The 72,089-nt window shown below is 32.7% G+C and overlaps 2 protein-coding genes, 1 long non-coding RNA gene and 1 pseudogene across 4 annotated transcripts; 2 read left to right on the forward strand and 2 right to left on the reverse strand.

Annotated features, from left to right (window-relative positions):
• Nucleotides 1–29,509: 29,509 nt before the first annotated feature.
• On the forward strand, nucleotides 29,510–34,302 carry LOC131625160 (NAC domain-containing protein 21/22-like). 2 transcript variants are annotated; one of them, XM_058896059.1, is made up of 3 exons: nucleotides 29,510–29,755; nucleotides 32,461–32,729; nucleotides 33,467–34,302. In XM_058896059.1, exons 1-3 carry the CDS (start codon nucleotides 29,590–29,592, stop codon nucleotides 33,968–33,970), a joined length of 939 nt encoding a protein of 312 aa, XP_058752042.1. In that variant the 5' UTR covers nucleotides 29,510–29,589; the 3' UTR covers nucleotides 33,971–34,302. The 2 variants fall into 2 exon arrangements, with proteins under 2 accessions (XP_058752042.1, XP_058752043.1); XM_058896060.1 differs by having other exon boundaries at nucleotides 29,572–29,755; nucleotides 32,455–32,729.
• A 110-nt stretch (nucleotides 34,303–34,412) lies between these two features.
• Nucleotides 34,413–38,003, reverse strand: LOC131625159 (disease resistance protein RPV1-like; annotated as a pseudogene).
• An 868-nt stretch (nucleotides 38,004–38,871) lies between these two features.
• LOC131625107 (protein MAINTENANCE OF MERISTEMS-like) lies at nucleotides 38,872–40,587 on the reverse strand. Its single transcript, XM_058896001.1, has 3 exons — nucleotides 40,159–40,587; nucleotides 39,452–40,066; nucleotides 38,872–39,291 (listed from the first exon to the last, which is right to left on the reverse strand). Exons 1-3 carry the CDS (start codon nucleotides 40,585–40,587, stop codon nucleotides 38,872–38,874), a joined length of 1,464 nt encoding a protein of 487 aa, XP_058751984.1.
• An 18,458-nt stretch (nucleotides 40,588–59,045) lies between these two features.
• LOC131625130 (uncharacterized) lies at nucleotides 59,046–59,501 on the forward strand. The gene is made up of 3 exons (XR_009290745.1): nucleotides 59,046–59,146; nucleotides 59,228–59,326; nucleotides 59,478–59,501. It is a non-coding gene; the product is annotated as an uncharacterized LOC131625130 (long non-coding RNA).
• The last annotated feature ends 12,588 nt before the right edge of the window (nucleotides 59,502–72,089 follow it).

Here is a 72,089-nt window from a genome sequence, read left to right on the forward strand (position 1 = left end):
GGCAGAAAGCTGAATGAAAACTAGAAGTATTGGAGAGATTTTAACTATAAAAGAACATGAAATCAATGATGAGTCGCAGAATGCTAGAAAAAAATTAATCAGTGTAAGATATGTTTCAAATACAACATAATTTTTCATATGATTTTTTCCAAAATTAATTTAATAAGTTATATGTTCAAAGAGGAGTTAGTGAAACAAACAATCAACATTAGATAATAAACTCAATTGGCGGAACAAGATGAAAGTTGCAAAAAGAACCACAAAAAATATAAACTTAATATCAATATTAATCTAAAACTCAAACTCAATAACAACAACTACACTACAACATGTAGATTTTCATAACATTATCAAGTAGAAAAACTAAACAACAACAACATCAACACAAAAAAACAACTTACATTAAACAACAATTAAAAAAATCTCTTAACAAAACTACAAAAACATCACCAGTAAATCTATAACATAATTCTGTTTAAACAACAACAAGAACAAAATTAAACATTTAGAGTTTAGATTCTCAACAACAACAACATCAATAAACATATAACATAATTTTTTTTAAACAACAACATCAATATTAAACCTCTAGAATTGGTTTAGGGTCTCAATAATGAGTCTCAACAATAGCAACAACATTAATAAACCTATAACATAAATATGTTTAAGCAACAACAAGAAGATAAAACCTCAAGGGTTTTGGATCTCAACAATAACAATAATTTGAGTAGTGATGTTTGACGTGTCAGAACTCTGAAGAAGAAGTGAAAGAAAATGATTTGGATCTCTGAAAAAGAAACGAGAGCCCTAAATACATATCATATTCGTATTGAAGATGATTTGTGTTTATGGCTTTCGTTGTTTAGGACTCTCTTGTTAAGGGCTATTCATTAGAGTTATGTTTGCGTTGTTTAGACAAGTGAAATTGAATGCTTTAAGATATATATATATATATATATATATATATATATATATATATATATATATATATATATATATATATATATATATATATATATATATATATATATATATATATATATATATATATATATATATATATATGGAGCATATCAAGTGAGAGCATTTTTAAATGAGAGATGAGAGGAAGAAATATCAACCATTGAATTCATCAAGAGAGAGAATGTTAATACATTAATGAGGCTATTAATTTCTCTCTCTTGATAAATCCAATGATTGATATTTCTTTCTCTCATCTCTCATTTCAAAATGCTCTCACTTGATATGCTCCCTATATATATATATATATATATATATATATATATATATATATATATATATATATATATATATATATATATATATATATATATATATATATATATATATATATATATCGGATAGGATCAAATGACACAAAGGTGTCAAAGTTTAATTTGATACCAAATCTCAACCGTTAATAGTAATTGATCAAGCGGTCATATAAATAGCATATTTTTTTAGGGAAAAAATAGGCTATATATTTTTTATAATTTTATTTAATATGACTGTTTGATCAATTCTTTTAATAGTTGATATTTGATGTCAAATCAAAACCGAGATGCAATGTGGCGTATTATTAGATTAAAAATAAAATATTCAGGAAGGTGCAACTTTTAATGAAATAAAAACATAATCTAAAGTTGTTGGGATTTGAAGCATGTACACTCTATAAGTTTACCCATCGGTTTTAAAAAAAACTGACATAATAGATTGTATATTTTTTAAAGAAAAAATACATGGCGTGTCTAAGAATTATACCTCAATTTTTTTATATGTGAGGTGAAATCATTTTCATAAAAAGTAGTTAATATAGTAGTATTTAATGGGACAAGGCTAGGTTGCTATTGTTGTTTGTTTGATATGTTTTCTTTGAAACAGCACGAGCCATAATTCCACATCCCAGTTTGATAACACTACTGAAATTGCAAATGGTTAGTAATACAAGACGTCTACCCGCGCGATGCGCGGGAAACTTTATTAAATTATTATCGATAAATAATTATTTAGATAAATATACATATATTTGTATTGATATTTTATATTGAGTTTATTTTTAATATAAAAAGTTAACAATAATTTAATAGTTTACAATTTATAAATATATATTCAATACTAAAAATTTATTATAGTAATATTTTGGACATTTTTTAAAAAATATTTTTATTCTTATACCACATCTTTTACTTCGAAGAAGTCTAAATCTCCCACATTATCTATTAGTCCATAATATTGAAAAAAAATATCATTATTAATATAATTCTCTTTAATATTAATATATCAACTTAAAATATGAATTAAAACATTTAAACTAATATAATATAAACACATTCAATACAAATAGTTTATTAAGGTATTACAATTTTTTATTCATGAGTCATAGTCATCTTCCCTATTAGATTTAGATTAAAAATTAACAAAATCACATCTTATCAATAAAATATTAATATTTTTTAGTTATAAATTCAATCTAAATTAATGGAAAATAATAATAAAATTGCAATAGTGGGAGAGCACGACCTAACCCACTAAATTTTCAAATGAAAGAGAAAAATAAAATAAATAAGAAAAGCATAACAAAATAAATAAAAATTAAAAAGTTAAATTAAAAATAGAAAATCATATATCTAGGAGGTTAAAATGTTTTTTTAGAATATTTAATGAAGTTGACTATTCTATCATTAATAGAACAATAATATTTTTATGACATATTTAATGAAGAGTTAAAACAATTAGAATAAATTGAAAAATAAAAGGTGGTAGGTGGTTATGGAATAGAAAAGAGATGGCTATATATTTATAATAATAATAATTAATGAAAAATATATCATTTTCTAAAGTTAATTAATGACAAATATAAATCAACTAATAAACAAAAATATTATATTAAAATTGTATTTTTATGGCACATTTAATGGAAAGTTAAAGAGATGAAAAAAATTGAAAAAATAAAAAGTGATAGGTGGTTATCAAATATAAAAGAGATTGTTATGTATTTATAATAATTTACACCAAAATATATTATTACTATCATAATTAGAATAATATTAAAATTAGAAATACAGTTAAAATATAAGAATATTAATATTTTTTCTAGAGCTATGTATTTTGTATTTTCATAAGTTGAGTTTATTAAGGATATATAAATTATTTATATAAATTAGATTATTTAATTGGTTTATGTAGTGTTTATGATTCTAAATAAAAAATGTAATTATTTTTTAAAAAATAAAGTTAAAATATAGAAATATTAGTATTTTCTAGAATTAAATATTTTGTATTTTAATATATGATCTTTATTATAATCATGTTCAATGCAATCAACTGAAAAAGCGAATAAAAATCTTAAATATAGTATATTATAATATAATTTAAATATGTTTAGTGCCATAAATTTATTATAGTAATATTGGACATTTTGAAAAATATATTTTTTCTTATTTCACCTATGTTTTACTTGGCAGATATCCAAATCTCACACAATATCTCTTTGGTCTATAACATAAACAAAATAGATAAATACTAATATAATTCTCTTCAGAACAATTAACTTAAAAATATAAACAACAGCAATACTATGAATCTATTCTCATAATACAATTTTTATTTATTAAATTGATTTATACTCATATCAATATTAATTAAATTTAAATTAATTAGAAACTCAATCGCATCTTATAAACAAAATATATATTGTATTTTTATTAAAAATCCAATCTTAATTAAAAAAATTACAATAGTGGAAAGTCCTATCGCACTAAATTAACAAAAGAAAAAATAAAAATAATGACAAAAATAAAAAAAAACAAATAAAAGCAAAAAAGATAAATTATAAATAATAACCTAAATCATGGATGTCAAAACGGTTCTTGAGAAATATTTTTAAATAAGATGTGATAGTGAGTTCTATTAGATAAAATTTTGTAGAATATGTCACCGATTTTGTAGAATATGTATACCACTAATCCTAAGATCCAAAAAATTTTATGTAAATGTTTCAAACATAGTAGTGCCCCATAATCTAGTTTTGTGACAATCTCTTGCATGTGTTTGTTCTAAAGTAAATATAATTATTATTTATGCTGACAATATCTTATCTTCGGTAAGCCTGCAAAAATATATAAGGTGAATAATTCAATATGAAATCTAATAAGAAGATAAACAAATATGCAAATAATTATTAGAAAAAAACTCTTAGTGATTGAACTTGTTATCAATAATTGTTATTATTATTGCTGACAATATCTTATCTTCGGTAAGCCTGCAAAAACATATAAGGTGAATAATTCAGTATGAAATCTAATAAGAAGATAAACAAATATGCAAATAGTTATTAGAAAAAAATTCTCTTGCTGATTGAAGTTGTTATCAATAAGAGACATTGTGAAAAATATTAGAAAATATCAAATATGAGAAATGGGTAGAAAAAACAATGAATAAATAATGAAGGTAGGTATAAGGGTGGTTATAAAGGTGTACAAAGAGACATAATATTTTATAACTGTTTTCATATACTATTATTAATATTATTATTATAAAATGATATTATGATGGACAGTTTCATAAAACTCTCCACTTTCTAAACATTAATTTTTGTAATAATTAAAAAATTTGTAACTGATTTTGTTCCTAACATAAATGGTAATTAGAATAGGATGGGGAAAACCTTCAAAATGCATCGTTACAAATTGGTATTGGAGAGTTATAACTATATTAAGAATATTTACAAATAATGATGGAAAGAAAATGAATGTGGAGGAACTCATAATAATTAGAGAGTTATAATAATAATAATAATAATAATAATAATAATAATTATTATTATTATTATTATTATTATTAGGTTTGTATAATTAGGATTTTGTTACCAAGATGACATGTGGTTTGGATTATTGTTAATATTAATTTGTAAAATAAAAAAAGAATTTTATAATTTTATAATATTTAATGCTAATATAAGTTAATTGTAATATAAATTAAAAAACTTAATGACAAATTTATTTGTCAGTCTTGTTATGCAGATAGTAAAATGTTTTAAAGAATTTTAATTGTAATATAAATTATAAAAGTTAATGACAAATTTATTTGCAAGTTATTTTTAGGAAAATATATTTAATTATATGACCATATATATATATATATATATATATATATATATATATATATATATATATATATATATATATATATATATATATATATATATATATATATATATATATATATATATATATATATATATATAGAGGGCATATCATATGAGAATGTCTTCTTTATATGAGAATGTGTGACATTATATTATTATTATTGCTACTAATTTATAAAATAGAAAAAATATTTTAAAAATTTATAATATTTAATGATATTGAGTTATAGAGGTAGTAAATTTCTTTAAAGAATGTTAGTTGTGATATAAATTATAAATTGTATAAACGAATTGTATAAAATATAATAATAATCATAATTTTATTTTTAATAATGGTAGTTGAATATTATATTATTATTAGTACTAATTTATAAAATATAAAAAGTAATTTAAAATTTTATAATATTTAATGATAATATAAGTTATAAAATTTTAGCTACATTTTTGAAAAATATAAAATATTGAGTTGTATAAAATATTAAAAATAATTAGAAACTGAATATAGAATTATATAAAATATTTATTATTATTATTATTATTATTATTAATATTGATATATGAATATTATATTATTTCTATTATTACTAATTTATAAAAAAAAGTAGTTTAAAAGTTTATAATATCAATGATAATAGGAGTTATATATATTACAATTAACATATTTTCAAAATAAGTATTTAAAATTTTAGGATTAATTATTTTAATTATATTTATAATTATAATTATTATGTTTATTATTATTATAATTATTACTATTTTAATTATTATTATTTTGTTAAATGAGGTTATATTAATTGGTAGAATTTTGTGAGGATGACACTTAAGCATGAGGCTATGTGAGAATGACATATAAGCAAATGCTAGGATTTTTATCTAGGGTTGTCATCATGTCAACCTTACATTTATATTAAGAAGATAGATATTAATTTGTAAAATAAAAAAAGAATTTTATAATTTTATAATATTTAATGCTAATATGAGTTAATTGTAATATAAATTAAAAAACTTAATGACAAATTTATTTGTCCGTCTTGTTATGCAGATAGTAAAATGTTTTAAAGAATTTTAATTGTAATATAAATTATAAAAATTAATGACAAATTTATTTGCAAGTTATTTTTAGGAAAATAAATTTAATTATATGACCATATATATAGAGGGCATATCATATGAGAATGTCTTCTTTATATGAGAATGTGAGACATTATATTATTATTATTGCTACTAATTTATAAAATAGAAAAAATATTTTAAAAATTTATAATATTTAATGATATTGAGATATAGATGTAGTAAATTTCTTTAAAGAATGTTAGTTGTGATATAAATTATAAATTGTAAAAAATATAATAATAATCATAATTTTATTTTTAATAATGGTAGTTGAATATTATATTATTATTATTATTAGTACTAATTTATAAAATATAAAAAGTAATTTAAAATTTTATAATATTTAATGATAATATAAGTTATAAAATTTTAGCTACATTTTTGAAAAATATAAAATATATAGTTGTATAAAATATTAAAAATAATTAGAAACTGAATATAGAATTATATAAAATATTTATTATTATTATTATTTTTAATATTGATATATGAATATTATATTATTTCTATTATTACTAATTTATAAAAAAAAAAAAGTAGTTTAAAAGTTTATAATATCAATGTTAATAGGTGTTATATATATTACAATTAACATATTTTTAAAATAAGTATTTAAAATTTTAGGATTAATTATTTTAATTATATTTATAATTATAATTATTATGTTTATTATTATTATAATTATTACTATTTTAATTATTATTATTTTGTTAAATGAGGTTATATTAATTGGTAGAATTTTGTGAGGATGACACATAAGCATGAGGCTATGTGAGAATGACACATAAGCAAATGCTAGGGTTTTTGTCTAGGGTTGTCATCATAACAACCTTACATTTATATTAAGTAGATAAAACCTAGATGAGACATTGGTTTGATTTCTTTAAAAAAAAATCATACAATTTCTAATGGATTAGAGTGTATAAAATTAAAATTTTTAAACCATTTCAAATGAAATTTACGTGTATTACTATGCTATTATTAAAGGTTAAGCATAGTAACATTCATCCACTCTATCCAATGAGATTGACCCATTAATGGTAACTCAAGTTATGACTGGACAATGGGTTGGGTTGGGCGGCCTAAAACACCATCCAACCCAAACCGTGGGTAGCCTTTAAAGACCCATTTTCGCCCAATTTAATATTCAGTTTAGACAAGTTTAATTTAGATGGGTTCAGGTTAATATGGACAAATATTCCAGGTTAATGGAGTGATTCAATATTTAGGCCCAAATATATTTGAGTTGTTCTAAAAAAATCCATTCTATTAAATGATTCAATATTTAGGTCTAAATTTTTTAGGGTTAATACCTATTTTGCCCCCTGCCATATAGGGCGCATTTGAAAAACCCCCCTGCAAAAAAAAAGTTGCAAGAATTCCCTCAACATTTTAAAATAATTCATCTTAGAACCTTTTCCATGCCACATCATTAAAAATGTTGATCTGTCACGTTTTTTTAATTTTTTTTCAGAACTTAAATGCCACATGTGTATTGGATAGGGTAGAAAGACAAAAATGCCCTTCAGTGTTAACACATAAATGTCTTCTTCTTCCTTGGAAACCTTAAATCTATGTTACATTCACCTTCTTCTCCATCGTTCGTTTTCTTCCATTAGTTCTAGTCCCGTTTTTTTAATTCATCTTCATCCGCGCGGTTTGTTCTTGTAATACTTCTTCTCCATCTAATTCTTCATCCAATCTGGAAGAATGAGTTACCCAGTTTGTTCTTATTCGTGCAATTCTTCAAACAGCAAGGTTACTCCTAAATGCGACCATAACATTTCCATGAAGATGTTTGTTTCAAAATCGGCTGCAAATCCTGGAAGAAAGTATTGGAAGTGTAAGTTTTGGGGGAGGGAAGATGATTGTAACTTGTTTCATTGGGATGATGAGCTTTGTGGCGAAAGAGAAGCAAATGTCATGGACAGAGAAGTTGTTTATGTGATGAGGAAAATGGAGAAAGATTTAACAAAGAAGATGGAAGATTTGAAGAAACAGCTTGATGATTTAAGGAAGAAGCTGAAGTTTCTTATTGTTGTACTTGTTGCTATGTGTTTTTTCTTCATGATTCATGTAACACACAGTGTGCAGAGTTAAATGTATTTATTGTCCAATTGTAATGTAGTATGTTGAAGTAATGAAGTTCTTGTTCTTGTTTGAAAGCAAACAGAGTGTCCAAACAGAGTGTCCTATTGCAATGTATCATGTTGAATTAATGAAGTTCTTGTTTGAAAGCAAACAGAGTGTTGATAATTTGTTGAATAAAATTGTTTGTAAAACATTACTTAAAAGTTGTTTGTAAAACATTGTGGAATGACACTACTTAAAAATGCTAGATAAAGTTGCATAATCTGAGGTCCTTAAAGTTACAAAATAGAAGACAAATAAACTACTGAGTCATTCTTCTTGCAATGTCCTTCCATTTTTCTGATGCATCATCAAGCACCAATGGTGCATCTGAAGTTGAGCCAGGCCCACTAATTTTCCTTGAATTCTTCAAAATCTTAATCCTTTCACTAACCCTCTTCCTCTTAGGCTTGCCAACATGTCCCTTTTTCTTAGTTTTTTTTGCAACAGATGCATTAGACTCAGGTTGATCAGTTGCTATGGTTGTTGTTTCAGTTTGAACATGTGATGCATGAACTGGATTAACTGCTGCAGTTTGAACAGGTGATGCAGGGGTTGGATTCACTGCTGCAGCTTGAACAGGTGATGCAGGGGTCGGATTCACAACCTGTGATTGTTGTTCTTCAAAAGCCTGCATCATGTCATCAAGCATTGCATCTAATTCAGGGTCACATTCAGGGTAACATTCAGGTTCAACTCCAGCTTGTGCAGCAGATGTAGAAGCTTTGCTCCTTGGTGTCTTTCTCTGCATAAGTCACAAACATACATAACAATAGAGGCATGAAATACAAGCCATAAACATATATAAGATCAACAATTATTGTTCAGTGCTATTACCTTTCTCTTCAAGGCATTGGGATCTTATTCAGTGCTCTTACACTTCCTTGAGTTATGTCCAAATTTGTCACACTTGGTGCATCTATAACTCACACCAATTCTCCTCATCCTTGATCCATTTTCATCTTGCTCTTTAATCCTTAACTTCTTTGGTCTGCCAGGACCCTTCTTATACTGAGGTGGTTCCATGTTCTCAACATCCACATTCGGCCACATGTCCACACCATTAATTGGACTGACATTGTTTTCATAGCAAGTTTTGTAAGCCTTTCTCATGTAACAAGGATCAACATATGTTTCAGGATTCGAATTCTGATATTGAATTGCAGACACTGCATGTCTGCAAGGGATGCCCACAAGGTCCCAAAATCCACATGTACAACTTTTTTTCCCAAGATTAACAACAAATTGTAGCCCATTGTATGGATGATGCACCTGCCATAAATCACCCATGCTCCATGTTGGCAGCCATTCTCCACTCATCAAAGTTTCCTTATCTAATCTTTTCCTAGGATTAGGCATAACATTATGTTTCCACTTGTCAAGCTTAACCAGGCTATTGGCAATCCTACCCATTAAATAGTTCCTAATCCACTCTACCATTGTAAGAATTGGTTTATCCCTAGCTTGTAAAATTGTACTATTAAATGATTCACTTAAGTTATTCATCAGCACATCACACTTAGGGTAAAAGCTAAAGGAATGCTTACACCATAACTTTGTAGGTACTCCCATCAACCACTCCCATGCCTTCTTATCCAATGCCTTGAGCTCATTCATCTTTTTCTCCCATGCCTGAATGTATGTAGCTTTGGTAGCTCCCATGAGTAGGTCCCTGATAGCAGCTCCATCACCAAACTTCTTCTTGAAATTTGCATATAAATGCCTTAGACAAATTCTATGTTCAATTTGCTCAAACATCTCCTCAAAGACACTTACAAGACCCTGAAACACATAGAAATACATAATTACTTACATACAAACCACAAATCTGAAAAAAAAGAAACATAAATCAAGATTACCTTTTGTTGATCTGATATAAAGACATACTTTCTTTCAATCCCAATGTCTTCCATAAGTAGCTGCATAAACCATTTCCAACTTTCCTTTGTTTCAGTCTCTACTACACCAAATGCCAAAGGATAGTATTGGTCATTTGGATCCCTTGCCACCGCCACTAATAACTGCCCCCCATACGGTGTCTTAAGGTGACACCCATCCACTCCAATGAAGGGTCTACATGCCTTTGTGAACCCTTTCTTACAACCATCAAAACAGAAATAAAATCTACCAAATCTAGGAGGTAGGGTTGGAACTGGCCTCTTAGTGTCAATCTTTACTGTATTTCCAGCTGAATGTTTCTTCAGCTCAGCTGCATAACTCCATAACTTTTTAAATTGTTCCCTTGCATCTCCTTCAATAATTTGCTCATCCATGGATCTAGCTCTCCAAGCCTTCCCTTTGGTTATGCCAACTGAGTATTTTTGCCTAAGCTCTGTCATAATTTTTGAAACTTTAACTTTACCTTGTGACTTTCTTTTCTCAACAACTAGCTTAGAGACCCACTTGGAATTGGCAGTTTTGTTATTTAAGACCCTAGCACATGTGTGTGTCCCCACCCAAGTTTTTATTTGATAAGTGTGTCTGTCCCCCACTTTGCTACATAATGCTAAAAACCCACATTTACCCTTGCACTCCACCCTAACCCTATAGCTCTCATTTTTAACAAAAGTTATCTCTCTCCCATTTAAAATTGACCAGTCTCTAATTGCATCTTTAAATTCAGAAAGAGATTTGAATTCCATACCTAATTTGAATTGAAAGTCCTTGTTGACCAACTCACTTCGGAACTTCTCATACTTTGGCTTTGGTTGTTTGTCATCCTTGTCACTATCATCGGGATCAGAGCTATCCAGCTCCTCACTATCATATACCATCTCTCTACTTTTAAAATTGGTGGCATTCCTCTTAGAACTAGAACCCAAAACACTTTTAGGAACAAGAAGATTCACTTTGGTCCCCTTCACAGATTTCATCTTCTTGGTGTCCTTCGATGCCATAATCTTATATCTCATAGACTTTCCATTTACCTCAACCTTGTTACCACTCTCTGGTATTTCTACTTCCACTTCTTCAAAGTCTTCCTCTTCTCCTTCACATACCCTTTCTTCTTCACTGTCATCAAATGCTGTCCCTCCTTCATAATCTTCATCCGCACTATCATCATCATTGGAGTCACTAAAACTCTCAAAATCCGGAGTCAACACCCTGGTCATCATGTCTTCAACCCCATGTTCTACCCATATGTGTCCATCAACATTAAAGGACAAGCTGTGATTAGCAATTTCTCCAGCTTGAGCATCATCAATCAAGTGGGTAAAACTTTCGTCCACGGTTGAAATCTTCCTCCATAGCCTGAAAGAATCGTAACCCCAGTCTTTCACCAAGCTAACAGCTTCAATAAAACTCCACTTGTCAGAGTCTTGCCCTTCTATAATGGTTTCGCTCCCTCCCCTATAAAACGCGTGATTGTCTTGCACAAAGTTTCCTCCATGGTGAAAGATAACTGAAAAAATCCCATTTCTGCAAACACCCAGGTTCCTAAACATTACTATTCGTGACCAGTCATTAAAATAAGTTCAATGGAGAAGAAGATTTAACTTACCTTTTGACAATGTGGATGAATGCAACCCTAGCAACAACTTCCCAAGATGATGAACGAAAAAGCATAGACTGTGAAGATGAAGAATCAATTTTAGTTAGGGTTTAAAATGGGCAAAATTATGTGTTAACACTGAAGGGCATTTTTGTCTTTCTACCCTATCCAATACACATGTGGCATTTAAGTTCTGAAAAAAAATGTGACAGATCAGCATTTTTAATGATGTGGCATGGAAAAGGTTTTAAGATGAATTATTTTAAAATGTTGAGGGAATTCTTGCAACTTTTTTTTTGCAGGGGGGTTTTTCAAATGCGCCCTATATGCCAGGGGGCAAACTAGGTATTAACCCAATTTATTATAAGACAAAATCACGACATATTAAAAACTCCATCGTTCCAAATTTAATACATTAACTGATTTACATATTTCATTCAACAATATACATCATTTAATAACACAGTTACATAACTTGTAAAACAAGGTACATCATTGCATATAAAGGTTACATGTTGTTGCAGTGACTCTTCAGTAGGAGTTTCTTGTGTCATGTCCACCTTAAGTGCATCAAGATTTTTATGTTGTTCTCTAAATAACACATAATCAAATAGTATAGTCACAAAAGAAGTTAAGAAGCTAACAAAAACCAACACAAATATTAAAAAAAATCAAATGACAATTACTATCTTCTTGTTAATTTTTGTAACATGTCAATTTAATTCACATGCAGACTATGATCTTCAATGTATCATCCAGTGATATATCATATTGTCCATAGAATGAACACTACATGGTTAATTTGGCCAGAACAAACATTAGAAAAGTATCTCCAAGTCCTATTGAGTCAAACCCTATGCGTGTGTCCCTAACTAAGAGACTTCGATAAATCACAAAACTAAATGATTCTCTGAAGTAGTTCTACACAATTTAAGTGCTCAATAAAAATACGCACACGATCAAATAGTTATGAAATTCAAATGAAATTACATAAATCAACAAAAATTAGGATCCCTAACTTCATTCAACAACAATAATTCATACCAAAATGATTAATAACAACAAGAAGAGGAATGAGTGAAAGTTACTAACCTGACCAATAATCCTATCGTTCTCTTTGATGAGATAAACAAGATTTTGGCATCCTGCCACAACCTGATAAAAGAAAATTAAGAGTAAAAACAAGAAGAGTAGGAATAATGGAAGAAATTGAAAAAAAGAAGGAAGAAGAACCTTCTGATAGAAGCAACCTTATAAATCCATGCAATGTAAATTGGTACATCTGCATAATTGTCAGATAAAAACTAGCACAGTTGATTCTTGTTCCTTCCAGAAACATGATAATCGTATGAGAGAACATAATTACACAACCAAGAACAAGAGCAAACTTTGATGATCATGTAACACGTACGATAAACTTTGCTTTAAATAGAAAAAACAAGCAAGGTTTGAGACTAAATCCTTTACCCTTGTGAAATTCCAAAATGTGAAAGTCAAATATTTTTTGACAGGAAGCAACCTTCAGATTCACCTCTTTTATTTTTGTTAGCAAGGAAGCAAAATTCAATGGATTCTATTACGTAGTAGCCTAGCTAATTTTTCAAAATTTAAGAGATAAAATATATATTCTTCATCCAGCCACTGAGTCGTGATATATAAGTCACTATGAGTCTCAAGTGACTTAATAACATATGATAACAAATGACCAAATAAAATCAAATATTATCTTAAAATTTGGATCGACAAAATCAGTTTATAAATAAAAACTCCATCCATACATTTAATTTTGTTTGTAATTTTTCTCTTTTAATATAAAACTCTTAAGATCCGAAACACATTACACCTACACACATGAAGAGAAATAATTAAGCATGACAATGAGATGAGACGAAGATGATTTTTATTTTTCTCATATCTAAATTCAAAATTTTAATAAATAATTATTTCTTGCCTCAATTTTAATGATTTTTATCAATGTCGAAAAATTAAACCTCAAATTGGTATCAAATAAATTAGAGTTAGGCTCTTTACAATGTAATGATCAATTTTTTAAATAAAATATTTTTTTATCAATATCAAATTACATTATAAATAAAAAAATAAAACAATCATAAAATTTTAATCAAACAATTTACATATTTCAAATAATAAAATAAAAGGTAAAATATCAAATCATTAATCTTGAAATAATATTCTAAACTATGAAATTTAATAAAAAATACATATTAATATAAATGGAGTAAGTTCCAAAAGAGTATTAGTGTTCCCATAATATGATTTATTCTAATATTTTATAATAAAAAAAACTCAAACTCAAATATAAATCTAATAAAGTCGAATTTTCCCATCAAATTTTCATTGTGTTAAGATGAATATATCTACAAGTAAAGGTTCTATTGTCTACAATACTTCTCTTAAGTGATATATTAAGAATCAAAAGAGTCCTCTTTAGTAAGGTTTTTGTCGGTTTCAATAATAATGCATCCTCTAGGCAATATTTAATTTTTCCAAACAAAAAATCGGCCACTAGTGTGAAATGAATGCAAAACTACCTAATTTTTGGAACTTCATATTTAAATAGTCACAAATAATATCCATTCAATCCAACACTAGAAAGTCGAAACAGTTAGTGCTTGACCAAGAAAATTGCAATATTAGGTAATCTCTCCTTTTATTTTATACTCATCAACTATTAGTCCATTAATAATCAACTCAATGAAGTCTCTAAATTTGTTATTTCATTATAAATTATTTATAGGAAGAAAATAACATTTAATAATCAAATAATATTTATCTTTTTTATTTTCATTTTCTAGGTTAAATATACAATTGTAATATAGGCGAAATTCGTTTTTTCCTATAATTCTTTTTCTTCTAAATACCACCTTGAAATATAAAAATATTATGTCTTTTGTCCTTTAAGTGTAAAGTCTGCCCATGTAATATTTTTTTGTTTAATTTTCTCCCAGATTTGATGTTTTATTTGCACGCTTATGGGATTAATCTAAAAAATATATATTACAGAAGAAAAGTAAAAAAAATATTACGAGAGAGTAAATCGAATTTCGCCTATATTATAAGGGTAAAAAATGATATTAACTCTATTTTCTATTATAACATGACGTGTATTGAATTTTAATATTATATTATATATGTAACTCTTTTTTAGATTAACATGTAATATTCATTTTTCAATTTTTACAGTTAAATCACAACTAAATATTACACTTATTTATTCTTTCTATTGATTAAAATTTCAAATTACATATATTTTTTCCACACTTTCTCATTTTTATTTTTATTTTTTCTATTTATTTATCATCACTTAAATACTAATAATCTATTTTTAATTTTAATAAAATTAACAATTTATTTTATCTCACGGGTGACTATTAATATAATATCTATTTTATTTTAATCAATCATTGCTTTAATTTGAGACATAATCATTACTTTTAAATATTAATTTTTTTTCTCCATCTTACGGTTCTTTTTTTCTTCTTTTTATATGATTATTTAATACAATTAAATTTATATGATTATTATTCATTTTATAATTAAGTAAATAATTTTAAATTTTTCATGTCTATCTAAATACATTTTATATTGTATCAAATAATTTTTTTATTTCATTGATCATTATCAAGCACAATATCTATTTTATTTTAATCAACAATTTACTTTGATTTGAAAGATAAAATTCTTATTTCAAAATATCAAAATTTCTTCTTTTTTCTTTCTTCTTCTCACGAGTATTTTTTTTGCATGATTATTTAATACAATTCAATTTATATAATTATTTTTTTATTTTATAATTAAATAACTCATTTCAAATTTACATCTATATATAAATATTTCACGGATCATTATCAAGATAATACATATTTTATTTTAATCATCAATTACCTTACTTTAAAAGATAAAAATTTTATTTTTAAATATTAAATTTTTTTCATCTCACATATTCTTTTTTTCTCTTTGTATTTAAATACAATTGAATTTATATAATTATTATTATTTTAAAATTAATAACTAATTTTAATTTTTTTAAATATATTTTATAATATAGTATCAAATAAATTTATCCGTCTACATTAAAACAGATAAAAAATGTTGTGGAAGATAATTTTATAACAAAAATGTATAAGATTTTTCCTATATAGTCTTATTTTACTATGATAAATTTTCATTAATATAAAAAAATTACATAATTATCTTATTCAAACAATTATAGTACTGTTGTTTAGAACACTTATTGTAGCAACAACATGACTACTATGTAATATTAAATTATTGTATGATTGGACTTTTAATTGAGTTAGTTCATAGAATCTATTAACACATTTTTCTTCAACAGCAAATTGTTCCATATTCCCTTTCCATTAAGACATTTATGATGCACACGTGATCCTTGCACCAAAATTCAATACCTAAATTTGAGGAACTTATGTTACCTAACCATAAAAAAATATATAGTTTATGATATTGTCAAAGTTTCCACCAATTGCCTTATTTTTGCCAAACAATGTCAAAATTCCATAATTTTACTGTTTAGTTTTTTTGGTTTGAAGATATGATTGTGATGGCACTCATGGATTTAGTCTACTTCATGAATATGTACATCTTTTCAAACTATTGGTATTAAATTACTTTGGTGAATGTTTGTCAAATTAGTACGGAGACGACTTATTAATAACTTTTATTAATACTTTTGAGTTATATATATGTTAATTAATAATTTATTTACATTAATTTATATATTTTTTTGAATGTATGTATGTTGGCTGATTTTGTATTGTTTGATAATATAAAAGTTAATAAGTTAAATATTTTCTTTCTTTCTATAAAATTATAAAAAAATTCTTTTTTTTTAATAAAAAAATTACATTTTTATATTGTTAGAAATTATCATGTAAACAATTTATGTCCATGTTGTAAAGTTAATTTATATTTATAAAGATATATTTAGAATATTACAAAAGGTTCGTTCACCAAAAAATTAGAGTTCGAAATTTAATTTATAATTTAAAATTTTCCTTAATTTTGTCTTGAGTGTTAAGTCATTTAAAAAGTTCATATATAATTTATCACATCTTAAAAAATTATAAAAACAATAAACAAAACTTTGTAATTCTTTTTCATCACTAATAGCTAATCCATGGATAATCTGGTTTGAGAGTTAGTTATAATATCAAGTAGTTCTAACTCCGTCCTGATCATAGTTCCAGCAGATTGAACTAGGTTAAACTGTAATTTTTTATATTAAATTCAGCATTAATTACTAATAGACTAACTAATAAAACTTTCTAATTTTATAAAAACTAAAGCATATTTAACCTAAAAATTATTAAACTTAAAAGATCTTTAATTTTATTGTCTATAGTTTTTCTTAAATACATAATTTCAAATTTTCCTTAGACATATAGATTTATTTAGTCGGTGCAAGTCTATTGACTTGGTGAGCCTATAGGCTTATCTTATTTACATCTAAACTTTTTAATGTAAAAAATTCCATGACATTCCTATTCTTTTGATGACTTTAATTAATGTATACAAACTGAACACAATTTTCTTCACTAAATGTTAACAGATTGAACTTAAAATTATTGTAGTAGGAAATTGTCAATTAACTGCATTGACTATCACATTCACGTGTGGCTGGATCCACCTGGCCCATATATTATACTTATCACAGTTCTATAGCAAATTTAGTTTGAGGTAGCATATATTATATACTTTATCAATTTTGGTTTGCTTTGATCCTACTAGCTACTACTCTACTGAATATTGTTAAGCTGTCACTTTTTATAGGGTTTTAATCAGGCACTAATTTTGCATAACTGTATTGAGTTTGATAAATGTAAACTTCATAGGACCAAGTTTATATTGAATTATTCAGAAAATATATATGCTACATATAAATATTACTCAGATTTTAATATTTTGCTTCTTAATTTTTTGTCCTATTTTTGTCACTAAGACATGTCTGATATATTTAAGAAACAAGCGATTTGTGTAAGGAGTTTTCAACTTTCAAATATTTATATAAAGGTTAAGTATATTTTTGATCTTTATAAATATATTAAATTTCATTTTTAGTCCTTATAAAAAAATAATATATTTTAGTTCTTACAAAAATTTTATATATATATAATTTTAGTTCCTGCATTCTTCTACACGTTTGAAAGAAGTACTTGTTATTTTTAACCATTAGATTGAGAAGAATCAATGGTCTAGATTTGGAGTAAGTTATAATAACTTACTTCTGTAGTAAATATAACCCTCCTCATACATACATATATATATATATACATATATATATATATATATATATATATATATATATATATATATATATATATATATATATATATATATATATATATATATATATCACTTATTATTAAAAAAATATAATAAAGTTTATATAGGATACACTGCTACTTTTTTTATCACAAAATTAATCTTTTTAAAAATTACATTCGTATATCTAAGAGATACAACATTATTATTCATAAATCTTAGGACTCTCTGTAAAAAATCAACGGTTTCTAATTCTAAAATAAAAATATCTTAATTGTCGAAATACATTTCTTATATTTGACCACTTTACTTTAATTACCTTTAAAATTTATTTCTATATAAAAAGTGGAGGTTTCATTAAAAAAAAAAAGTCTATATGTGAATATTAGTTGAGTTTAGACTTTCAAAACATCTAAAACTTTTATAGATATAGTATATGTTAGTTCGAATTTAACTGAGATAAAAATAAAAATAAGTTTTATATAACCACGATATTACTATAACAATTTTTTTCGTAAATTAAATTTAGCCATAGTTAACCGTAACAAATTTAAAACTATATAATATGTAGTGTAATTTATATTGTACATGTTTAAAACGACCCAACTTCCACAACATCACAAACTAATAATTAAATGATTTAGAGAATGGATATAACCTATGAGTAACAAAAGAAAAAGAAAAGTTATTTTTTTTTATTATATAACATTTCTTGATTATTTTATCAAGTAGAGTAAATTTAACAATTTTATCTTTTATATGTGTACAAGAATATTTGATTTAATTTTCACCATTTTTTAAAAAATATTTTAAATTATTTAGCCGCACCTTAATATATTTTGGTTACTATTATTTTTGTTTGTGGTTACTATTATTTTAAAAATTACAAGTACATAATCTTTGCTTATATTGAAATCTTGCTATAAGTTTTAAATGGAAACGAAAAGTCTTCTATGATTATTCACCCTCCTAGTGGGTGAATGTTTGAGCAAATTGAAACTTATTTTATTTACCTAATAAAAGGGATTAATTTTTTTTCTCTCTCATTCTAAAAAGTTGCCAAATGTTTCACATACAAATCTCACTTTTTTAATAGTGAAAAATCATATATAAAGAGGATAAAATATGTCGTTGTAGTGGTTGATTAAGAAATCAATGATTAAGAGTTTAATTATTATTTTGTTATAGTTTAGTGGAGAGATTAAATTAATTATAATATGTCAAAAAACATCAAATCAAATTAAATTAGTGTTAAATTAGGGTATCACACTTCTTACTGGTTGTGGCTGTAATCCATGGCATGTTTGATTTGATCCTTATGAATGATGTAAATCTATGCATATTTTTGTATGTATTTCATGGGAAATTATAGAAATTAATTATCAAAGATTATAGGATGATTAGGCAGCAAAGTTTTCATTCAACAGTATTAATAATGTTGTATTTTCATAACAATTTATATTCTAAACCACTTAGTCTCTTTGGGTTGACTTTTGAAAAATAATAATAGATTGGGTTTTTTACTTAAATTTATCAACTCGCACAAGTACTTATGAAACGGTTTAAAAGAGTTTACAAAATTAATTTATATTTTCAGTTAGTTTTTTCAGTTATTTTCATAAAATTTTCATTATAACTTATGTTTTTATTGCTTATTTGAAAATATTTTGATCTTTTATTATAAAAATAATTTACGTATAAATTATTTATTTAAATAGAATCTAAATCAGATGAGAGATATAAAAATATTTAATTTGAGCTCTCTTGAGTTACACTATCAATATATTTTCAAAAAATAACTTTTTTCCACAAAGTTTACATATTTGAAAAACTATCAAATACTAAGCATTAACACCTCTTTCAATTAGAATTTTAAGATTGATTCATCAAATTATGGATCATTTGTCGGTGTTTGACTTTGTCTTGAGAAGTAGAATCAAGAAAAAGTTCCGGATCCTTATTTGGTTAGTTGTCGTTAGGGTTGTTTGGTTGATAAGAAATTATTCTTTGTTTAATGGTGGAACGAAAGGAGCTCAGGACATTGTTCTGGTAGCGAAATTGTTATTCTCAGATTGGTCTAGGGCTAGATTTAAGGACAATCTATTTTTTTCTAAAGTAGATTGGCTGGCAAATCCTTTGTATTGTGTGAGTTAGTTCTATTTTGTTCTTGTATTAGGATTGAGTTGTACTCGCAATAATACATTGTTGCTTATTAAAAAAATTGATTACTATTCATATATTTTATTATTAATTTTTGTGTGAATTTACAGACTGAATAACCTAAGTAGTTGTTGTAACATTCATGCCACTAGTTGTGATGTACTGGTACGATGCTTTGATCTCCTCGTATTCTTTTCAATCGCTCCTACTATGAGCGAGGGAGTGTACTTGCAAATACACTGATATGCCAAAGTATGATGAAATGTATGTATATAACGGGTAGGCAAATTGATCAACAATTATATTTGGAGGGTGAATCCCCTATTTATAAAGTGAGTGGAGTCTTATATGCTTCATGCAAATGATATTTCTACTTAAGTGATATATGAGATCACTAGCAACAAATAAATATGATTTTATTATTTGTAGCTGACTGTGACATAAGTGGTGACACCTACCTGATATAAAATCTAATTATTGATTGAGTCAACTTCATTATCGTCGCTTACCATCGATATCTTTACTTATAGTTTGATTTGAATAAAATCTAATTATTAATTGGGTCAACCTCATTGTCGTCGCTCATCATCGTGATTGTTGTGATGATAAGTTATCATAACAATTATGATGATAAGCGATGAGAATGAGGTAGAACCAACCAATAAACTAATGTTGTTCAGATTAAACTAGAATCGAAGGAATCAATGCAATGAAGGAATCATACCATTGAACCATATTTTATGTGTTAAAGAGTAGGAAATGAATGATGAGAGGCATGCAATTCGAAAAATAGTGGTTTATTTTAAGCTGGTTTTCAAGAATAGTTTAACTTTCAGATTATATACTTCCTCATCAATTTCAATGGTTGTATTTCTTTAATGAGGTGTATGGAAAATCAAGCAATCTACGTAGTATATAATAAACTATGGGTACTTACCACAATGGTTATATAATGTAACCATGATGAATTATAATTTATGTTCCAAAATATTGTTGTTGGTAATCAAATTTGGGACCATTAGGTTTATCACAACAGTTGGATTAACTAATCGTAGTGATATCGCACACGCTTTCTAGAATACAACAACGGTCCTAGGACCATGATTGTAAGTAACGCATTTACGACAACACTCTACATAACAACCCCTAGAGCCGCGTGATTATATGTACTTTCTAGTCATTGTTAAATGGGTTTTTCGTAATAGTGAGCTCATGTAAGCATAAAATGTATACAAATTAACTAGTCAACAATATACAAGATTAAACAAACACTTAGGTAATGTCATAAACATATGTGTTTAGGTGAAATAAAAACTCATTCAAGTTTAAATTAAATGAGTTTTATATCACTTACTTAGCATAATTTCACATAAAGAAAGTTCTGAAAATCACCTTTGTGTTGAGTTACTGAAATAAGGGTAATTTTATTTATTGATGTTGTACCACTATTTATCTCTAGAAATGTATTGGTAAATAATCTAGTATTGTTTCAATTCAAAATTTGAGTTTGATAAGTCGTTGTGAACATGTTTGGAGCACCTTTAATTGATTAATTTAATTATTTCTTGATGCTTCGAAACACACACACATAAAAAAATTAAGTAGAATTTCTAGGTCCCCATGTCATATTGGGTCCTTCATAATTAGTATTTGAGATAAGGATTGTAGGCACCCATATCATCTCGCCCTTAAGAGCTAAAATATTCATAATGTTGTATTGATATGTAGCTTGAACCCTTTACAATATGATTTTAGAGAATCAGAAGATTAAGGATCTCAATATGATTTTGGAGAATCAATGCGTGCAACTCTAATGACATTTAACTCTTCTAATAAATCTATGATTTAATACTACAAAATAAGAATGATTCTCTTTTGTGCCTTCAATTGTAGATGTCATTTTAGTTTCATCATGCAAGAGGGTAAGTTATCAGACTCGAGTCACTAACCGCATCATTTCAAATTTTGTGACCCATGAAATATGTAACGCCCCGAATTTAATTAATTATTTAATTAAATTGATCGAGAATTTATTCATTGGAATTAGTTGAAGTCGAGGTTTATCGGTATTATTCTACAAACGTAATGGATAAATATGTTAATTTGAGCAGTTAAGTTATGGATAGATTAATTAGTCGGATTAGTCAGAGAAGTACAATTACGAGTTAGTATTGTTAAAGTTATGGATTGATGGTAAATGTGGAATATTATTGGAAATAATATTCGGTTATGTTGTGTGGTTAATTATTTATGTGTGTTATTTGGCTTAATTGAGTAATTAAAGAGAGATTATGAATTGGGCCTAAGTGAAACAAATATGACATAAGAGATTGGGTTGTGGGCTAAGCCCAATTAAGAAAAGAATGATAGTAAGAGTTAGGAATTTAGAGGTTTGGCCTCATAACTCATTTTATGGAGAAAGAAGAGAAAGAAGAGAAAGAAGAGAAAGAAGAGAAAGAAGGGAAGGAAGAGGGAAAGCTATGGCATGAAGAGGAAGATCTTCATTGAAGGAAGTGAAGCTTTTGCTAAGGTAAGGGTGGGGTTCTTACTTTCTAAGGGTTGGCATGATGATGTTTATGGTGGGTTAGATTGTATGTTATTTTCCAATGGATGTGTGAGTTCTAAATGTTAGGTTTGAGTGAAATAATTTGGGTAATGTTGTATGTATTGATGGAAGTGATATGTTATAATGCTTCTTACCATGATTCTATGTGTGGATTCTGAATTGTAGTATGTTTGGTGGAAAGAATGGGAAAACCTAACTTTTGGGATTTTGGGTGAAATTCATAGATTTGCATGATTAATGAGGTTTTGATGATTATATAGGTACTTATGTGTTGTATATATGATATGTATGGGAATTTCGTGTGCAATTTTGAGCTAGAACATGAATTTGGGTGTTGGGATGAGAAGGGGGATATGCTGAACGCGTACAGGGAAATGTTCCGGCACTGCGATCGCAGCGCGAACAATAGTTCGCGGCGCGAACTGAGTAGTTGGTAGGCTACTGCCTTGTAGTTCACGGCGCGTCTGTAGGGTGGCGGCGCGACTATAGGCAGATTTGAGAAAAATTCGAATGTGTGTAACTTTTGATCCGTAACTCCGTTTTATGCGCCGTTCGAAGCGTTGGAAAGCTAACGCAGCGAACTATACCATGATGTAATGAAATGATTTATATGATATATTCTCCTATTGTGTTTATTAGGATTAAATGATGAACTATGTTGTATTAACATGCGAAGTGTGATCTTTGTTATGAATTGACATAACCATGTTGTGGTATAACTTGATGTATGTTTTTCTTATGACGATACAATGTTATTGAAATGATAATATGCACCTTCCTTATGATGAGATAATGAGGTATGTGATGATATGCATAATTGATAAAGATGTTATATGCTATATGTGATTAATTGTGCGTATTTGATATGTATGAGTCGACGACGATGCCATATGATGAATTAAGAATATATATGTCTTTATTAGGAAGTTGAATATAATGTGTTACGATGATTACTTGAATTAAGGAATATGACGTATTTGTTGTTGTTGTTGTAACATGATGAATTGTTGTTGTTGTTGTAACATGTTGATGTTTGTTGTTGTTGCGCAATATGTTGAATTGTTATTGTTGCTATAACATGATGAACTTGTCGTTGTTGTTGTAGACCCTATGGTCACTATCGATAAGTTGTATTATGTTGATAATAATGAAGTTGAATAGATGTTGTATGTCGATATGATGTGATGATGTGATTGAGATGTGGTAAATTACTATGATACGGTTATTGCCATAGAACCGTGGCATTGAGTTGATGTTGTTTAGTTGATGTGGTTATGTTGTTTAAGTTGATTATGTCGTTCAAGTTGATTATGTCATTTAAGTTGATTAAGTGGTTTAAGTTGTGTTTGTGGATGTGCATCATTTGAATCGCATCCATTGCATTGTTTGAGACGGCCCTTGTGGCAATTGTTTGAGACGGCCCTTGTGGCAAATGTTTGATACGGCCCTTGTGGCAAATGTTTGAGACGGCCCAATGGCAAACTGTTTGAGACGGGAGTTTTACTCCAATGGTACCACATGCATATGCATAAGTTTGAGTCACATTTGAATTGCATTTGAATTGTGTTTGGATTGTTGAGATGACGCGGTGTTTGTTATGACGTGATAATGATATGTTTGTTGTGACGTATTTGACATCATACTTGTATATTTGAATATGTTATTAATGACATCGTTGTCGTTTTGAAAGTTGTATTATATTGATAAGTTGTTTTGCGATGAAACTTGTTGTAAGATGTTATGTGATAGGAAGTGGTGAAATTATGTATGATCTATATCTCCTATATTATTTATCATGCATTCCTTTATATTGTAAGATATCTCACCCCTTTGCTGATATTTCCCCTACCATGGGAAATGGGCAGGTACTCAAGATTAGTCGTGGATGTCCGAGGTTATCTATGTGAAGTCTTTATGTTGCTTTATGGCAAGTCGAGTTGGTGTCCATTGCTCTGATACGTAGCACTCGGGAGGGATTAGTAGTTATTATATGATTATTGTATTTCATGATGACATTAGTTTAAGTTGTAAGTGGTGAATGAAGTCTTGTTCCGAATGCTATGTATCTTTATTAAATGCAATATAAGTATGTTTGTTTGATTAAGTCGAATTGTGACATCTCATCGTTTGATGAAGATTATTAAATGCACTCTGATTTTCGCTTATAATTGCGGGGTAGATTTGGGGTGTTACAAAACATATGTTAGAAAAATTATTCTCGTCATGAATGCTTATGGATGATGAAGGCTTGCCTTCATCTTCCAAAGCAATGCACACTCTTAATTTGAACCTTTTCCTTTTGCTTTAACTTACCTTGATCCTTACCCCTCTTTATATGACCATTTTTGTCGCACTTGTAGTATTTGCTTTAAAATTCAAGTTTCCAATATCAGTTGTTAGTCGGCATGGTGTATTATAGAAAGTGGTTGAAAAGATTGGTTGGTTTTGCATAACGAAAATATGTTTTAAATATTCTGGTTTCTATGTATTATTGGAAGGGTATAATTCTAAAACCACGTGAAACAAATTCAAAACATAAATTAAGTCAAGCAAAAATATTAAATATGCAACACAATAGTTAATTACGACAGTCAATTGACATTTTAATTATTTGACCAAAATCAACAATATCTAAATCGATCTTTAGTAATAACAATCTAAACTAATTTGCACAAAAGTTGAAAACTAAAAGCTTAGCAGAAAAAGTTTCAATGGTGTTATTTGTCACAAAAACTATGCACACTATTGCTTTGAAGTACTTGAAAATTAAATTAAAAAGTCTAGAAAGTAGGTTTTACAAGAAATAATTTATATCCTAGTTGTTGAATAAATTAATAGTACAATTGAGACTTTTCACCTTTTAATTTTCTAGTTCCTACACATTTTGAGATTTTTGAACAAATACAATACAAGATTTTTGAACTCAATCTATATGTACATAATTTCAATCATGAGATAAAATTTCTTTTGCATCAAATGCATAGTTGAAACTATAATATTGCTAGAATTTTAAGAGAAAAGGATAGAGAAATAATAATGATATTTTTATACTAGTTCGGCCATATCGTCCTCACTGACAACTTATTATAGTCTTGATAAAATATGTAATTGGATTTCTTATTTTCAGCATGCACATCAATGGCTTCGATGCCTTCGATGGCTATAGCTCAAATAAGGATACAATATGTATATAAGATTACGTGATTTCACGCTTCTCTAAACGTAAGAAATCACCTAGTTTTCAATGCCTTCGATGGCTATAGCTTGAATAAGGATTCAAGAAGAAAAAGTTCTTGTACCATCAATATTCTACCTACTAACATGTATATGTTTAATAGTGAAAAAGGGTTCCTTGATAGATGCTTTGTTCAAATCAATTTAACATATACACATCCTTCACTTTTAATTTTTTCTTCACCATCACAATATTGGTCTGTCACATTGGATATACAATTTCTTGAATCCTAAATTTCAACTCACCTTTCTCCTGCCAGTTTTTTCCCTCTTTTTTTTACCACTCGTAAAACAATATGGTTGATCTTTAGGTGATGAGATACTACTTTGAGATCAATGTTAGGCATGTTTGTTGAACCCCATGTATTTTATTTCCTCCCTTAAACCAACTTTTATAAAATTTCATTCATCTCATTAATATCTAGATATAATGGAATTGTTAGCTCATAGAGGCCGTTTACATAACATTGTCTAACCAGTTGTTGATATGTAGTTATGGTGGAAATTTTTCCTAATATTTAGGGGTAATTTCATCACCAAGTATGGTATTGATACGATGGATCCAAGTGCATTCAAAACACACCTTTAAATTGTGATTTTGTAAACCAACACATCTTCAATTACCAACAACTTGGTTTGGACTAACTTGGATCTGGGATCGCCTATGAAGATTAGTGGAACTTATATGAATCCCATTACTTTTTTATTTTCATCAATTGTAGGGTTATTTTTATCAAATAATCCTAACAACCTGTAGGCCTCACCATATATAATGTTGGTTAATCATACTCCTTTTTATGTTCGAGCTCACCTTCCCTACCAATAAAATCATTAGGTAATCATAGTGCTTGTCTATTCATTTGTAATATTTTTCAAAAAATGTAGTTGTCTGTAAAATGTTTTCTACCTATGTTTGGATGCATATTGACTTTAAGGCTTGAAGATGCTATTTTTTGTCGATATTAGAAAGTCATCCTCCCACGAATCCTCTTGAGATAAGTTTGATCTCTCGGGTTTCAGGCATTGAACTTTATATGCAGTCTCCCATCTTTGTTAAATCTTCGACCATATCTCATTGATTTCCTTCCAAGTGTTGGTTACTTGGAACTTCTTTTCTAAGTTCGAGACTTGTATTCCTACGTGTATATTTTTTATCTCTATACTTCTTTAAATGGAATTAGCGGACTAGTTTCTTCATCAATGGTAGTCATAAGGGGAATGACTATGAATAATGTAATATTCACAATATCTCATCATGTCTGCATCAGTTTTTTATTCTCATTGTTGAGGTAGGTTAATTAGGGTAGGTTCATAAGCCTTTATAAGAGTTATGATTTTGATGTTTAGGCATGCTTGACAGTAGTTCGGGTGGAACCTAGTTTTTGGTTATTGCCATGATGTTTGACCTTTAAGGTATGAATAATCTTTTACCGGGCCTTACAATGTATGACAATGTTTCATGTGTGAACTTATTGATGGATCATCTAAGGATATGGTGTAACCTTCATGCCACTGGTTATGATATGGTGACATAGTACTTTCATCTTCCCGTGTCCTTCTTGTATGCTCCTACTTTGAGTGATAGGTGTACCCACAAATGCACTCAGACGCTAAAATAAGATGAAATGTATACAATTAACAAGTAAGCAAATTGATTTAGTGATCATACCCGAGGAGTCCCTTATATATAGAATGACAAGAATTTTATGCACTTTTGACATTTTTTATTTTCACTAAGGTGACCAACTCTAAAATCGTTAGTAAATACGAATACCTTTGTTACTACCATTAATTGATTGTGAGATATGTGTTAACACCTATTTAGTTTGCATACACTCCATATAGCTCAAAATGTGTGAGCCCATAAGTACTTCTACATATATGATTATTAGGTGCATTGTATCCTTTAGATATATCAAGGTGAGCACCTCAATTTCCATGGCTTTGGAGTTTGGATACCGCAATTGAATTTATTCTTTAACTCGGAATTCCTTTACGAATAACCAATAATATATTTGGGGCATATTTAGTCCCTATGTTCTTTAACTTAATTTAATGTTCCACTTTAATCCCTTAACTAAAAAATGTTACAAGTTAGTCTCTTAACTTCACTTCGGTTATCTTATTTGATCCATTCCATCAATTTTTTGCAAAAAATATTAAGTTTTGATTACGTGGATGTACAACAAGGCTCAAAGTTCAAATGTGACTAAGTATTTGTACTATAAAGTAAGGTTTTTACTTAAGTAGGTGCCATAAAGATGGTCACAATAATGCTACATTAAGTAAACTCTTTCTTATAAATATGACTAGAGAGAATATTAAATATTTATTTAGATTTAGACTCATTATTAGATAGTTATTATTATTTTTATTATAGTCACAATAGAATATGAAATTATGAATACCATTATTTACTATTCACTCATATACACCGAATTAAGAGTATGTTGTTTACTTTTGTAAAAAACAAGAACAAAGTAATCATTTGGATTAAAAAAATCAAAAGTAATCATTTTCAACCGATAGGTTAATTAACAAATCATAGTAATAGTTTTCCCATTTGTTAATTCTCATGACGAAAATTGATCACCTAACGTCCTAACTCCCCTACCCTCCTATCAAATGTCACCACAAAAATACTCTTTAGGCTATGTGTTTCCTCACTTTGTCTTCACCAATTATTATATTATTATTATACATAATAACCTTTAATAACCCTTTAAATTAATAAATTGACTCCTATATCTAAATAAAACTTTATTCAAGAAAATTCCTATGGATGCCAGCTTATCAACAACCAATGTAAATTCCATACATTAAAAAAAACAGAGATATTAACAAATTTATTATATATATTCTCAATGAAGATTAAATAATAAAACAAAAACAAAAAATAGAAAAAAGATAGATCATGCATAAATGGACAAAACAAAAAATAATGTCTATGTCATATCTCTCATCACCTAGTGGGCCCTACCTCTTTGATTTGATTCTGACTAGAGGCTGCTTCATGTGCCATCTCTCTAATTATTATTTTTATTTTTTTGTAAATTTTTATTTAATTTAATTTCTTAATCTAAATTACTCTAATATATGAAAATAATTTTATTAATAGAATTAATAGAATGAAAAAAATATAAAATCAAGAAACATTAAATTAGAGATACACATCACTAATGAGCCAGTTGGCAGCTAAAGGTTTGTGCACATCATCATAATCTTTGTAAATACAATAATTAATTACATAATTACCCTTGTTATTATCAACTAATTACATGTTGACTTTTCCACTTGTGTTCCCACTCTCATTTTATATATATAGATACACATTTCATCTCCTTCCTCTCTATAATTATTTCTCTCTTTCAAAAAATTTCATCACTTAAAGAATCTGAAACTTTTTTCTTTTCTATATCTTTGTTTGAAACAAAATAAAATAAAATGAGCAACATAAGTATGGTTGAAGCAAAGCTTCCACCAGGGTTCAGATTTCATCCTAGAGATGAAGAACTTGTGTGTGATTACTTGATGAAGAAGGTTACTCATAGTGATTCTCTTCTCATGATTGATGTTGATCTTAACAAGTGTGAACCATGGGATATTCCTGGTAATTAGTATTATGATTTATATTATTAATCATGTTTATGAATCTATAATTTCATTAATTAATTTTCTTTCATTATATATTATCATGCATTTTCTATTATATATAGTTATTATTGTTTCATATATGCTTGATCTATGAATTATTGTGTTGAATTATTTAAATTTTGATGTTTGAAAAAATTGATGTGATGATGATAGTAACTGTAATGGCTATAATGATTCCAATTTTTGTATGAACAATTGTGATCTAAATGTTAATTGAGTATTTGTTTTATAGTTTTGTTCATTGTGAAATAGATAGAAAGAAGAATATGACATTATTTTTATTTTGCATTTTTCATTAGGGTCATAAGTTGACATAAGGTTTTGTATTTTAATGGATGTCATGGATGGGTTTTATTCCTAATCCTAACAATATGTAATAAAGATAGGTAGGTACAGGTGGCTGCGCTTATGTATTGTATAATTAAATAACATTGAAAGATAATATTATTTTAATTAAAAATATCATGTATTAGAAAATATTTAATGTTTTAAAATTAAGACGAGTGATCAATGATCAACTCGCTTAGACGATAGATTATTAGATATTCTTTTTTAATAAGTAATTTGAATCTAGCGAGTTTCCAACCTTAGACTTTAAGAAAAACACACTTTCAAGACTCAAGTGTTTCACCGCTAGATCACGCACACGCACACGATTATTAGATCATTGATAGTGATTATTTAGACATTAAATTATTAGGTAATTGTCAGAGACTCATTCATCAAATGATCTGTTCATTCAGTTTATATGCGAGCAATAAAAAAATTATTGATTTAAAATTCATATCATACATATAATAACTATAAAACTAAAAAACATATAAAATATAACAAAAACACATTTAAAAAAATCAATAATTAATTAAATTCATCAAAATAATTCTTTTTTCATAACACGGATTTATTACAATATAACTATGGTTTCTCACACAAAAAATTATTCAAACAAATCCGTTGAATCGTTTGTTTAGTTGATGAATTAGTCGGATCACACTAATTTCTACAAAATGAGTAGTATTTTTGATATTTTAACCTTCTATGTCACTCTAGTCTCCGATTCACAATCAGACTTAGTTCGATCGGCCAAATTGGATCAAATTTTAAAGCGTAGAAAAATTGCGAATACTATTTTAAAGCGTAGAATAATTTATAGAATTTGTTTTCATTAAATATTTATATAAATAAGTAAATACATATACATACACGTATCTTGGAAAGGGATGTAGACAGTTGAGTTGAGGTTAGCATCTTTGAACAGGAAGTTCTAAAAATCATAAACTCTTCCCATATGCTTACAATACAAATTTCTAACAGTATTTGCAGATTAAATTATATCACATAATTAAAATAAACTAATAAATTGACACAATGAACTTGTCCTATTATAAAGTGTTTGATAATGATTTAAATCATAATAATAATTCAAATATTGGTTTACATTGCAATAACACATGGACGTGATTAATTGATTTACATGTCATATAGTAAAGTGATTGAACTATCAAACTTTAGTTATTGTTGCTGGACCCAACTAAGTTCATCTTACTTTCATTTCAAAAAGAAAAGATAGCAAGTGTTGAGAAAGACTTATCATTACTATAAGTAGTTTATAAAAATTTATTTTATTTATTTTATAAAAATAACTTATACAATTTATTCATAAATATATATTTTATCAATTTCTTTTTATAAACCAAAAATAGATTAAACAAAAAAAAATTTAATGAAAATACACCGACAGTATAAAACAGTTTTATACTGTTGTTAAAATTATAACCGTTAATTTTTGTAGAAGTTTGACTTTTTTTAAATCACACATAAAATATTTCTTTTAAAAGGTTGTAATCTGAGTGTGTAAAATATTTTACATTGATAATACATTAAAAAAATAAAATATTGTTTGATATATGGGTCAACATTGAAGCTTTGGTGCAGTAAGCCAAGTTGAAGTTTAATTATTTTGAAAATGATTTCAACTGTTTGATTATGAAATCGCCATAACTAGTTTTGGATTTTATCCAAGCATGTCACGAATGAAAAGAAACTGATAAAGATAGCTAAATTAAAAAACACATCAACAATTAATGGAAGAGTCTTCAATTATGTATATGGGGCCAATACAATAGTATCTAAATTAGTAGTATAGTTTACATTCTTATCATAAAAACTCAAATATAATAATTAAGATAAAGAAAAAAAAGTCATGAAATTGCATTTAATTTAAGGATTAAGTTTAACCTATGATAATATTATTAATTTGGACAGTTGGTTTTAACTAGTCATAGTTGACTTAAACATAAAAACTAATTTGCACCTTTTATTAATCTATAATTGCACATGTTCTGCATCATCTGACCAAAATTAACATAACATATCATAGTTATATTGAGTTTGAATTCTGTCAGTTAGTATTAATTTTTGTGTTGAATCAGTTCATACAGAACTCTGTTCTCTGTTAGTAGACGGTGAAATTGACATTCTTGAATTAGTCCAGTCAAAAAGTTGGATATCAAAATATCAAAAAAAATTATATAAATATTTTTTTTGTCGATCATCTTTCAAGGAAAAATAGCAATTTTTTGCGCTTAACTGTAGAGACTAATTCTTCGAACTATTATCCGTAACTAACATTATATTGTAATGAATTTGGTGCAGAAGCAGCATGTGTGGGAGGAAAGGAATGGTATTTCTATACACAAAGAGATCGCAAATATGCAACAGGCCTACGCACAAATCGTGCAACTGCATCAGGCTATTGGAAGGCCACTGGAAAAGACAGATCTATCCTTCGCAAGGGCACTCTTGTTGGCATGAGAAAAACATTAGTGTTCTATCAAGGAAGGGCACCAAAGGGAAGAAAAACTGAATGGGTTATGCATGAGTTTCGCATTGAAGGTCCTCATGGCCCTCCTAAATTTTCTTCTTCTAAGGTATGTTATTAAATATTAATAATATAAATAGATTTTGTATTATTGTTTTTCTTGCATGAAATAAGGACTTTTGACTTTTTAGAATTTTTTATTTTTATTTATTACCAAACCAAATTTGTCTCACATGGCTATTGGCTAGAATGTGACTACAAAAAGATATTGAGTAGCTTACCTAAGTAGATCCTCTTTGAATTTTTTATTAAACACTTAGGTAAGCCTGTAAGATTATCAAAATTATAATGTATTATGCATATGGAAATAAAGATTTAACATCGCAAATTCGGGATTGACGTAGTGATAAAGACTTAGGTATAACTAACTTTTGTATTGAATCAAGTTTATACAGAGAAAATTTAAACGAATTTCTGTAAATAGACGGTGAAATTAGTTCATTTGAATTAACCGGTCAAAAGAATATGCATCCAACATTTTTTTAGTTGTTAAATCAAAATCAAATCAATTACTAACAAAAACAATTTTATAAAATTATTATATTATTTTTATCCATAGAAAGAAAACTCTATCCTTAAAATAATGATAAAATAAATCTTGCATTTTCGAATCGAATCTGCATTGCTGTAATTTGATGTTTGTGCATAATTATCAACTAAACTAAGCTGATTTAACGAGTTATAAAATTATTATAATTGTTAACTTACTTATTTAATTTCAAAATTTATTTAAAAAATTTATATTTTAAAATTGATATTAATAATTTGCATAATCTTGTTACACAGGAAGATTGGGTATTGTGTAGAGTCTTCTACAAAAACAGAGAAATTGCTACAAAACCAAGCATGGGTAGTTGCTATGATGACACAGGCTCTTCATCACTTCCAGCATTAATGGATTCATACATAAGTTTTGATCACCAAGCTCAATTCCACACAGATGAATATGAGCAAGTGCCCTGCTTCTCCATTTTCTCTCAAAACCAAATCAATCCATTCTTCAACCCTACAACAAACATGGAACCAAAACTACCAACAGTCAACAATAACAACAATCCAACAACTACATTTGGAGGAGCATCTTATAGCTTAGACCCTTTGTCTTGTGATAGAAAGGTTTTAAAAGCTGTTTTGAGTCAACTCTCAAAAATGGAAAGAAACACTCTTGATAACAATAATAATAATAGTAGTAATCAAAATCTAAAAGGGTCATCACCAAGCTTTGGTGAAGGAAGTTCTGAGAGTTACTTATCTGAAGTGGCTATGCCCCATATGTGGAACAATTATTAATGATGTACCTCACTCCTATTGAATTCTCTGCGACTGCAATATAGTGCTATAACGGCAAGGATTTGAATCTGTTGCTGTTATAGTACGATGTTGCAGTTGTTTGAGAATTCAATTGCAATAAAATGATGTACACAATCAGAAATAGGAGTCACAAGGGGAAGAGAAATTTCATTGTTTTAAGTGATGTAATAGTATCTATATATTTTTCTTATGATTTTAGCTATTAATATATAAATATCTATATCCATATGATGTGTCCCAATATATTAGAAAAATGGGACTTGTAATTGGAATTTATAAATTTGTAGTTGATTTTAGTTAGTAGATGGAGGGTTTTGTTTTGCTTTGAATGTTATAATAACCTGTGTTTTGGTGAAAAAGAGTTAGCATGAAGTGCAATCTCAAACATATTGGAAAAATAACATAAAATTAAAGTTTATTATCTTAAAACTGTCTCTTTTGTGGGGCTAATTAACATGATGCAGTGAGAGGAGACTAAATCCATATGACCTCAGCCTAAGGATTTGCTGAAGTGTTTGGTATATATACTTTGAATTTTCTTTCATTATTAGTATGTCATAATATTAATAACCTTCTCACCTATGAAATACGGTGGTTACAGTACTTATTTTGTGATCTGCTTGTGCATTTTGATCAGTCTGCATCGTTTTTTGTGACTGTAAATCTGCAATTTACTTGACTCATAATTCTTCTTTTCATGAACGTAGTAAACATAGAATTGGATTGTCATGTTATCTGCGAAAAGATCAATTCAAAGCTTATCCACCTGCTGCCTATCTCCATGCATGATCAACTAGCTAACATGTTTACAAAGGCCTTACGCTCTCCATCGTTGCAATATGTGACTGCTTAAGAAAGATAATTACCTCAAGGCTCACAAAACGTGTTGTGCATTTTGACTGTGGTTAGCATACCTAAAGGCCCAGATTAGAAAGATCAAATTCCTTTGACTTGGCTCCAGAATTTTCAACTTCTTCCTCATCAGTAACCAACCAATTGTAAGGAAGTTGGATTTTAGGTCCAGACTTGGTGCTAGTTTCTTGTACATAATCTAAGAAAAGCTGGGGCGCATCGGTGTCCGATGAGTGTTCCCAGAATCTATGAGCAAGCGCAATCCCCATTTCTTTATGGACAAACCTTGGCAGGCTTTAAACGTGATATGCGCTCCAGTTTTTAGAAAATGGCAATGCTCTTGAGAGATATAGATTAGCCAAAGATGTTTAGAGCCATCAATTTTGTGCATTTCCAAATTGAGCGGCATATCGAAGCGTTCCTCTGTGTGTTCATTTTCAAAAGAAAGATATAAAGGATGTGGGAGTGCAGAGGAAAATGAATTCTGTGGAGAACCAGAATTCGCAGGACTATTGTTTACCTCAAATGCCACACAGAAGGCAAAGCCAAACTTCTTGTCAAACTCATCAAAATCTATTACCCTTACTATTGAACCGCCGTCAAATTGGTGATTGAACCATCTTGAAATAAAACTACGTGACGGAAAATCAATGTTTTCCCAATCCGAAGGAACAACAATGTCAAAGCCACCTCGAAAGTTTAGGGGATTCTGGTACCAGTAGAAAAATAAGACAAATTTATTCGTTAGAGAGAACAAGGAAATGGCATATGATTATTAGCCATGAAAAGCGTTAAGTAGTTTGCAGCTTGCAGATAATGACTAGTCAACTAAAGGTAGTCAAAAATATATACTTCATCCGTCCTACAATAAGTGATCCAATTGGAATAAAAAGTGTCTTATAATGAGTGACTCATTTTAATGTATAGTGCGGAAGGGATCACTCACTGTGGGACGGAATGAGTAATTACCAAATCACGAGAACACTCTAGAATAGCTTCTCCTAATTAAGGAAATGCAACAAGTTAATTTAAACATGTTGCTTTATAGGTCTTCCAGATTGTACATGTTAGATCAGAAGAAAAAAAGAATACATACACACCTCAAGCTGTCTTCGAAACCATATATATAACATTTCTTCGTGTTTGGTAATCTTCATGATCTTGGGGCAGTCAAATATATATAATCCTGACCTATGATCACCAGATCCAGCTGCTATTTTAAAATATCTTCCTCCAGAAGAAGCACTTTTGGAAGATAGGAGTTTAATAGTTTCAAGCTCATGGCAATGAGATAAGTTTACATATGCTAGGTTGTGAAGATTAAAGAAATTATTATGTATTGAACGGAATTTGTTTCCTTGTAGATTTAGTCTTTCTAATGTCTTTAATGTTCCAATAGTAATTGGTACTTCATGAAGATTGCAAAAACTTAAATCTAGAAAAATCAAAGATCTCATATGATCAGAAAGAGTCCATTGCAGGGGTAGAACTGTAAGACTCAAGCAACCGCAAAAATCTAGAGTAACAAGGGATGCCATCATCTTAAACCCATCGCACATTCCAACCAGATTTGTGCAGTTTCTCAAACTCAAGAATTTAAGCTGTGTCAAATTCCCAATGGATTCATGAACTTTGGATAAAGTTGTACATTCATCCATATCAAGGTACTCGAGATTTGATGCGCCGGTAAAATCTGGCGTCTTTTCAAGTTTTGTACATCCAGAAAGGCGTAGAACTCTCAAAGAACATAATCTTGATATACTACCAAAATCAAGGTCAACCAAACTACTGCAGTTTTGCAAACTTAAGAAAACTAGTTTTATAAGATGTCCAATTGATGGATGGATCTGAATTAAGTTTGTGCATCCTGTAAAATCTAGTCGCTCGAGTTTTGGGGTCGAAAAAAACTTTGGAGTCTCTATAAGATACTTGGAGTTGCTCAAATCCATGCTTTTCAGATTAGGTAGTTCCTATAAAGAGTTAGCAACCATCAATAAAAATGTTTATTTATATATATATCGAACAGTTATTATTAAAAGTTCTCAGTTTTTATAATAGTTAAAGTTCTCATTTCATATGTCCCCTATATGAGTATCTTCCTCCATATGAGGGGATATCGCGATACCTCATTTCGGTATAATGAGAATCTAACTGTTATAACCATTTTTAAAAGCGTGCAAGACAAGCTACTGCACATGAGTCAAAAAAATTTACAGTTAAACCGTATCTAAGATTATTTGTGTATGCATGCTTCCATGCTCGAACGTTTATTTCGTTACCATACTAAAGTATAATTATATTTATTATTCAGCATGTCATGCCCTTGTATGTGATTAATTATTAGATTAAATCATAAAATTTAGTCTAACTTATTCCTATTCAAGTAAAATGGAAGAAGAACTATTAAAGTACCTTGCAACCTTCCCATAGTCGTTGAAGGCTACTATCAGGCATATTCAATTCCACAAGATAATATGGCTCAAAATTTGACGGCAAAGAAGTAAAAGGGTATCCTTGCCACAAAAGATATTGCAAGTTGTTGGAAAGAAAATCCAAATTCCTCCAATTGTTCATATTGATCAGCATTGTCAAGAACTAGAAGGACCTTAATGCCACTCTGAAGTCTATTTATCATAATTCCAGCTATTTCACAAGTATCGTATGAGTCTAGATTTCTTTCATCTAGAGCTTGACGAAGAATCTGTTTTTGTACAGCAACAGCACCACCATCCATATAAAGTTTGCTTGTGTTATTAATAAAACAACGAGCATCAAACAGATAAGAGATTTTGTCGTATAAAACAGTAGCATGAGTTTTCTTTCCTACTCCACTCATCCCCCAAATTCCCAGAACTCGGAACTTAGCATGAGTTGTTTTTTACAGCATTCAGCAATAGTAGCCATCTCTTCCAAACACCACTTGGACTCGGCATATGTTTCAGAGAAGACAACAATAGAAAGGTACGGGAAGAATGGTTCTTAGTAACTTCCTCCTTACAAAAATTCCTCACTCATGAACATAGATAGAATAGTTAATTGTCTTCACTGTGGTGAGGTGCAGATTTCTCACTCACTCGGTCCCACTAAGCAAAATGGCAGCTGGTTTGGCGGGATTGATTTTGTCTTCCGCACCCCGACTCCATTCACATTGGTCTCAAAATTAAATATATATTTTCAAGGTTTCTTTGAATCTGGTTTGCTTTTTTTTCTTTTAAATATATGCTATTTTATAAATAAAATCTGTCTCCGGAGCTATGGTAGAGAACAACAAAAATATTGTTTATCACTGCATTTCCGATGCGTTGACAAAAAGGTACTTGATTTAATTATAGTCAAGATCAACATAATTTAATTATAGTTGCATGATTAGTACTAGAATTATAAAAAAAGTATTTATTTTTTTTACCAATGTTGTTTTTCTTTAGAGTTGGGCTCCTTTGGCTGAGAAAGTAAGATTGGTACTGAATGAATATCCAAAAACTTAGGCTAACACTTCTTCGATCATATGATGCATATACAGAAGGTGGTGAAAACATAGTGTTTCGTAGATGCATCTACGGAACAATATGCTATTTTTTGAATTCTTTTTATTTTTATTTAAAAACTCCATTTTTTAAACACAAACATTTTTTTAATTAAGAATTACATATAAAGACAATAATGCGTTGACCAATAAAAATACCATATATAAATAATGTCGGTCAAATACATAATCCAAACTCATAGTCGAGTACATCATCAAAAATACATAAACAAATCTCTGCCATCCTGATCATAACGTCCAGCACACGCCTATGAACAGTGCCCTCCGGGAAGAAACCCTCTGCAAAGACTCAGAGGCCCCTGTCAACCATCTGACGACACAGAGGAAGAAGATCCTGAGTGTGGTCCAACTGAGCCTGATGCGCACAGAAAATTTCCTCGTGGGCTGGTCTGGGCGGACCTCCCTCTGCAGTTGGAAGCATGTAGGGGTGTGAGACTCTGTAGTACCAGGATATGTATCCCTCGACACAGCTCCAGGCATGCTCTTATGGCGTCGCCCGTGCCTCCTCAGGGACCATGTGATGCTCCCAATCTGCAAAGACCTCCTCTAACTGCATGCGAGTCATGGCGATAGGAGCTAATACACTAGGATCGCGAGGTATGGTCTGCTCATATCCAAACTGTCGCATGACTTGGTCCGAAAGATAGCGTACAACAATGGTCGAGCTAGCGGCCAACCATCTGGAGTACAGAGCTATCTCGCCAAACGGAACCGTCTCCCGAGGTGCAGCATAGCAGCCATACCTGATGTCCTCGGTGGCCATGCAGTCAAGACCGCGCCTGTATGGATCCGAATGTGGGTTCCCTCTGCGGGGGAAGAAACATTTGGCACGCAGCATGACCTCTGTGTAGGTGGACACCTCTTTCCAGCCAATAATGTCTGGGAAGTGTTGTAGTATCCAAGCCTGAAACAACAAAACACGGTTATTTTAAAGTACTATTAAAAGAATATAAAAAAGTATAAGAGTATAACATTGTTACCACTAAAAGTGTACAGCTGCCTGACACGGTCCTTGTCTTCCACGTGCATCCCTATCCCAGTCTGTAGTAATTGTACGCATGTACAGCCGCTCCCCAATTGTACTCATGGATACATGATATATCCGATAAGTACGTATGGTATACGACGTCTGTGTACGTCGAGCTCGTGTCCACAAAGAGTTGGGTGTCTATCAAATATAGGAAGTAGCACCTCAGCGCCCGCTCTCTGTGCGTAGCCTGCTCCAAGTCGTCTCCCTCAGCCTGGTGAGCCGCAGTGAGCTCCAAGTCGTACTGCCTCTGAAGGAAGCTAAACCTGACGTGGACCCCCCGAGTCCTCTCAACCTCCTCAAGGGCATCATCGGGATCAGCCCCCAACTTAGCAATCAGCATCTCCTGAGCTTCCGCTTTCGTCATCCTACCGTGACGAAATAGGGTACCCCTAATAGGTAGATGAAGCAGGCATGCCACATCATTTAGGGTGATAGTAATCTCACCGTGGAGTAAATGGAAGGAGGAGGTCTCAAGATGCCATCTCTCTACAAAGGCTGCAGGCATACCATTATGTATAGTATAGTAGCCAAGCATATAAAGGTCCCTCAGACCTGAAGCTGCCAGTACCTCCTGAAACCATGGCTGGTCAGGCTGCGCGAGATCCCTAATCTTCCGTCCATGGTTGTAGAACCTCTGGGAGTCCCTGCTCTGAAATTTTATAAAAAATTTAAACGGTCAGTAATAATCAAGGTGAGAGTTGAAGAAAATAAATAAATATGTAACTATCAAATAAAACTTACATCTCCATCCCATATACATCTCGCAGCATGGTCTGCATATCCAATAAGCAGAGAGGCGTCTACGGGCCCACCGGGGTACCAAACGGGCTCTGGCACAGGCACTGGCCCCCGCACCAGATCATCCTCGTGTACCTCCGGAGGTGGCCCAGCAAAAAAAGAATTGCCCTGACGAAGTCTATGTGAGGGTGGAAGTAAGTATGAAGCACCCTCAGGATCATCCTGAGGTCTCCGTGATGGAGTAGTAGACGTGGAAAGCCCGGCTGGAACGGGTGATGGAATGTGCCTGGCTGAAGCAGGTGAACGAATGGGCCCGACTGATGCAGGTGAAAGAATGGGTCCGGCTGAAACGGGTGTGTCGGATGTAGAAGTAGAAGGTGGGTCAAGTACAACCGCAGCTCCATCGGTCACCTGAGATACTATGCACAACATCCGTTTTCGCTGAATGGATGTTGTTGTGTTGTCCTACCATGTATGTCCTTGTCCGGACTGTAAGTCATGATGTCTGCATTATGATACAAAAATGATCAAGTTAGAAACTGCGTATTTATAAATAAACATAAAAATAATAACAGAAAAATACTATTCCGTAGATCAATCTACAAAAGCACCATTCTTCCAAAAATCCTGGGTGCTTCCGTAGATGGATCTACGGAAGGACCTTTCTTTCAATAACATTGGGTGTTTCCCTAGATGCATCTACGGAAGTGCCCTAACGTATATCTCTTCCGTAGATGGATCTACGGAAGCTACTGAAAGTAGAGAACGCAACAATAGCGTCTTCTCCACTGTTCAATCACAAAAAAAAACCATTTTTGTGCCTTGATCGTGCGTTTAAACCCTAAAACATTACCTGCATTGTCTATAAACACTATTTCTAAACCTATTCAATCAACTATACACCTAAATATCGAATTCTAATTCGATTTCACAACTACTCTAAAATAACTCGAAATATCGAAAACTTACCGATTAAATTGATATTTGAACTAGATGGAATGTGTAGGTTGTTGATGTTAAAAATGTCGGCCGAACTCGAGAGAAAAAATGCAATGGAGGGAGTTGTTTGATTTTTGGGTTGGGAGGATTTTTGAGAGAGAGAGAGCAAATAAAAGCTTAAGAATGGGGAGGGGAAGGGTTTGGCGCGAACTATAACATCAAACTCTTTCGTAGATGAATCTACGGAATGTTTCTGTAGATGCATCTACGGAACAAAGTAAACTTAAACAAACAAAAAAAAGAGGTGCTTCCGGAGATCCATCTACGGAAGCACGAGGGCAAAATTGTCATTTCGGTGGTGCGCCTAAATGTTATGGGGTGGGGTGAGAAATTTTCTTTTATAAAATTGTTTTAAAATGTGTTTCAAACAAAAATTATTTGATAATATAATTTATTAAAACTGCTTTAAAAATGATAATTTTACTTTAGTATCTTTTATCCCAACCATTTTCTAAATGAAATTGTGTGTCTCATGAAATCACATAGGATATATAATTATATGTATATGGACAATACATAGTAGGTAATGTAATCGATAGGTAATGTAATCAATAGTTTTAAAATTTAGACTATTTTGGAACTGGCTAGACCGTAAACTGGAAGGTAGAATGGTCCGGTAAGATCTTCAGATTGCAATTGACCTAGTAAAAACTGGTGTGGTCCGACCGGATCATTGATCAGACTAGTGAATCGGTGGATTTATTGATCCGATGAATTGATTTTTTTTATATTTTTTTAGCTTAATTGTAATTTTGATTTCTATTTTCATTTTCTTAAGTTTTGGTGTCTCTATTTTAAAATATGATTTTATTATTATTTATAATTATGTAAATTATTTATTATAATTAGATAATACTAAAATTATAAAAATGACAATTGTCAAATTTTAAGAATAAATTATCTTTCAAATTATTATGATTGTAATTTTAATGATTTATGGTGCAGTTGGTAAAATTACAATCTCCTTTGAAAGGTAAATTTATGGTAAAATTACAATCTCTCAACCTAAGCCTTGAAAGCAAACTTTTAAGTAATGCAATCTACTTTGAAGTTGTTGCCATAACACGGTATTTGGGTTCAGCATTAGATAGTGCAACTTTATTTTATTTCTGGTTTCTCCAAATTATCCCAAATAAGAACACAATATTTAGAAGTAGATCTCCTATCAGACAGTGATCAAGCCCAGTCAGCATCTGAATAACAAGTAATTTTAGCATCCCCATTATCTTCATATAATATTCCTCTTCCTAGTGTATTATTTATATATCTAATATTTCAAATGATTGCATCCCAATGACTATCACATGGAGCTTTCACAAATTGACTCACAATGATCAATACAAATGTAATATATGATTTGGCGACTGCAAGATAATTTAGTCTACCCACAAGTCGTCAATATTTTTGTTTGAAACACATTTTAAAACAATTTTGTAAAATAGCATATATTACATTTGCATTGATCATTTTGTTTTAGAATCTTATATCGCAATATCCATTTTCTAAATGAAATTGTGTGTCTCATGAAATCACATAGGATATATCATTATATGTATATGGGCAGTACGTAGTAGGAAATGTAATCCATATTTTTAAAACTCGGACCGTTCTAGCCGTCAGATCGGTTAGACCGTAAACGGGTAAACGGGAGGGTAGAACAATACGGTAAGATCTTTGAACCTTTATTGATAAAAAAACTATGTGATTCGGCTAAAAAAACTATGTGATACCGAAATGACAAGTTTTTTGCCAAATGATTGATGCAAACACAGTACAAATGGTGACCGATCACAACCCCAAACTTATCTCATTGCATGTTCTCAAGTGATGTACGAGACAACAACGAGGTCACCCTAAAATTCCTGCGTACCACAATACAGCCGATGTTTTTCGCAACTTGTTTTCTACCTTCCCTGTCAAGTTTCCGGTAATCCGATCCCATTCATCCGCTACACTTTCACATTGGAGATTTCTTCACCTGCAAGCTTTTCACACTTCTCACTAATTCTCTCAGGGTTAGCACACTCACAGTTTAGGCTATGCAATATCAACTTTTAACTTTGAATATATTCTACTTCCACTACACAAACAAATTACACACACTTTTGGAGGTCTTTGGGTTGTAACGGGGCTTAGGTACGGTAAGGAAAATAAACAATTGGATACACAAGGGTTTTCGGGCTCGGCATTCACGTCGTTTCTTTTCATTGTGGTGCTCTCTTTTTACATTGTGATTTCACATAAACTCTTTAGAGTTTGCTCGGTTTTTCTTGGAGTGATTCACATTTTTACCCGAGTATTTGCTTGGGCGAGTGTGTTCATACGAGGTCTTATCTTATTTCTTTCTTTGGTTATTAAAGACTCTCCATTATTTTTTCTTTTGTTTTTTTTCTTTTTCTTTTATCACACTCGCCTCTTTTCGTATAAAACTTGCCACCCCAAACTTTGAGTAATATGTATATTATTTTGAATAATAAATATAATACTTTGAGTAATGTAAACAATATTTGAGTATTTATGCACCGTGCATAAGAATATACCTTATGCACATCAACACATCCCACTGGAAAGGTTGCGGTTGTTTGTGGTTACGGAGATGTTGGCAAGGGTTATGCTGCCGCCTTGAAACAAGGTGGTGTTCGTGTGATCTTGACTGGGATCAATCCAATATGTGCACTTCAAGCACTAATGGAAGGTCTACAAGTTCTGACTCTTGCAGATGTTGTTATTTTTCTCATATGGCGTGAAATTTACTTGAATCATAACAACAATGAGATTTAAAAAAGTGTCATCATGCTATTGATTTATAAATATATTCACTTTCCATCTGAACCATCTTTTAATCGAGTGATCCGTAGTTTTTTTTCATTATTAAGCAGCTAATAAGTTCATCAAGTTTTACAATTTTAAGTTAATATTTTAAAGGCACCAGTTTTGTATGCAACTCATATCTTGGACAAACACCACATTCCATTGATATTGTGAGGATGTTTAATTTAAGTGATGATATCTGCAATAAGTCATCATAGATGTTTCATTGCAATTTATCAATTATTTTTTTGGGTTAAAATCACAAACATTATTTATTAGTCTTCAAGATGTAGTAACTACCATTGTTGCTCTGAATGAGAAAGTAGTTGCATCTATTCAATTACCTTATTACAAATTTGGCAAGGTGCGAAAGATTGTTTCGTATGTGAGATTGGATTTGGTATTGGGAAAATATCATTGTATTTTATACGTTTATCTTATTTTTGTGACAATTGACATTCCTGGCACTGAGTTTGGTGCGATACTAGCTAATCCACAAGTGTTAGGGAGTTTACAAAGTATAATTCTGGATTTGCTCACAATTTTTTTGCTTTTATAGATTAATTGACACTTGATTAATTTATGTTTCAGGATGATAGAAGTGGTGAAGCACGTGAACGAGTTTATGAACGATTGGATACTATGGGTGCATCAACTGCATAGGAGTGTTGTAACACCCCATACATAATTGACTAGTATATTATGCATGAAACGTTAAATTGATACTGAGTACATACAAAAGTTAAAGTTACAAGAAGATCCACATTAAATACAACATGAAATTCTATTAAGAATTATAAAACATACGTCTTCAACGGATCTGCACAGTGGAAAAAGAGATTTAACAAGGTCTTCGAGCCATCACTACTTCTAAGTCTTCAAATCCAAACCTGCTACTAATCAGACACTTCTAAACTGCACCTGAAAAAGATAAGATGATTGGGGTGAGATTACTAAATCTCAGTGAGTCATCCTATCCTATGGGTCCACTCGGTCCTACAGGGTGCATGCATCATAAAACCGAATCCACCATTGATCTGGGGCTTATCCTCACATCTGGTACAAGTACGGACCAAACAAGAGATTCCTCCACCATCAGACTCATCATATCACAAATACACAATTTGTATAAACAAACAAGTATGCAAACCCATACCCATGTACGGGGAATCCAGAAGCGTGTTAATGCCTCGACTAGGTTATAAAAACACACCCTCGATGAGTTACACCCATGCTTATTATCAAGAGACTTGTACAAGCACACTGCAAGAATAGTTAAACGGATTCGCACAAGCCTAATTGGCCGCGAGATGACCTTAGCCGAAATGGCGTCATTGTCCCAATAACCATCTTCACGCACGTGTGTTAACGCCAAGTACAAAACTCCATCTTGACACATGAGCCCATCGGGCGAAAGCCTAGTACTTAGTCTACTTGACTTCACTAGAGGTGAGTTACCGATTATGTATTAGCCTACATGGCCACATAACCCTACCATACCGAGCACGCAAGCGTGTTAACACCAAGTGGGAAATGCCCCGCGACCCTCACAAGCACACTGCAACGGTAGCGCAGGTGTGAGCCCTTTGATCACACGATCGGGGCTGTCCCATTGACCACAAAGCCCGGGACGACTTCAGTGAAGTAGATTTGATTAAACTTGTGTCTAATGTTTCAACCTTGAGGACAAGGTTGATTTTAAAGGGGTGAGTAATGATAGAGGAGTATAATGATATTTATAATATTAGTTATTAGTGTTGTTGTTGAATTCTAGTTGTATTTGGGCTTTTAATAGTTGGGCTTTTATGTCTATTATCCATTAAGAGTATTATATAATGTAGTCTCATAGAGACATTTAGAATCAATCAATGAAAATCAAGTTTAATTTTATCTTTTATTTTAAGTCCCTTTTATTGTTCTTCCCCTATCTTAGTTTAAACCCTAATTTAGAACTTTGGTAGGAATTGCTTCCTATCACTTTCCTTTTTCCATGACTATTTTATTCCAATTTAAACTTATGTTGTTATGGTCTTTGAAGGGAAAAGAAGAAAAAGTTGTGTAGGAGAAGCATGATTTGCTTCTGTTTGTTGTCTATGTCTTTTTTTTTGTTTATTGTCATTTAATATAATTGATGTTCTACTTGTCGTGGCATAATTGGTTGGAAAGAAATTTGAAGTTTCAACTCATGTGGCTGTATATAATCCACCACCCCTTTGTTTGTGGCTGCTATTTCCTTTATAAATTTTTGTTATTACTACCATCTACTACTCCGGTCTGATTTATAAGAAAAAATTTTCTTTTTAGATTCATTGAATAATGAATGTATCTAGTCTATATAATAGACAAGATACATTCATTATTCAATGAATCTAAAAAGAGAATCTTTGCTTATAAATAAGACCAGAGGAAGTATATAGGATTAGGATTAGTGTAGATATTTTGATAAGAGTAATTTAATTTAGATATTTTAGTGTTAAAAATATATTACGATAAAAGAGGCATGTTGGTTTGTCAATAGGTTACTTGATTAATATATTAAAAAACCCCAAAATATTTTATTATCGAGTTTATTTTTTAAAAAATATAAAAAATTATTAGTTTTATTTTCCTCATACTAAAAATACAAAAATATGCTCTATTTTAATTTATTGGTTTTCTATACATGCTTAGAAATGGAATTTTATTTTCTCTTTTAACATTAAAAAATGGACTTGGATCCTCTCCTTCATTTTTCTCTCCTTCCCTCTCCATCCTCTCTATCTCTCTCTTAATCTCACTCTCACTCATCATTAAAAATTAAAATATAATAAAGAGAGAGAATGAAATTAAGAGAGAGATAGAGAGGATGGAGAGGGAAGGAGAGAAAAATGAAGGAGAGGATCCAAAGTGTTAAAAAATACAAAAAATATATTTCTTATATCTATTTCTTTGTAATTTGGTATGAAAATTATTAGATTCTGATAGAGAGTAGAATTTAGAATTTAAGTTAGTTTATGAGTTTACTCTTATTATATTTTAGTTGGGCTTTTCAATTATTAATTAAGTGGACTTTTAGTGTTTGGGTCTTTTGTTAAATTATCCATTAGTGACATTATATAATGTAGTGTCTTTGACACATTTGAGATATCAATGAAAAGAAATGAAGTTTATTTTCTTACTTAGTTTTATTTGTCTCTTTTATTTTACAGCTTTTCTTTAGTTTGTTAGGGTTCCTAATTAGCATCCTAACATTGGTGCTTTCATTCTTGCACTCAATCTCTCCCATGGAGTATTCCAACTTCACACCCCCATTTCATCAATGGAGCATTCCTCCAATACATCCTTATTATTCCTCTGTTTCAACCACACCGCCTTTATCATCTAACCCATATTCACCATCCATAAACTCATACCCTCCATATTGCTATTCCTTCTCAAATCCTCCATTTTCAACTTTCAGTCCACACCAACAACAACACATAAATCCTACTCCACCACAACCTCATGATTTTTTTTCACAACTAGAAATTGTTCATGAGTTCGAAACTCTAAGGCAATACTTAATTGAAACTCAAAAGATAGAAAATAAATATAGAGAAGAGTTGAAGAAAGATATTCAAAATCTTTCAGATTCATTCAAAAACTCACAAAAGTTTTTGAAAGAAAAATATTCATTCAAGCGAACTTATGGAAAACAGCCAGCAGAAGAAGGCATAGAAAAGGTATGTGATTCACAAAACTCATCTACGCTGCCACTTCTGACGAAAACAGCGGTAACAACTCCGGTTTTACTGTCATATTCTTCGGCGATTTTACGAACTCCGGCAGGTTTCCCGGTGAAATTTCTGGCAACACATCCGACGAAAAATCCGTCAACTATTCCGGCAGCATCTCCAACGACTTCTCTGTCGTTTTCTCCAGAAGAAATTCCACTGTCATCTCCGACGAAAACAGATCCATTATCGGAAAAGAAAACATTGTCATCGGGAAAAATAGAATCATTGCCAGCAGAAACAACAGTGTTACCACCTAAGCTACCGGATTCGTCCAAACCGCCACCTAAACCACCAGATCTGCAACGGGTATTGTCAGCACCATCAAATCCACCACCATTCATCATACAACATCTCTGACCACCACCAAAACCACCCGACCGAACTCAAAAAAATGGTTGGAATCATTTAAGGTTCTTTTCATTTTGAGCATTCATGTTGAAATCTATTCATTCTGGAAGTTAAAAGTGACTTGAGCACTGTTGTTGTGAAAGAAAAAAAAACAGGAAGTGAAAAGGAAAGAGAAGGAGAAAGAAAAAAGTGGAAAAAAAAATAATAAAAAAAAAGAGAAAGTTTAGTGTGCACGCTACAATTTCACGTGAAAAGAGGGGAAAGTGGTGCTGTGTGGGGGGCTGAGTGCATTAGTGTGTGTAGTTGAAGATATTTGAATTTGTGGTTGGGGGTTAAAGATAAGGTTTGAGATGAATTTTTTAGGATAATCATAAGAGAGATTCTAAAGTCATTATGGAGAAGCAAATGGGTCCCACCGTGTACTACTCTCTCATAATCACTACAAAACTCTCCTCACTATTGATATCCATTCTCCACTATTTCAACTTTAGATCCCATTCTCACGTATGAAAATTCTTCTACCAACATCTTTAAAAAAAAGTCACATTTTCCCCAAGTTTTTATTTTATAATTTACAACCTTGAGGACAAGGTTAATTTTGAAGGGGTAGGTAATGATAGAGAGTAGAATTTAGAATTTAAGTTAGTTTATGAGTTTACTCTTATTATATTTTAGTTGGGCTTTTCAATTATAAATTAAGTGGGCTTTTAGTGTTTGGGTCTTTTGTTAAATTATTCATTAGTGACATTATATAATGTAGTGTCTTGGACACATTTTAGAATATCAAAATGAAATGAAAAAGTCTTTATTTTATTACTTTATTTTACTTGTCTCTTTTATTTCTCTTAGCTTTTCTCTAGTTTGTTAGGGTTTAGATTTAGCTTTCTAACAGATTCCTTTATTAATTGTGATGCATACTTGTTCCGTATTTTCACTTCATTTTTTATATTCGTACTAACAGTTTGTTTTGATTGTGAGGTACCATCTTTTGAGCAATTAGACTATTTTCTATGAACATTTATAACTGCTTAATTTTCGTATTATTTCCTTTTCGCTTTAATTTCTATTTGGGGCTTGTAATTGTAATATTTTTTATCCCCGTTGGTTGAACTTGTAATTCCCCCATCCTGAAGCCTTGTAATAGCGTAGGATTTTCTTTTCAGCTTTTTTACTTTCCGCACTATATAACTGCTATTTAACTGTTAGATGTATGTTAATAGTCTTGTATGGCAAGACTAAAACTGAACATAGCTAACTCTAATCTCAAGATTAAAATACCTGAATACAACACACTTGCACTCACCCACCTTTAGGGTAACCCTCTCTTCTGTTGCCTTTCAAATAATAGTCAAGTCCCTCGAGCGTAGGGATGCCTTAGCATATGCTGCCTACAATTCAAAATCATCATAGTCCCTTCAGAATAAAGATTATAGTCCCTTCGAGTTGCCTACGCTAAAATGATCTCGTCCCTCGAGTTGCCTACGATTAATGATGATAGTCCCTTCGGATTGCTAAGGTGTCCTTACTTGTTGCCTTTATGACTATTCACATCCAATGCATAGGACTTCCTACCCTCTTTATGGTATGGATAGCCCCTATGACGATTCGATGACCCTTCGATGACCCGCACATCCAATGTATAGGACTACCTACCCTCAAATGGTATGGATAGTACTATCGCTCAAGGAAAGTCTTTAGAATAGGAAAGACCTCACGAACTTAGGGTAGGTAACTCTTAAGTGCTTGCTTACAACAAATCAAACGCTTTTCACACCCCATTTTCTAACGTTGTCTTTTTAGACATTTTCAAAATCAAACTGTTTTTCTAAACACACACGACACTTTTCAAACCTTTCAAACAAACAAAGTGAGCTAAGCAATTAAGAATCCATGGATAACCATGGATGCAAAGGGTGCTTACACCTTCCCTTTGCATAACCTACCCCCCGAACTTTTTTTCTCAAAAGGTCTTTCCTGTTCTTTTATACCTTTCCTAAATTGATAAAATAAAAGTCGGTGGCGACTCTTGCTCACCGCAACATTGCTTGTGAAATAAAAATAAAAGTCAGTTCTCCCACCGAGTTACACCAAGAAACCAAAATGACTTCACTTAGAAAGCTCACTCCCTCAAACTACTCTGAGCTCTTTGCTTATAAATAGAAGTGCTCTCCTCAGTATTAGACACACCAAAGCAACACAGAATTCTTGCTTTCTCACTCTCTCCCTTTTGCTTATCATTTTCAAAAGGTCTTTGGCAAGAAGAGTCGATTTCTTCAAACCAAAGCTTTTCTTCTGAAAGTAAGCCTTCTAACATCTCAAGGAGGTTCATTAGAAGTGATCCAAGCACCTCGAACACTTCTGGAAGTGGAGGAACATCATCTTCACTTTTATTTTGGAGAAAAGTCAGTTGGGGTAGTGCAGAGCAATTCAGAGGGTGTCAGGACATGGGAAGCATTCAGACACGTTCCTTAGGGTGTGGTGAAGCTATCCAGATGGTCACAACTCATCTGTAAGTACATAATCACTACCTTCCATTCTTACTTGAAGCTCAAGCAAGAGGGGTCGGGTAGATCAAATCAGAAGGATTCCAAGTGAAGTAAGCGCTCAGAAAACATCAACAAAGTTTCAGGAAGCTTTTGCACTCATCCATTCCCTCTAAGGTTCATCCACCATAGTCATCGAGCTCCATTTTCAGAGGTAAATTTTCAAACTCATACTCTTTAATTCTTGTACATATTTCACTAAAACTCGATACCAGTTTGTTCAGCATCATCAGAGGATCAAAAACCCTCAATCATCATTCATTTATTCATTAGCATCATCATATAATTTATTTTTAAATTCTAGGGTTCCTCACGTTTTTTAATCAATTCAGTAGCTATAGTCAATAATAGTTTATGATAGTTACATATTTGAAATCATGAGAGAATTTAGAGAAAGATTGATGTTTACATCTTTGCAATCGGTTGAGAATTGGGAGAGTTCAGAATTCAAAAACCATAAGAGCTAAAGGTTGAAGATGAAGATGGTGTTCGCGCGCCATTTTCAAATTTTCAGAAGCAAGTTTATTATATTTTGAGTGGTGTGCGTGTTATAACTCGAATGCATCGTTAGCTCACTTGGTCACCAGCGCGCCTCTAGTACTCTCTTGCCACAAGGTCTGGGGTTCGATCCCCCCCTCAGACCTTTTATTCAAATTATTTTCCAACCATTTTTTAACACAATTCCAAAAGCAATATTACCCTCAAATATAGCCAAATGAAAGCATTTTCTTGATCCACTAGGGATGTAGCCCAATTGGCTTGATTTGTGCCGGCTCCCCCCTAGGGGAGAGGGTTCAAACCATGCTACCAACAAAACCAAACAGTTATGCTATTTTATTTACAACTTCACTCAATTGTTTCACCTATCAAAATTAATCATTTTCACTTGATTTTTCACACACTTTTCATTTATCATATCTATTTTATGAATATCCAAAAAAATCATAAAAATATTATTTATTTGATATAATTTTATTAGATTAAAAATGGCATATTTTTAAGTATTTTAAATACTTTAAAAATAGAGTTTTCCTTATGTTTTTCAAACCTAAACTTCTTGTAAATATTTTTGTGATAAAACCCTAATCCATTAGGTCTTAATTAAGTGTAGACCTTGTCTTTGTCTTAATTAAGTTGACTGTTGTCAATTTTCAAACTGTTTTCAATCCTCGATTAAATAGACGATCAAGGTTTTCAAACAACAAAACCTTGCATCCTCCAGCAAAATCTTTCAACTGTTTTTCATAAACAGTAAATTGATCTTCTGGGCCTCCTTGAGTATAAGTCGGCTCTTCTTCTCATCTCATTATTCATCTCTTCAACTATTTTTAAATAGTAAATCATTTTCAAACACCTTTTTCTGTACATACAGTTTTTTAAATCCTCTTTAAACCGAAAATTCCTCATCTGTTTTACAGCTTTCATTTAAATTGTTGTCAAATATACTGTATATACACTGTTTAGAACTTCGTCTGAGAAAAACCTTAGGACAAATAAACTGTATATATATTATAGGACTATGGCCTAGGATTGAGAATGTCTTCCCGGTGAAGGCTCTTTCCTAATTAGATTTCTTTAGTTCAACCTCAAGATGAATTATTCCTGGTGAAACATCTTGAAAAAAGCCTTAGCACAAAAATAGGGCACATCCACCCAAGAGGAATTATTCCCGGTGAAACCTCTTACCCATTTGCTTGGAGCCAAGCTAAGTTCAAAGACAACATAGCTTTCTCTTCTGCTATAACAAGGACCCTCGATGACCCTCGATTAGCCTCCTCTTGGGCTTACAATATAAGGACCCACAAGCTTCTTATAAACATAGGAACAGGTCTTTAGTCACCCATATCTTCAATCTTCAGTAAGTCTTCTCCTTAGTAGAGTCTAGATTCCACATCTGGAATTTCCTCAGCAAGGTCAACCTTAATCTTGGGCTTTAAACAAGAAGTATCAATCTTTCATTTCATAAAAATTCCCTGGAAAGGGTTATCTTCCAATCAATCAATCATTCCTTCATAAATAAAAAATTCCCTAGAAAGGGTTAGCTTCCAATCAATCAATCATTCCTTCATAAATCAAAAATTCCCTGGAAAGGGTAAGCTTCCAATTAATCAATCATTCCTTCATAAATCAAAAATTCCCTGGAAAGGGTTAGCTTCCAATCAATCAATCATTCTTTCATAAATAAAAAATCCCCTGAAAAGGGTTAGCCTCCATCATCCATCATTCAAACCTTCAAAGCCCCCTGGTAGAGTCAACCCTGGGTCAGTCTCAATCACTCAATAAATCAATATCCCCAGTAAGGTCAATCTTCAAATCAGGGCTTTCATCCATCAACCCCGGCTTAATAAAAGCAAGTTCTCCAGTAGGGTCAACATTAAATCTCGGCACAACAGAGTAACTATCAAGAGTAGCCACAACCTTGGGCTTTGTACAAGGCAGATAATAGAGTCTCCAAAGTGAGTCTTCTCCCCACTGAGTCTGCCACAACCTTGGGCTTTGTACAAGGCGGGAAACAATGTCTCCTTAGCTAGAGTCAGCCATAATTCTTTCAAATGAAACAAACACTCTCCAGTTAGAGTCAGCCACAATTCTGGGCTTCATACAGAACACAAATTTCTTCAGTTATAAGCCAAACCCCGGTGGAGTCATCTTCCAGGATCAATCAAAACTCTTTTAAGCCTCGAGCTTGGGCCTCATACAAGCCAGTCAAATTCAAATCTTTCATACAGTAGATAAACATGATTTATTTCTACGAAGAGATATTTCTCCTATTTCACCACATTCAAAAATACAAACATTTTCATTTCAATTTCAAAACATTCTCCCATTTAGGATTTTGAAAGGCATGCTCTGAGGAATACACACCCAGACTTGTTTCCTTTCCCTATACTGGTTGAGAATCGTTCTTTCATTCAAGAGACTACGACTGACATACTTACACACACACACAAGTAAGGTCCTTCTCTTATGAAACGAAACCCGCTTTTCTGTCACTTCAAATGTTTGTGGTGGAATAGTAGAAATACCTCTCTGTAAAGATGACTTCATGTCTCTTTCCTGTAAACAGAGATTTAATTCAAACTTCAACCTTGAGTTCAAGCAAGGCACCTAAAATCAATTCATTTCCCTAATTAGTTCCTCGAACTACAAAAAAACTCTGACTTCCATTAGGGATATGTAGGCATGAGATTCACAAGGAATCTCAGTGAGCTAATCAAAAACCAAAAACAGTCAATTCATTTGTCTTTCAATTCAATTCAATTCTTTCTCCTAACACAAAGGAGAAACTTTCCCATTCAAATAGCAAACACAAACACATAGACATAGAGAAGATTCCCGTAGAGTACTACGGATATGTAGGGTGCTTAAAACCTTCCCTACGTATAATCGACCTCCCGGACTCCAAAACATATGATTAGGTGAAATCCCCACAGCTAGAAAACTCTTAGGGTTTATTTGAGATCTTTTTCCCCTTCCTCCTTGTAGGATAATTAAAAATTTTGTGTGCTATCTGTAGTGGTAAAAAATACTCGATGTGTTCACACACTCGAAATACAACAGAGTCGCCACCAAATTTTATTTATTCCAAAGGAATGGGAAAATATCGATAAAACCCATGAATAAAAAGGAAATGGATAAGATGGTCATCGCAGCCAAATTTGGGTTCAGGAGTCGGTTAAGCAAGGGGAAGGTATTAGCACCCCTCACCTCCATCGTACTCGATGGGACCCATTTAGTTAGTTTCGTGTTTGAGTGTTAGCGTGATATTTACTTGCATTCTTTATTAAGTTAGAAGAAAGAAAGGAACAAAATATGGTTTTTTTATTTATTGTGCTCGCCAAGACGTTTGTATCTTGTGCCTACGTATTCCCTCGTGCAATGGGATAGTCAGAGCAATCGTAGTTCGGGCGAAGAACCACGAAAGTTAGTTAGTTGATTTTAGCGAGAGGTACTCGATCGCATTTAAATGGAGACGATACTACGCGCACAAGAATGAATGACTAAATCAAGAGTAAGACGAGATTTTGGCCATCATCGCATTCGAGTGGAAGATATTCGATCTTCACATGTGGAAATATGTTCGCATATGAAATTGACTAAGGGTCTCGTTTATGAAAAGAGATTTATAATGGTAAGAGGATGTTTGTGGACGTTTAGCAAAGGATTGAGCATAGGTGTTCACCTAGTGCGTCTTTACCCAAGGTATTCAACAGGAGAGAGTCCAATTGTCACTTGTTATCCAAGTTAATAAAAGAGGGTGTTTGCGGAAGTTTAGCAAAGGATTGAGCATAGGTGTTCACCTAGTGCGTCTTTACCCAAGGTATTCAACAGGAGCGAGTCCCATTGTCACTTGTTGTCCTAGTTTAATTAATTTATTCTGATTCAAAGGATCAAGGTATTCAAGAGGTGTTCACCCCTTGTCACTTGGTCTCTTGATTTGATTAATGTGTTTTAATTCAAAAGATCAAGGTATTCAAGAAGTGTTCACCCCTTGTCACTTGGTCTATTGGTTTGATTAATGTGTTTTAATTCAAAAGATCAAGGTATTCAAGAAGTGTTCACCCCTTGTCACTTGATCTCTTGGTTTGATTAATGAAGATTCTTTTAATGTTTGATTCAAAGGATTGAAGGTATTCAAGAGGTGTCCACCCCTTGTCACTCGATCTTTCGGGTTGATTTAAGAAAAAGGTTTTTAAAAGGGAGAAGCTCGACGTTGGATCGAGATATTATTTGTAACGACTTGGCGTTGGACCAAGGTTTATTGACTTTTGAATTGAGATTAATCTAATATTTTTTTGGCGTTTTAATACAAGAAGCAAAATCTAACAAACCTACATAATAAAAATATTTTTTTTTGTGTTTTGTTATATCATAAAAATAAAATTAAAACTATACAATATTAATATATTTTTTTGTATTTTTAATTAAACAAACAATATCATAGTTATAATAATAATAATAAAATACAATTAAAACAAACAACAATAAAAATGGGCTTAAAAAAAGCAAAGTAGTGGTGTGCTGAAGAGAAATGGGGCACTGGGCCTGAGTTGCAGAAAGGCCCAAGATGGTTGACAATAAAACAAAAACGATGGACTTGGGCCGGGTCAGGTTGACCCAGGATTCATGCCAACTTCTAAACACATAGCGGGTTGAAAAACCCTAAAGAGCCAAAACGACTCTCTTCTCTGAGAAAAAAAACACATTCTCTTCCTCTCAGTTCTCTCTCGATCTCTCGCACTCTCAACCTCGTCTCTCACGTTCGCGAATCAACAAAGAAGGAATCGTTCCTCACATCTCTATCAATCTCGTTCTCTCTCGCGGTCATCTCTCCGCGTGTGTCATTGTTTTGAAAATGAGATGTTGTTGCCGAGGGTTTGAGGATTTAGGTAGTGGTTTGAGAGTTTGTATGGGCAAGGATTATATGTTGTTGAAGTGCTGTGATTTTTGCGGTTTATGGAGGTTCAAGTGTGAGGTGAGTTGAGAGTGTTTCTGGGGAAGAAATTGGCAGTGTATTGTTAAGGATTTTGAGGGTGATTTGAAGGTTGTGTGGGATATTGAAGCCTGCTTTTGAACAGAAGTTTGAGAGTAATATTGATGGAGGTTTCTGAGTTGGTTCTTTGAGTTTTGTGGCTCAGATTGTGTGGAGGTTTTGCTCTCAGTGTTCGTGGCCCCCTCTTTGCTGTATATGAACTCTTCTTTTATAGGTGAAGAGTAGTGGAAATTGGTGGGAAATTTTGTGAATTTTGAAATTATATGGAAGCTACTTCATGCCCTTTTCTTTGTGCAGGTTTGGTAGGAACATTTTGGTGAAAATTTTGGAATCCGTATGCAGGTTGGTGGAGCAAAGTATCAGGGCACTATGCCAAATTTGTCTTTTAGCAGCACCCCTACGAAAGCGCTTTTAGAAAAAAGCGCTGGTAAAGGTTTCTCTAAAAACAAAATTTAAAAACACGCAAAAAAGCGCTCTTATAGGGGGTTTACGAAAGCGCTTTCAAAAAGCGCTAGTAAAGGCATGGGTACGAAAGCGCTTTTCAAAAGCGCTCTTATAGGGGGGTTATGAAAGCGCTTTCAGAAGCGCTGCTATAGGTGTAAGGCTACGAAAGCGCTTTTGTTCTAAAAAGCGCTGGTAAAGGCCTAGGTACGAAGGCGTTTTCCAAAAGCACTGTCATAGCTTCCCATTAATTTTAAAAAATAAAAGTAACAAATCCCTAATTCTCAGAATCTCATTATTATTTCCCTCTTCTATTTTCTAAACGCCGCGACTGCAACTTCTCCTCCTCCCTTCGACGGCGACTGCAACTTCCTCCACCCTCCTACGACGACTTCCTCCTCCCTCCGACTGCTGCTTCCTCTGACTGTTACTCTCGTCGGAGTTCTCTGTTTCCTCTTCCACGAGCCGCCGTACGTCTTCCGAATCCAGGTAACTTTCCTTTTCATTTTATTATAATATTGGTGATTGATGATAATATTGGTGATTCATGATAATAGTTAATTGAAGAAATAAATGTTGAATCAATGGTATAAGGTTTTGCTATCAAACTTGAAACATTCTCCCTCAGTTTTATAAATATTTGATTTATTAGAGAATAATGAAAATCTAAATTTTTTGGCAGCATGATAACTATACATCACTGTTAGCTAAAAAAGAACACTAGTGCCTAAGGATGAATTTCTTTCCTGCCTAAGAAGAATTCTCTTCTCAAAGCTCTTTTTACACCGAGATTACATTAACAATTCAACATAGCATAGAATGCAGAGTCTTTTTTTTCTTTTTATTATAAATGTCATTCAAATAAAATATTATAGTTTGTGGAAAATTTACACAGCGAAATTTCTGCTTTAAGTTATGGTTGAGGGAGCATTGTGGCATTTGGGGTTAATGCGGTTTACGGTTTGATTCTATGTGTCAATCTCTTGTTTGTAAGAAACATTAGTATTGGTGTGCCTTTAAAGATGTGCTGGGATCTAATGAAGAATTATTTGCAGTCATAGAAAGCATTGTGATATGATGATTGTAAAGCTTTATTATATCTTGAATGATTTGCATATATCTTAAATGATATATATTAGGCATTGTATACAAATAATATATATTAGGCAGCCATTGTATTGAAACCTCTAACCTGTAAATTGGCAGCCATTGTATCTAATGAAAACATATATTAGGCATTGTATACAAATAATATATATTAAGCAGCCAATGTATTGAAACCTCTAACATGTAAATTCACAGCCATTGTATCTAATGAAAACATTACCAAACAAATGTTGTCATTTTCAGGAGATAGATGTTGTCATTTTCAGGAGTTAATAATCCAAGACTTATTCTTTCTGTAGGATTTTAATATGGACCATACTTTTGGGCAGTTACCATTACCAAACAAATGATGAAAAATGAACATTCTCATTAAGTTAGGACCATGTTTTTTAAATTTGTAGTAATATTAGATGCACCTGTACGTCTTCCAAATCCGAGTTAAATTTGTTGTTTAGTCTATTGTTTTTTGCGACATGTCGACAAACTTTAACTTAGCGGACATGTCGTTTGCCACTCCTAACTAAATCTAAAAATTAATCTATGAGAAGTGTACTAATGATATCACATTTTTCTTAAAATGATTAATTTTTATGCTTGTATTCAGTAATATTATGTGAGCAACAATGAGATGGTAGAGCCACCATACAATTAGATTTTGTCTTGATGGTTACTAACTTTGTGAATTTGCTATAGGGGTAACTTGTGTAGAGTGAAAGTTTGATCGTTTCCCGGCCTAGTTCGACGTTTGGCGTTTTCTTGAGTTCGGTAACATCCGAGGTAAATTTCTTTCTCAAATTATTGGTATTATGATGAATTTTTCTGAAATTGTGTGATTATATATGTTGCGTTTTATTGCTCCGGATTCATTCCGTTTATACTTTGCGTTTTAACAGAAACGCATTATACTGACATTATGATGTGTTATAATATGATCACATGCACCTACTTTTTGTAACCACTTGATTTTAATATTTTGTTTAATGGTAAACTACAAACATAAGCGAAGCTCCTTGATATCTCATTAGTTTTATGTGTTTAGAGAGTTAATATAGGATACGAAATTCCAAGATAATAAGTTGCTCTTCTATTTTTCATGCACTATCAATTTCTTGGCTATGAAGTCAATGATTGATACGTAAGTGGAATCGTTCTAAATATTCGTGTATATTTATATATTTAATTATTTGTGATATTGATCTAAATATATGCTTTTATATTTTTGTTAGATCAATACAAGTGTTCCGAAGTCAACGAGACGCACAGGTATCCCGGACTAAATCAAACAACATTACTTGGATCAAAGTGCAGGTACATTATTTTTCACAATTTTGCTTATAATATTTATGCTACTTGATAAAACAAGACAACTATAAAATCTTATTTGTTTTTCAATGTAGTGTCCGATACAGCGAAACAGTTCAGATTGCGGATACTATGTTTTGAGGTTTATGAAAGAAATCATTCAAGCGAATCAATTAGAGATTCCAATCACGGTATGAATTTATAACTTAAGATAATTTCTTATAATTTATTACATTTAACTAAATCATTCATATTATTTTTTTGTTCTGTAGTACTTTGACGACTTCTATGCTGCTTCTTACACGAGACTTAAGTTGGAAGAAATCAAAGAGGATTTGTGTCAATTTTATATTCAGCAACTATTCATATAGGTATGAATACATTATTGTGTGAACAGTTTTATGAATACATTATTTTGATAATGACTTTGTGTTTGAGTTTCTTTGGTGGATGTTGGTTCATGTTTGTTTTTGTTGTTGTTGAGCCTTTAATTGACCGTGTTGTTCTGTTCATACTTTGCAGGACCAGGCCGGGAAACGATCAAACTTTTGAAGTATAATATTATAGTACTCTAGGTGGTTACTAACTTTGTTCATACTGTTGCCAATATTTGAAGTATAATATTGTTGATGTTACTGATTTAGTTTGTTTGACATGAGTTAGTTACATGTGAATTGAACTATAATGATGTATATATATAATTTTGGATATTATAATGGTATTATATAAATTAGTATATATATATATATATATTGTCCTACCTATGGTTGAAAATAGATCACAGGTCGAAAATATATTACAGTTCGAAAAATATTACAGGTTGAAAATATATTACAGGTCAAAAATATTACAGGTCGAACTGGGAGGCTTAAATTACAGGTTGCACTTTAAAATACCTCATTTAGAAACGACAACGCTTTTAAAAAACGCTCTTAAAGGGCTACCTACTTAAGCGCTTTATTTTTAAAAGCGCTGCCTAAGATTAAAAAAAAGCATAAAAAATTAAAAAAAAAAAAAACGCAACCTACGAAAGCGCTTTTGGAAAAGCGCTCTTATAGGGGTGGCTACCAGAGCGCTTTCTGGAAAAAGCGCTCTTATAGGGAGGGCTACCAGCTGTTTACGGTGATTTCCGGTAAACAACCGCTAGTCCTCCAAACTATAATAAATATGATTTGGTTACTCGCAGGATCGACTAGATTGATCCTAGGACACATAGTCAATTAGATTGTTATCAATATTCTTTAGAACCATGTTCATGATTCGTTGTCTTCGACAAATGTTATTCGATTAAAAACATACACTTTTTAGTGATGACTTGATTATATGTGATTATGGCTTTAAAATGTAGACAACGCATATAACATAACATGCAATTCTGTTAAAAAGAATCTTAAAACATAAAACTGTTAAAGATCTTGAAAGTAAGTAACATGAAGATAAATAACATGAAAGTAAATAACATGAAAGTTAAAGATACAGTAATGTAAATGATAAGAAGTAAATAGAATGCAAGAATTTAAAGATATTCGAAGACGAAAAGCAATAAAAGATAATACTCATGTATTAAGATGGTGGTGTCATACGTACATTTTCTCAGCGAACTCGTTCTCGTTAACGCTTGATACTTGAGTAAATATGTGAGTGATTTGTACAAAATGAACACACGGAATTCTATCATGAAAACTCCTATTTATACTAGTTTCGACCATAACGGCCCTACGCTAATCTGCTGCCACGTTTCTCATAAGAACTTCCAGCGATGACATCTGTGAATAAGCAGTTACGTGACTATCTTCGAATTTCAAATCTTCCCGCCTGAGTCCATCTTCGACGCGTGGCAGTATGCTAATAAACACTTACTAACAAACACGCTAAATAATAATACTTAAGTAAATTTATAAATTTTGTCTAAGTCTTCGAGGATATATCCTTCCAATAGCTTTCAGTAGCCATCACCTTCATAAAAAACTTAGACATTTCCTGCTATCGAAACATGGCCATCAGTAGCCATTTTATACTTCTCAGAGATGGTCATCAGTAACCACCTTGCCTTCGATTATGCACTCCTTCGAAGCACATATATTTGTTCAACGAAATCTTCAGCTAACAAATTGCCCCCAATAAATGCCTGTTTCGAGGATCAACAGAAATAGGCGTTTTTTGCCATCATAAGATTTCGTCTCTTATTAAGTTTTGATAGTTCCAAGACTACTGACTAAACGTCATAATCATTGATAATCTCTGTTTCCGAAACGTCTTGTCATTCTCAAAATGTCTTCTCATAACTTACATTCCCACGTCCTTGACCTTACTTCCTGATTATTACTCCTATATACTAGGAGTAAAGCTGAATCTCTCGACCGCCATTGGATTAAATCATCATTCGCCACGTGTCCTTTGGGTTTTACCCAAAAGATTTTAAAAAAGGGTTTCCGTTAAACCTTTAAATACTTTGGACTTGCACTCTTTTTACAACTTCTCATTCCTATTTCTCCGTCTTCTTCATCAAACAAAGGAACCAACATCTTCAAACTTTTCAAATCTGAATTTCTCAAAACTCATCCGATGGCTTCATCTTCCAACGTTCTTCAACCTGCTCTAAAGCTCCAATCCACCACACGGTCTGGTGAAAACGAACATATTCCAAACCCTAACGTTGAAGAAGTTCGTGCTATTTACGCTTCCCAGGTAATCATACCCTTTGAACTTTCTGGAAAAACTTTTGCTTTTATGGGTCCATTGCCGGGTGAAGATAATCAAACCCTAAGTAAGTTCTTCCCTGCTTATTATAAGACTAGGCCATTAGTGAGCAAAGCTAACACAAATGAAGAGGGTTGCTCTCCTTCAGGAGAATCTGCTAATGTTGAAGAAACTTCAACCGTAGCCCCTTTGGCTTTGCCAAAAATTAGGTTAAATTATATGACCAACTTTGTAAAAGTGTTTAGGTCACTCCCTTTAGCCAAAGATCCTGACTTATACTTTGCCTGGTTAGAAAAAGTAGAGAAAAAGAAAGAATCTGACTGGAAATCGTTAGGAATCTACGATTTGATCCAACTATCAAAAACAGGCTTAACATATAACCAACCCATGTTAGTAGCAGCGGTCCATTTCTGGGATGCTTCCCACAACACTTTCCACCTCCCATGTGGAATGGTCACCCCTACTCTCTTTGATGTAGCTGCGATTACAGGACTTCGACCAACTGGGGAAGACTTCGATCCCACTGAGATGGATGATGACACGATTGGCTTTAATAATTCGACAGTTACTTATACTGCTTTTATCCAACGACATCATGTTACCGCGAACGAAGAAGTCTCTGCTAACGAACATATTGCTTTCTTGGCGCTATGGCTTTCGCGGTGTGCTTTCTGCTCAAGATCCATACAAGTTGCAAAGAGATATCTTTGCATGGCTAACCAATTGCATAATGGAAAAAAGCTCAATCTTGGCCAACTACTTCTGGGATTTCTTTATGAAAACCTCAGCGAAGCTGCAAACCTTACCAAGAATTTCCAATCTGGTACCTTACTTTATGCTGGACCTTTCTGGCTTTTGCAACTGTGGCTAAATGCTACGTTCGAAGCTCATCTTCCGTTTCGAGGGAAAATCAAGGAGGAAGACGACAAAATCAGGAATCGAACCATTGAAGGAACTAGGTTGGCTTACCTGACTCCACAAGAAGAGCCTAGGAAACTTCAAGAATGCTTCTTAGCGTACATGATGATGTTTGCCCAACGTCGTCAATTTGATCCGTCTATGGCTCCGTTTGTACATAGAACCAAGGGTCCTGAATGGTTTACTCAGAAATTCCCACCAACATCTCAGGACCAACAAACTGAGCTTATGGAAATTTGGGAATCTTTTCTGACTCCAAGATTGTTCCGAATACTCTTCGCGACCTCTTAGCCTTTGGACTTGACGTTTCTACTTCTTTAGCCCTAATCATGACTAACAGTAACGTTACTTTTTCAAAACGTCATTTTAAGACGTGCGTGAATCAGTTTCATGATTGCTGTTCAACTTCCAAGGGCGGGAAACGGCGGATGTAATAACTCCTCTCTTTGAAAAAACCAACTGCAGTCTAATCAATTATTAAGAAACTAAACCAACCTTTAGTATTCCCCTTCTATATAAAGGTCCAATATCACCCTTATTTTCTTCATTCACTCATTCTCTTCTTTCCTAAACTCAGAAAAGAGAAACCATTTTTCTTCCTCCAAAACCTTCTTCTCTTTTTCATAATGGCCGAAATCCTCTCACTCAATGAAATCAAAACCCTTATCCGGAGCGAGTTCAGACTTTCTGAGGATGAACTCCTTCGCCACTTTGTCACTTTTGAAACTTTGTTTGCCAATCAGGAGTTGGACTTCTACCTTGAGGAAGTCTTGGAAGGTGCTGTTTATCCAAACATGTTGGCTGAATTTTGGATGAATGCTACTGTACGCATAGATCCTGAAGGTAGAACCACCATAGATTCTGAGATTCGGCATGCACGTTTCAGTATTACTCCTGCCACCATTGCTCACTTAATCAAGTGTAGTAACTCTGGGGAACGCTTTGATGATGATGTTTTTAACATGACCACGCATCTCATGCTGAGGTCCGTCATGGAAAATGATCCTTTCAGCGCCAGAGTTGTTAGGATCTGGCATCAGATGCTCGTAGGCAACTTCCAGCCTCGGAGGGTCAACGAAAACAACATCTTGGTTGAAGATTTGGAGTTCATCTTCTGTGGTCTTCGAGGGAAGAAGATCAACATTCCTTTGATGATATTCAAAGGTCTTGTGAAAGCTGTCTCTATTGGTACTGAACGGCAGAGGAACGTGACTTGCCTCCCTTACGGAAGACTTCTTTCTTTCATCTTTCAAAGAAAGGGTGTAGTGAGACGCATGCGTGAGGGCGGAGCCATCGACATGTTCGAAGCCGAACCTTCACCCGTGTTGTCCTTGGAGGGTTTAAACCAAAGGATTAACTAACGACTTTCCTTTTTCCTTTGTCTTAGGGTTTTTATGCTTTCTTTCCTTTTTGTTGTACTTTCAGATCCTGTTTGGATCTTTTGTAATGCATGCAAAACCCAAGTTATGAATGACAAATATTTTGAAATTTCTTTAGACTTTTCCTTTTTTAAGTCTGTTATTCTGCATGTAAAGCCATTTTGATCAATATGGCTCATGTGTTTTGACACATGGCTAACCATTTTGGCTTTTCGTGACACCTCAAGTGTCTACGTTTTTGCAATCTTAACTTCGAACATGCTTGGCTTATATTTCTTCAAATACTTCCCATTTACTCTTAAGATCCTACGATCTTCTGCTAATTCTTCAATTTCATAAGCATTGTTCGAAAATGTGTTTAAGATTCGAAAAGGTCCTTCCCAATGTGGGGACCATTTACCAAACGCCTGATTTTTTCGGTCTATAGGTAAAATAACTTTCCAGACTAAATCATTATTAACAAAAGTTTTACCTTTCACCTTTTTATTGTATGCTCTGGATACTCTTTCTTTCTGTCTTTTAATCATTTCCAATGCTCGAAGCCTGTCTTCGTCTAGATCTACCAACTCATTCATCATTAACTCCCAGTAAACGTTGGGAGAAATGTCTGCTTGTCTTTGTATTCTTACTGACTGCAAAAATATTTCGATTGGTAGTACCGCATCATGTCCAAACGTCAACTGGAAAGGAGTTGTATTTGTAGCTTCTTTTGGAGAGGTTCGACAAGCCCAAAGTGCTTGATCTAAAGTCTTATGCCAATTCTTGGGTTTCTTCCCCACATGCTTCTTAATAAGACCAATTATAATTTTATTTGCTGCTTCGACTTGTCCATTTGCTTGAGCATAATAAGGTGTGGATGTTAGCAACTTGAATCCTATTTCCTTGGCAAAGTCCTGCATTTTCCGTCCAGTGAAGACTGATCCCTGATCAGTTGTTATGCTTTCTGGGATTCCGAACCTATATATAATATATTTTTGAATAAACTCAATCACCGCTTCTTGGTCCACATTTGCCAATGGTATTGCTTCGACCCATTTTGTGAAATAATCTATTCCTACCAAAATGTACCTTTGACCTCTGGATGATTTAGGGTGAATTTCTCCAATTAAATCTAAAGCCCATCCTCTGAAAGGCCAAGGTTTCACTATTGTACTGAGTTCATTTGCTGGAGCATGTTGTATACCTGCGTGTTCTTGGCATTCTTGGCACCCCTTGGCAAATTCTATGCAATCTTTCAACATTGAAGGCCAATACATCCCATAACGAAACAAAAGCCATTTCATCTTATGTCCTGCTTGATGTGCACCACATGCCCCACTGTGTACGTTTGATAGAGCCAAGTATGCTTCTGCTTCGCCCAAGCATTTCAGCAATACCCCTTCAGGAGTTTTCTTGAACAATTCGTTCCCCATTAGAAAATATGACAGGGCTCTATATTTGATTTTTCTATCTGTCTCCGTCGAAGGATTCTTCAAATAGTTGATTATTGGGCTCCTCCAATCCGTGTCTGCCAAAGAGTCAATATTTAGGACTTTGAACTCTTCTTTGTTGGCATAACCCAATTGTGAATTCTCTAGATCGCTCGGAGAAAGTTTAGTAGACATTGCTCTTCCTCTTGCTTCGATCAATTCTTCCAATTTTTCTTTCGATACTTTGTATCCTGAAGCCAACTGTGCCAAGTCGTTCGCTTCTTGGTTATTCACCCTTGCTACATGTTTCAATTCTACGTATTCGAATTTCTTGAGTAGCCTATTTGCAATGACAAAGTACATGATTAGATTCTCTTTGATGCACTTGTATTCTTTTGTTAATTGTTTGATGACCAATTCGGAGTCTCCTTTAATTTCGACTCTGGTTGCCCCCAATTCTAACAAAGCCTCAAGTCCGGCGATTAACGCTTCGTACTCAGCTTCATTGTTGGAGCATAATGGTCCTTCGAGTTTGTACTTGAGCTTTGTTGGAATTCCATCAGGAGAAATTATCAACACTCCAACTCCAGAACCTTCTCTATGTGTCGACCCATCGAAGTACAACTTCCAAGGTTTTAGGTCCACGTGATGCTGATGATTCTCGACCACTGCGTGATCGACAATGAAGTCTGACACAATTTGGCCTTTCATTGCCTTGAGAGGTTGGAATATTAGCGAATATTCCGTTAGGGCTAAAACCCACTTGCCAATTCGACTATGTAATATTGGCTTAGATAACATATGCTTAATAACATCACAATGAGACGAAACGTAAACATCAACTGGCTTTATATAATACTTAAGTTTAATACAAGAGAAATACAAACAAAGGCAGAGTTTTTCTATAGCAGTATATCTAGTCTCTGCATCATTGAGTACTCTACTTAAGTAGTAAATGGCTCTTTCGATGCCATTTCCATCTTCTTGTGCCAGCATGCTGCCTATTGTTTTGTCTGATGCTGAAATGTACAGGCGCATGTGTTTCTTCCCATTTGGGGGAAATAAGATTGGTGGACAAGTCAAGTATTGCTTTATCTGATCGAAAGCTTCTTGATGTTCAGCACGCCATTCGAACTTTCCTTGCTTAAGCCGTAGTAAAGGCGAGAAGGCTTGCGTGCGTCCACTCAAATTAGAGATAAATCTTCTTAAAAAATTTATCTTTCCCAATAATGATTGTAACTCTTTCTTCGTGGATGGAGATTTGGTTTCCATGATGGCTTTTGTCTTGTTCTGGTTGATCTCTATTCCCTTTTTATGGACTACGAAACCCAAGAAATCTCCTGCTTGTACAAAGAAAGCACATTTAAGGGGGTTCATCTTCAATCCGTGTTTCCTCATTCTTTCGAATGATTGGTTTAAATGATCGAGATGACTCATTCCCGAAGTAGATTTCACCACAATGTCGTCTATATATACTTGCATGAATGTTTCTATAAAGTCATGGAATATAGAGTTCATTGCTCTTTGGTAAGTTGCCCCAGCATTTTTTAAACCAAAAGGCATTACAACCCATTCGTAAGTGCCTATTGCCCCTGGGCAACGAAACGCTGTCTTGGATACATCATCTTCTGCAATAAAGATCTGATTATATCCTGAGTATCCATCCAACATACTTAGATACTCAAAACCTGCGGCTGAGTCTACCAGCATTTCTGCTACAGGCATGGGATATTCGTCTTTAGGAGTGGCTGCATTAAGATCACGAAAGTCTATGCATACTCGTAAAGAGCCATTCTTTTTAATTACAGGCACTATATTGGCAATCCATTCGACATACCTTGTAGTTTGGATAAACTTGCAACGTAAAAGCCTTTCGACCTCTGCTTTAATCTTCGAATGGATCTCTGGCGCGAATCTTCTAGGAGTTTGCTTCACAGGTTTCTTCCCTTCTTTTATCGGAAGCTTCAATTCGACTAGATCCCTTCCTAGACCAGGCATCTCATCATAATCCCAAGCAAAGCAATCTCTATTTTCTTTCAGCATTTTGATGACCGTTGCTTTTAATTCTGGCTCTAATTTCGCGCTGATATATGTTATCCTCTTTTGATCCCTGTCTCCGAGGTTTACTTCTTCGAGTGGATCTTGGGCTAACATCTTTATATTAGAAGCCATTGGGTCTTTTTCGAACCCTAAAGGTTCTTCGTCGTATATTGCATCTAATCTTTGGTTTGATCCTTCGTCCATAATCTCTTCGTCTAGGATCGTATCTTTGGAGTGTTTGAAATCTGTATGCACCTCCAATTCTGCTATCTCTTCTTTGATTTGGATGGTATCTACCTTTACATCTGCTAATTCGGCCTCGAGAGCCGCCTTTTGTTTGTTCTCGGCCACATAGGCCGAAATCCTTTCGAAGAATGAAGACTCAGACATGATTAATGTCATCGTCCCAGCCTGTTGGCCGTATTGCTGCATGATCTTCTAAAGGTGCTGTATCCGTTGGACCATCCATGATCTCTCTATCCCATTGGAATCCGTTTGGGTGCAAAGTAAGATAATACAATGCATTCTTATTTGGGGTGTACATCTCTTCTGCAGTATGACAAGGTCCTATATTTGCCAGATTCCTATCGAAGTTGGATTTATTTACCTGGTTAACTTCAGCCATATAGTAACTCTGATCACCTTCGATGTTCTCTACTATGCCATCTTCTCTCCAGATTGTCACCCTTTGATGCATTGTGGAGGGTACAGCTGCTACCCCATGAATCCATTCCCTTCCGAGCAACAGGTTATAGTTTGCTTTTGCTGGTATAACCATGAACATAGTGGGTCTGGTAACTGAGCCTACTGTCAAATTAACTTGAACAACTCCCAGTGTTTGTCCTATCTTACCTTCATAGTTAGACAGGACCATGTTATGTGGTCTTATGTCCGTATCGAACATGCCAATTCTCTTTATCATATACTGGGGCATCAAATTTACTGCTGCTCCCCCATCAACTAGGACTTTATTGATGCCAACATTCTCAATCTTAGCCCTAATGTAGAGTGGTTTCAAATGATTTCTCATACCCTCATCAGGCCTCTCGAAGAAAGCATTCTGCTCTTCGACTGCACCATTATTTAGCACATAGTAACACACAGGTCTGTGTTTTGCCATTTCTTCGATATCAGCCTCCTCACAGTCTTCTACTTCAGTTTCTTGGTTAAACTCGTGAGGGAGTACGGACACAACATTGCAATTTAAATTTATAGACGAGACTCCATCAGAATCAAAATCATTTGTCATTCTGTCCTCTTCGTTCCAGGAATTTAACCGCATCTTATCTTCTTCATCCAAGAGCTTTTCAGCTTCGAACAATGCACGTCCCACCGGAGGTTTGTTTGACTTTGCTCCCTGGTATGGGACTTGGTTGCTGCTAGTTTCTCCAGTTTCTCTTGGTCTATATTCCTTCTGGGCCTTTTTCATCCTCTGGTGCCTCCTCCATTGGGACCGAGACATAGGGTTTTTTCCCTTATAGTTCTCCAATCGATATGTCTCTCGATTTGGCCTTTGAAATTGTCTCCTATATGCCATTGCGGTTCTTCCTCCTTGGTCCCAACTACGCCATTTTTTGGTTCTTGCATCAGCTTGTACCCATCTATCCCTAGGTGGATCTGCAGGGATTTTGAACGTTACCCTTCGAACTCTAGGGTGTGGACTATCTGGTCTCTTCGTTGGGGTCCATACATCGAAACCATACAGGTCAGGACGTATCCCCTGAGTTTCTTGATTCATGGAGCAGTGCACACGTTCAAATGATCGTGCTAGCATCTCATCATAGGCTGCCCCACATCTGGGGCAGAGTGCAACTTCAGAGTTCCCCTTGTGGCATCTGATCAAAAATCCTAATAAGCTTTCATCCATCCTTGGGTACACTTGTAGTAAAGGATTTGGTTCTCTCCCTGGGTGTTCCCATCTTTCACGTCGAGCCCTTTCGAAATTGGTTTCGATTCTTCGATTCAGCATGATCGAACACCTTGGGCACATCCATTGTTTTCCGCCATTTCTCTCATGGCAATTCCATAGGTAGTCTTTGAGGCTTTCAGCTCTTAGAGGAACTTTAATACCCCCATTCTGCCTTGTCAGCCGTGTCTCTAGTTCGCCAAACTCAGATGTTGGGTGTCTGGCGCTAACCATGTTGACCACCGCTGGAGCAACTTCAGAGATTTGGATTTTCTGGAGTTTCATCCTGAGGTCTTCAGTGGCCTCATTGCTCTCTTCTTTTGGTGCTTCAGTCATCTCTATTTGGGAAGCTTCTTCAATCTTAGTATTGAAGATTATTTCATCATTCAGGCTTTCAGTAGCCTGCTTTCCGTTGAGCATTGCCTTAGTTTCCGCCACTTCGATCTCCGATACCTCCACCATGTTGATATCTTCTACCTCACAGAGGCTAGCATCAGCAATGTTTAGGGGATTGGTATCGACCCTCATGTGACTCTTGGTCTTGTCAGCAAATTTCAACCTTCCATCATTGATAGCATTTTGAATTAGATCCCTGAAAAGAAAACATTGTGAAGTTTTATGGCCTAAAAACCCATGATATTTACAGAAACCTCTTTTCTTCCGTTGTTCCAACGGAGGAATTTTGGAATTAGGAGGTAGTATCATTTGGCCATCTTTTACTAATAGATCAAATATTTCATCACACTTAGTAATATCAAATGTATAAGTTTTCTTAGGAAACCTATCATTCTTATCATTTTCTACAGGGTTCTTTCCATTTGCAGGATTTAATAGTTTGCAGGCATAAGGCGGTGCCTCTTTTAATTCTGCTAAGTCTATTTCGACTTCCTCCAGGCTATATGAGTCATTGCAAGACTCATCATCAGCGTCTTCGGCTTCGACGTACGCTATCCTTTCCTTCTTATGACTTTTGTTAGCCCTAGCCTTTTCTGCTTTCAAGCGTTCGACCTGTCGAACTCTATCCGCTAACTGGGCCATGTCCCTAAGGTATTGGGTATCTAATTTCTTTCTTATTGAGTAGTCTAGACCACCTGCTGCCATTTCGACAAGTTCGTGCTCAGGAACTGTCGTAAAACACCTAGATTTCAACAGACGGAACCTATTCAAATAATCATCAATAGTCTCCGTGAATTTCCTCTTAACACTGGCCAATTCCTTCAAACTTATCTTAGTTTGACCCATGTAAAATTGCTCATGGAACAATCTTTCTAGGTATGCCCACGCATCTATCGAATTGGGTGGCAAAGTAGTAAACCAGATAAAGGCATTCTTCGTCAGCGAACTAGGGAAATACTTGATCCTTAAGTCCTCGTTTCCTGCCAAGTCCCCTGCTTCTGTTAGATACCTAGCAATGTGTTCCACTGTCGATTCGTTAGTTTCGCCTGAAAATTTTGTAAATTTGGGTACCTTAGTGCCCCTAGGTAATTCTGTCTGCATAATATAGTCTGATATAGGGGATGTATAATTTGGACGTCTGAGTCCAGTACTTAGGCCATTATTGGCCATCACCCTTTCTATCATAGCAGTCAAGTTATTCTCCGTGGCCAGATTTTCCCTTCTGACTCTTTGAACAACCCCATCTGGATGTTCATTTCTACCTACAATTCTTACTCTGGGTTGTTCTTCCTCCGTTTCTTGTCGAACGGGGACGGTTTTTTGACTTGAAGTCTCTAAATTAATTACTGGAGTTTCTTCCGTCCAATTCGTCCTCCGCAAGGAGCTTATATCTCGGATGGGTGGTCTCGAGGATGGGCCCTCATCTTGTATGCGTTCTAAAACGGGCATTTCCTCTTGGTATGCGGGCTGTTTATCTTTCCTTTTTGGTTGTGTCACTCCCATGAACTCCGACATCCGATTCATTTGAGATGACATCTTTCGGAAAGTTTCTACATTTTCCCTATTTGTGCAAGTAATGTTTGTCAACAATGGGGTAAAGATTGAAGTCAATTCTTTGGCTAAGGCCCCTAGCATATCATGGTTGCTTGCATCCATTTCTTGTCGAAATGCTGCTTGGCTGTTTGTGGTATAAAGAGGCACCTGGGTAGAAAAACCACCGTTGTATGTACTTCGACTTGCAGATCCCACATTTGGTGAAAATGTCGCATTATTAGTTGGGGCATAAGTAGGTCCGGCCCCTCGTACGCCTGATCCAAAAGGAAATGGCATCCCGAATGAAGAATTTGGCCTCCATTCGAAAGTTGAATTCGTGCCTTGACTAGACAAGTTATTCGCAGCATTTGTTGAGGGAAACGGTAATACTTCATCTGCACTCGTGGTCGAAGGTGCAGTTGTTGACACTGAAACTGGCAAAGTCCCTGAAAGTCCTGTATTATTCTCAGGCACCGACTGGGAATTATCTGCAGGTCTCGATCCATTTGGACCCGTTGTATCCCTTGTTCCTCGAGTGGAATTCGAATTTGCCGCTCCTGATCCTGTGCCTTGTGAGGGATCTTGATCACCCCCTGCACTGGCTGTAACAGCCATTTTCTTGTTGTACCTTCGTTTGGGAACCGGTTGTGCACTGTTTGTTAATTTACCGTTCCTAAGGTTCATACAAGGTCTTGATATTGTCTAGACAAAACAAAGCAATTGATTAAAACAATCTGTTCGACACAGTTCCACTGGGCGTGCCAATTTGTTTACGGTGATTTCCGGTAAACAACCGCTAGTCCTCCAAACTATAATAAATATGATTTGGTTACTCGCAGGATCGACTAGATTG

The sequence above is a fragment of the Vicia villosa genome, unplaced genomic scaffold (genome assembly GCF_029867415.1).
Source record: "Vicia villosa cultivar HV-30 ecotype Madison, WI unplaced genomic scaffold, Vvil1.0 ctg.000189F_1_1, whole genome shotgun sequence".
Taxonomy (NCBI): Eukaryota; Viridiplantae; Streptophyta; class Magnoliopsida; order Fabales; family Fabaceae; genus Vicia; species Vicia villosa.

Coding starts and splice junctions, on each gene's coding strand:
- LOC131625160 (XM_058896060.1), top strand. CDS start 29,590: ATGAGCAACATAAGTATGGTTGAAGCAAAGCTTCCACCAGGGTTCAGA. Junction 29,756..32,454: donor TGAACCATGGGATATTCCTG/GTAATTAGTATT, acceptor AATTTGGTGCAG/AAGCAGCATGTGTGGGAGGA. Junction 32,730..33,466: donor CTAAATTTTCTTCTTCTAAG/GTATGTTATTAA, acceptor CTTGTTACACAG/GAAGATTGGGTATTGTGTAG.
- LOC131625107 (XM_058896001.1), bottom strand. CDS start 40,587: ATGTTGTGCATAGTATCTCAGGTGACCGATGGAGCTGCGGTTGTACTT. Junction 40,067..40,158: donor GATGTATATGGGATGGAGAT/GTAAGTTTTATT, acceptor ATAAAATTTCAG/AGCAGGGACTCCCAGAGGTT. Junction 39,292..39,451: donor AGTACAATTGGGGAGCGGCT/GTACATGCGTAC, acceptor TTGTTGTTTCAG/GCTTGGATACTACAACACTT.